This window comes from Glycine soja, chromosome 8 (assembly GCF_004193775.1).
Source record: "Glycine soja cultivar W05 chromosome 8, ASM419377v2, whole genome shotgun sequence".
NCBI classification, from domain to species: Eukaryota; Viridiplantae; Streptophyta; class Magnoliopsida; order Fabales; family Fabaceae; genus Glycine; species Glycine soja.
Window position 1 is genome coordinate 33,820,248 of NC_041009.1, and position 72,089 is coordinate 33,892,336.

Genomic DNA, 72,089 nt, shown 5'->3' on the forward strand with positions numbered 1-72,089 from the left:
CCATTGAAGCATCCTCTCCAAGCTTCTTATCCAAGGCTCATCTTGGTCGTGAAGCTCCTTCTTCCATGGCTTATTCCGTAGTGGATGGCGCCTCCTCTCACCTCTTCTCCTTTGTCTTCCGCTGCATCTCCATGGTGTAAAATCACCATTGAAGGACCTCATTGAAGCTCAAAGATCCAGCCTCCATAGAAGCCCCACAAGCAAGCTTCCATCAAGTGGTAATCAAAGCACAAGAGCTTCAAGTAGGTGCTCCTTTAACCTCCATTAATTTTTTGCTTTACCTTCTCTTCCATTGTTGTTTCTTTATTTTTCTCCATGTATCTCCTCACATGTCTTGTGCTAAATGTTGTTAACATGATTCTTTAGAGTTTCCACCAATTAAACTTGCTATAGAAGCTAGATTTGATTTTCTATGGTTCAAATATCTTGTTCTTTTTCTTGAACCATGAATTGTGTTGAGTTTAGGTTCCTTTGAGTTTTGTCTTGTTATTTTTTGTGGCTGAAACCTAAATCATAAAATTCGTACAAAAATATTAAAGTATAAGAAAACCTCAAAAATCTAGAGTGACTTGTTCACCTATTGTAGTTTTGTCATAGAAGTCATGTCTAGTCATGAAATTAAACTTGTCTCATAAGATTTCTTATGTTGTGCTGAATTTTTTTTTTTCTTGTTTCTTTGTCTAACTCATTTGTTCATGAGTGTATGAAATTAATTTAGACTATTATTTGATTTGAGTCAAATCTTTCATGTTAATTAGTCCTTAACATGTTCATGCAAAATTCTTAGAGAGTCTTTGATTGTGAACCTTTTCTTGAACTTTTAGATTTCCTTTTGATTGTGTCTATTGTGAATTTGAGTTTTGGTGATTGAATTGCTGGCTGAAATGTTGATCCTAAGTGAATATTGAACTCCTAAAACTGTGGTAAACAATCCTAGTGAGTTCAACATACATAGGAAGGTTGAAAGTAAGCCCAAGGCAATCAATATACCATGGTTAAAAAAAAAAATCGTTGGTGTTGGCAGCTTGGACATACAAACTTGTAAAAATTACTGAGAATTGGTTACTTTGAATTTTGAGCTGAAATTTTTACTTAATTTTCTATACATTTGAAAAAAAAGTTATAAAAAAAGAACCAGGTGGTTTGGATAAAAGGAAAAAATAATAAAAATCACACAAGTTGGCAGAAAAATCAGTATCCAGAAAAAAAAAGTGAAAGGGAAGTGTGGTTGTTGTTTTGGCTCAAAATTTATTCTATAATTGGTTCCTATCTTATACCAATCTTAGTTCCTAAATTTCAATTGAAAATTACTGTGAAAAAAAGTTCCAAAGCTAGAGGTTTGTTGAGTTTTTTTTTTGTTTTTTTACTCTACTCTAGAATCATTCTAAGTTTCTCTTTGAGTCCTAGCTTGCTTCTATGTCCTTTTCATTTCTTTAATTGTTGAATAATCCTTGAAAAATTTTCTTGTTAAAAATCCATTGGTTTAGCTTTCATTTCATATTTTTTGGTCTTTGTTTATTGCTTGTCTCTTTGTTTCCTTGTTTGTGGGTTGCCATATAGGGAATTGGAAGGAGGATTGGTGCCATCCCTTGAAGAATTTGAGTCAAGAAGAAAGGGGCCAACCACCTTAAGAGCTATTGGACTAAGAAGCATTCCAAATTGAGTGAATCACCAAAGAGAGAAAAACCACCAAAATTGAGGACGTTTTGTAATTTTTTAATTTGCAATTTACTTACCTTCATTGCTTTCAAGTTTTGTAACAAAAAGGCCTTTCATTGGAAGTGTGTTGGGAGCCGCCAATAGGTTACCAAACTTCCATTTGTGTGTAATAATTTTAGGCAATTTTTCCTTAGGATAGTGAGTGTTTTGTTGGGAACCTTGAATGTGGTCATCCAAACACTCTTAGGATTCGCCTAGTTTACATTTCTTGCTTACTTTCATAGCTTATTTCCTTTACCTTCCATTGTCAAACCGCCTAGATAGCTTTCCTTTTACCAGTTAGTTTTTTACCTTATCTTTCACACCTCTTTTAGTGTTTATTTTGGCTAGTTTCAACCATATTTTCTTTTACCTTTTGTTTTCAAACCTCCAACAAGAAAGAACCACAACTTAGGAACCAACATGAGTCATCATTCATCTAGTGTTAATGGCAAGGGTACTAGTCATAAAGATCCTTTATCTAGAATCTTAGATGAGTTGAGTTCCCTCAAGTTATGGAAAGAATAACACGAGAGAAAAGAAAAAGGAAAAAAAAGAGTGGAAGAAATAAGTCAAGATGAAAGAAAGAAAATAAGAGAGGAAGAAAGAAGAAAAATAATGAAAGAAATAAAAAGAGAAAAACATGTCTCCTATAGTAGTCATAACTCTTGCAAGAGCCTAAGTGAAGAACTTCGTGACTATTACGAAGGAAGGCATAGGTCACATCTTAGACCTCACTCCCATAGAAGAGAAAAGGAAAGAAAGCCTCAAGAGGCTAACATTAACCTCTCATACTTCCATGGGAAGGACAATGTAGAGGCTAACTTAGATTGGGAAATAAGGGTAGAGCAACAACTTAAAAAGAAGTCTACTTCAAAATATTATGGCTCTCACTCTTATCCAAAGAAAGACCAAGGTCAAGGCATCTTAGGGGTGACATCTTCTAAGCCCAAAGATGATAAGGGGAAGACAATAGAAAAGCAAGCCCCTAAGGCTAGTATGCAAGAGAAAACTAGCTCTATAAAGTGCTTTAAATGTCTTGGAAGAGGACACATTACTTCTCAATGCCCCACCACAAAAACCATGATTATGAGGGGCCAAGACATTTATAGTAGCCAAGATGAGGCTACTACTTCACCTTCCTCCAGTGAAAGTGAAGAAGCAAAAGGGGAAGAATCTAGTGAAGAAATCTACCCCCAAGAAGAAGGACAACCATTAGTGGTTAAAGAGAAGTGTGAGGAGGTAAGTGTCTCCTCCAAGAGGTTGGCTAAGAAGGAAACTCATTTTACAATAAAGACAAACATTAAAGAAACTTTCCCTCTTAGACAACCTCCACATTTTCTCTTTGGTAAAAAGACACTTGCTCGCATTGTCACACCTCTTGGGCTTGAGTTTATTCCTCAAGTAAAGAAGTTGTTGGATGAGGGTTTGGTTCGCAAGAGCTTAAATCCTTGTGCTTTGTTGGTGCACAAAATAGGTATTATTAGGCATCAAGTCCCTAAAATAAGTGGTATGATGAATGTTTTGAGTGGTGCAACTCTCTTTTGTGAAATCACTCGTGCACCTAACATCTTCATGGTGTGTGTACATAAGGACCGATTAGGTAGGTTTGTTCTTATTTTTAGTTTCAATACAAACTTAGGTACTCATATGGGACACCTTAGGTTTGTCATACTTTTTGGTAGGAATAATCAATATGAAAATACAGGAAAAGGTATGTTTTATTGTGTTACTTTTCTTAATTTGTCAAATAGTGATCAAGGGGTTCCCATGAACCCTAAGAGAATAAAGGTCATTCCTGAGTGGCCCACTCCACTAAGTATAAGAAAAATTTGGGGCTTCCATGAGTTAACAAACTTTTACAAACGGTTTATCCCATATTTTTCTATACTTGTAGCACCACTCATTGAGTTGGTGAGGAACCATGTTCCTTCGTGGGAAGATGCCCAGGAAATGGATTTTTAGACCTTACCTTACTTCAACATACCAAACACCACTAATACATATGTTTTTGTTCTTTTTGTAGGTGTTGAGGGAAGGAGCCCAGAGTATGAAGAACCTCAGGATTTGAGGTCAAATCCTTTCCAAGATGGAGGGAATGATGCAATCCTACCCCGCAAGTGCATTGGATAGAAAACTCCAAGTAGATTGGGCCAGAGATCCAAGGGAAGGCCCTAGGGTTCTCATGAGCCTTAGGGTAGATTTCGAGCCCATGGGCTAAGTATGAGCCCACTTATCTTTGTAAATATTAGAATAGGTTTTTCCTTCGTTTAGGCCTTGTATTTTGGCCATTCTAGTAGTATAGGTTTTTAGCCTTGTATTTCGGGGCATTTTGAGTAATCTTTGTAGTAAGGACTTTTTTTTTGTATTTTCATGTTTTTTTTGGCATAGGGGTGAGCTTAGTTATTATAGGGGCTGTGTAGCTAAGCTCTAGCTTCTCATCTCAAGGAGTTGAGCTTAGCTATTAGAGAGGTGTGTGTAGCTAAGCTCTAGCTTCTTTAGGAATCTTCTTAAGCAAGCTTCTCAAGGAGGTGAGCTTAGTTATGAGAGGGTGTGTATAGCTAAGATCTAGCTTCTCAAGGAAGTTTTCTCAAAGAAGCTTCTCAAGGAAGTTTTCTAAAGAAAGCTTCTTAAGGAAGCTACCTAGTCTATAAATAGAAGCATGTGTAACACTTGTTATAACTTTGATGAATGAGAGTCTTGTGAGACACAACTCAAAGTTAAACTTCTCTCCCTTTTTCTTCCTTCAATTTCGTGCTCCCCCCTCTCTCTTTCTCTCCCTCTTTCTTTTCCTCCATTGAAGCATCCTCTCCAAGCTTCTTATCCAAGGCTCATCTTGGTGGTGAAGCTCTTTCTTCCATGGCTTATTCCCTAGTTGATGGCGCCTCCTCTCACCTCTTCTCCTTTGTCTTCCGCTGCATCTCCATGGTGTAAAATCACCATTGAAGGACCTCATTGAAGCTCAAAGATCCAGCCTCCATAGAAGCCCCACAAGCAAGCTTCCATCAACAAAGGAAAAGCTGAGCAAGGAAGCAAAGGTCCTAACATTTTGGTAGATTCTAGGTTTTAGAGTTATTTTCTAGGTTCTTAGAGGTGGAGGAGACATCCCCACTGCTTTGTAATCTGGTATTTTCTCTAAAACCCTTCTCTTATTTGTGAAAGTTGCTCCCTTGTAATGGAGGGATAAAATCCTTTGTTGGGAATTTCTACTGAGTACTTGATGTAAATATTTTTATTATCTATTTGAGGTTATTTTCATGTGTTCAATGTTTCTATCTAAGCTTATTGTATGCATGCGTATGGTTTGATCACCCATTAGTGTGTGCTATTAGGAACTTTAACATTGACAAATGTACTGTTTCCTTGGAACTTGATAGAGCAGGGCTAGATAACTGTAGTGCTAGACATAGTGTGTAGGGTTCTAGTTTTTATTATGTAGAAGCAAGCTTCATGATGATGAATCAAGATTAATTCAAGGAGTTTTGATGATAACAAAGGTGATAACAAAAAGCCCAAGAGAATGAGTTCAAGATTGAGTCAAGAACACTTCTAGAATCAAGAGAAATTTGAATTCAAAATCAAGTTTCAAGATTCAAGAATCAAGAATAAACAAGTTGAAGATTCAAGAATCAAGAAAAGACTCAATCAAGATAAGTACTAAAAAGTTTTTCAAAACATTGAGTAGCACATGAATTTTTCACAAAACCTTTTACCAGAGTTTTTACTCTCTGGTAATCAATTACCAGTTTATTGTAATCGATTACCAGTAGCAAAGATTGTTTTCAAAAAGCTTTCAACTGAATTTACAACGTTCCAATTGATTTCAAAATGGTGTAATCAATTACAATGATTTGGTAATCGATTACCAGTGTGTTTGAACGTTGAAATTCAAATTCAATTGTGAAGAGTCACATCCTTTCACAAAAATGCTTTGTGTAATCGATTACAATGATTTGGAAATCGATTACAATGATTTGGAAATCGATTACCAATGATAAGTTCTGAACAAAAATCAAAAGATGTAACTCTTCCAATGGTTTTCAAGTTTTTCTAAAACTTATAACTTTTTCAATGGTTGTCAAGCTTTTCTAAAGGTTATAACTCTTCTAATGGTTCTCTTGACCAGACATCAAGAGTCTATAAAAGCAAGACCTTGACTTGCATTTCAATAACTTTTCTAATTGATTTTTGAATATCTTCTTCTTGTTCCTTTGCCAAAATCTTTCCAAAGTTTTCTGGTTTTCCAAACCTTGAAAACAAAATTGTGTTATTCATCTTTTTCATTCCCTTCTCCCTTTGCCAAAAAGAATTCTCCATGGACTAACCGCCTGAATTCTTTTTGTGTCTCTCTTCTCCCTTTTCCAAAAGAACGAAGGACTAACCGCCTGAATTCTTTTGTGCCTCCCTTCTCCCTTGTCAAAGAATTCAAAACGACACAATCTGAGAATTCTTTTGATTCTTCCCTTTCCCATAAACAAAAGATTTCAAAGGACTAACCGCCTGAGAATTCTTTTGTTTCCCCATTCACAAAGTTTCAAAGGACTAACCGCCTGAGAACTTTGTCTTAACACATTGGAGGGTACATCCTTTGTGGTACAAGTAGAGGGTACATCTACTTAGGTTGTTGACTGAGAACAAGAGAGGGTACATCTCTTGTGGATCAGTTCTAGTGGAGAGTACATCCACTAGGTTGTTCAAAGAGAAAAAGGGAGGGTACATCCCTTGTGAATCTTTGCTTGTAAAGGACTTTACAAGGTTGAAAAGAAATCTCAAGGACCATAGGTCGATTGGGGACTGGATGTAGGCATGGGTTGTTGCTGAACCAGTATAAAAACTCTTGTGTATTTGTCTTCTTCTTCCCTACTCTTTTAATTTCCGCTGTGCACTTTAATTACCGCTTTTACTTTTGGTTAAGTTTCTTTTCTATTTTTTATTCTCTTAACAACATAGTAAAAGCCTAAGAAGAGTAAATTTTTAATTAGTAAAGGTCTTGTAATAATTAATTCAACCCCCCATCTTCTTAATTATTCTGAGGCCACTCGATCCAACATATTATGTTGTGCTTATAATGCTGTTTAAATTAGGCTAAGTTCAACAAGAGACATCTGCAAATGAAGCTTAGTTTAAATTATTCCAAACTCACGAGATATCGGTGTTGTTATGTTTGTCCTCAGCATAGAACACAAGAATAATTTCAAATAGAGAAAAATCCTAATTGCATCAAGTATCCCGGTGGAAGGACCCAACACTTTTACTTATTTGTTTTCACACTCAATTGTTCATGTTTACTATTTCTTTGATTACAATAGAATATATCTTTGTTTTCAATTCATTATACTTAATTCTTTTTACAAACAACGGTATTTTGAATGACGCTTTTTACAAACAACTGTATTTACTTGACGATCCGGTGCACTTGCCGGTAGATTTCGCACCCACACAAACAAGTAGTGTTCCTAGGGGCAGAACATCAATAAGCCAAAGAGGAGACTTCAATTACAACTTCCAAATAACAACCAAAATAAAAAAAAAGCCTGAACTACTTCTAAGCAACCAAATCTATTCAACTTGCTCATGTTTTCCTAATTTGTTAGACGATAGTTGAGCAAGTAAAATCTGTGAGCTTCTTGCTTCATCATCACATTCAGGAGATGGTTGTCACTTTGTTGGTGTTAAGGGGAGTCCAATAAGTGGATCATGATCTGCTGTTATAGAAATGGATTGCTGCATACAACAGACAACAATAATAAGCTTATTTCAAACTTGAAGTTGGTGCAGTTTTAAAATGAGATACAGAAAACAAAGATGACATTGCAAACTGAGGCACATTTTTTAACTTACAGATTCATGTTGGGCAGGATTATTGGAGTCAAGCATTGTAACATTGATCTTTGAACATGCCTGCATGAGACATTCATTGACACCAACACAATCCATGCAAAACAAATGAGCATATGCGTAACATGTAGATATGACAATAATCACTGAAATAAACTTCATGAAACAACACCTCAGCATCAGGCAACATGTCGAGCACATTGTTGATCAAACTTAAGTAACTTGAGCATTTCAGAACAGCTGAATTTTTATACTTTGGTTGGACCTTGATTTTAAAGGCAAGCACATTACCCAACAACTTATCAAGTGCTTTGGGTGATGCATTTAAATCCATATCATCATCCTTGAACAAAGATAATAAATTTGTGCATCAAACAGTTGTGATGATACCAGATAGCATAGAAATAAAAGATAATTTGAACATTCAAAAGTCATGTTTGATAATGCAGGGACCTACTGTTATTTTGAGACAATTGACTTCATTAGCTGATTGTCCAATCAATTCAGTGCATTCACGGTCTTAGAGCAGGAATCTTGTGCTTTTGTCTTTGTGATTGACCATCACCTCAACTCTATACCTGGAAACATATACAATAGTGTTAAAATGATGCATAAATCAAGGGAACAAAAATTGGAAAAGGGTTACAATGACCTAATCACAACTCAATCATTATGTTTGCCACATGCACATGTGAACGATTCTGTGTGTATATCAGTTTTCTTGTGGCATTGAATGCAAGCTGCATAACACCATGAATGATTGTCCATAACAATCCTCGTGATTGTGTCAACAGTAACACAAACAAATTCCTGGGAAAATAACATAGACATCACATTTTGCAGTAGGTGGTCAAGGATTGAATAAATAGCCAAAACATAAATAAGTTAATTACTTCACAAATGTTGTTTATCTCAGAAATGGTCTTTGCCTCAGACTTTGAAATATATGTTTCCTTTGATGATAATTGGGTAGAACCTGAAAGTTGAGAGCTCCCTTGGCCACGATGTGTCAAAACCGATCGGACCTCAATGCCCAATTTTGAAAGCCTACACATATAGAATCAATACCGAAGCCAAGAAAAATACAGTCAACATATGTTAAGTACGACATGAGGAAAATACCTCTGATTGAATTCTTGGATTTGGACTACCAGTTCATTAATAGCTAACTTCGAAGCCTTCAAAGAATTGCCAACTGATGGTGGATAGGATCCTGCATCAGTCAGAAACAGAAGCATCAGATGGCATATGATAAATAGAAGAACCAACAAACTTTATACGACAGTATACCCTGGCCTTCCTTAATTCTCGCATTGGTCAACAACACAATAATAGGGCTTTCACTCTCATGCTCATCTAAGTATTCCAAGAATTGAAGGCAATAATTGTCCCATATAATGCAAGACAACAATTGGTCACTGTTGGAAGCAAATGATGATATCAACATCAGTTAACAATAATACAATCATGCACATAACTTCACAAAGCAGGCAAATAAAACTAGCATAAACATGAATAAGGTATAGAACATATTGGACATTCACCTCAAGTCCCTAAGTTTAAAAACAACCCTTCTACTCCTTGATGAAACATGGTGAAAGACAACCTCATCAACCACACCAATGATGTCTAAAAAAAGGAGGAAAATTAAAAAATGGTATTTCAAAAAGCCTAATGTTGGTTCCAAAATCAGTCGTGAAAATCTAGCTGGACTCACCAACCAATAGACCAGGTTCAAACTGGCCATCAATGACATTGCTAAATTCTACAAATTTGTATCTTTTTAAAGGGAAACCATCCAATTCACACTGCCTAACAATGGTAACTCTAGTAAACGCCAATTTATATGTGTGATCACAAACTTTGTATTGGCCATCATTCTTGATGACCCTAAAATTATGCATGGCATAAGTACAATTTTCCTTCAAGTCTATTTTCCAAGTATTTAACTGGTCTTGCTTACAAATAGCATGGATTTCATCACCCTAAGCATGGGCAAAATATACAACTAACAGGTACAAAGGTAGACAAATGAAAAATAAAAAAAACACAAAATGAAAGCATACATTGGAGTCAACCATAACCATCTCAGCTTGTTCCAACTTGTCTGCCACCCCAACAAACCAAAGATCAGTTATCCTCACGGCAAGTCTAAGAGTTTCTTTTGATCCATCAATGGTCTTGATCTTGTCAGGAATATGCGCCATTAGACTGCACAAAACTTGAACAACAACACAACACTGGAATCATAGAACAATTACATAATATGACAACAACAACAAACACAATGTTGATTTTGGAAAACAACAATGATAATCGAAACAATAAATGAGATCATTGAGCTACAAAGAACAGTTTTGCTGAGCTGATTCTGCCTTTTTTTGGTCCTAGCTAAATGACAACCAACACCAACACCGAAAAGAAAGAACAATATATGGTATCTATGAGGCACAAAACATTTCAGGTATGTTGAATAACATCATACAAAGCAGGAGTGCAAAAAACTAGTCAGTAACCAAACATGCACAAATCTGAGGCAAAATTTAAGCCTGGGAATAACACCTTACCTATTTTGCAATTTCTTTGGCCCTGTCTAAATGACAACCAACACATACACCAAATAACATTAGGCAAGCCAGGGAGGGAAAAATAATTAACAACCAAACATGCATAAATATCATAAAACATTTGAGGCATGGTCATTATAGCTTACCTCGTATATTCTTCTGTCAAACACTGAACAACATCACAAAAATCATGTATGGAAAAAATTAGTCACTAGAAAGAAGCATGAAAAAAATAGAACAGAAAGAAACAAACTTGCCTTATGGATGCTTCTTCGTGCATCAGCTTTTGGCTCGCCTAAATGACAACCGACACATACACCAAATAACATTAGGCAAGCGAGGGAGGTAAAAAAATAGTTAACAACCAAACATGCATAAATATTAGAAAACATTTCAGGCATGGTCATTATAGCTTACCTTGTATATTCTTCTGTCAAACACTGAACAACAGCAGGGCCAAAAACAAAACAAAAAACTAACAAAATTGCCACAAACAAAGCAAAAAACGTTGATGTTTATGAACAACAACAGGAAAAAAATTCATAAGCAACCAAACATGCACAAAATGAAACAATATTCCAGTTCACCAAAATGAAACAACATTCCTTGTGAGACACAGTAAGCATGCATGAAACAAAAACTCGTGTGAGGAAAAACCACAAACAAAGCAAAAAACGTTGATGTTTGTGAACAACAAAAGGAAAAAAATCCATAAGCAACCAAACATGCACAAAATGAAACAATATTCCAGGTCACCAAAATGAAACAACATTCCTTGTGAGACATAGTAAACATGCATGAAACAAAAACTCATGTGATGAAAACCACAAACAGAGCAAAAAAAACTTTGATGTTTGTGAACAACAAAAAGAAAAAATCCACAAGCAACCAAACATGCACAAAATGAAACAATATTCCAGGTCACCAAACTGAAACAACATTCCTTGTGAGACACAGTAAGCATGCATGAAACAAAAACTCGTGCGTGCCTGAAGAAATCAATATGAAGAAAAAAAAGTGGAAAACTCTGAATAAAATGCATGAGAAGAGTAATGAAACACAAAATGGGAAACTTAAGTAGCAAGAAAACTTTAAGCAAAATGGAGGAAACAAAAGGAAAACCTCGTGTGGCAAACATAAAATGGAAAACCTCATCAACTGGAAAATCAACAGGAAACAACAAAAACTGAAAGTAAAGCTGGAAGAGACGGAGCACATGCAAAAATGAAGAAGAAAGAAAGCAAACGAAGGAAGCAGGTAGAAGTCAGTGAGGACATGATGCAAACGGAGGAAGCAGGTTTCAATTTGGTGAAGACATAACGAGAAAAGGCTAGAGAAGAAGGCACGTGGAGCAACCAATAGAGGGGGAAGTCTCACGGAAAAATGCCCAAAAAACCAACAAATGTGCCACGTGTCAACATGTAAAGGATGGGCATAATAGGAATCTCACAGGCATTCCTATTTATAAGACTTTATATAGACTATTACAATCGAAAGATAAGTGCTAACATTTTAATCCAAAAATAACTGAAATATGATACTTATCAATCAACTTCCCTTCCAACTCTGATTCCTGATTCATCTTCAACAAGCTCTACCAACTCTCCCTCCTCCGCAACCCCCACATTCCCCTCTTTTCCTCCCACCACATCATCAACGTGTCCCCTACCGTGACGGCGTCAAATCTGTTGGTTGACAAGGAAGGTGTTAGAGCCCCCTCGAAGATGTTGTGCAAGTCAATGTACGTGGGAGGAGGCTATGTCGTCACACTTGACTGTAGAGAGAGAGGGTTTGGTTGTGAAGGACTCAGCAGTGCTGCAAACTCTCAGTGAGTGTCTCCAAGACTTGGCAGAATGTGGGGCTGATAAAAAGAGATCGGAGGTTCTATGTGTGGTAGAGATTAATGGTGGAGTTGTCAGTCTAGGACCTTTTGGCTCGCTTCAATGTGACTGTATAGGTCTATGTTGTTGCAATCTTGTTCTTAAAAAGAATTGTTGCCATATTTATTTATTTATTTATGGGTTAAATTTGTTTTTTTTTTTTTTTTGTATTTTCTATCAAATCATTTCATATTCCTCCCGTTCTTGTTGGGGATGAAAGGCTAGAGGCATTTCTAGAACAATATTTGCTTATGAGAGTTTCTAAAATTTCAAAACTAAAATTAAAGTTAAAACCGAAAGTATTATACACAGATTTATATTTTACACTCACAATCAATTACATCCCTCTATTTGACACCTCATATAATAATGTTTTAATTAAATAAAAAATAATGAAAAATATAAACACACGTTTTGTTACACCACGTTCTCTGGTTTGTACTTGCTCCGTTGCCTCTTCCATTCTGATTCACTTACGCATATGTTAAAACGTTGTTTATTGTTTGGCATTAATCCCTTATGAAAGGTTGGGTAGTGAAGAAAAGGAAACAAAAGAAAAGTTCAGCAAATAAAATAATTGGTTGCTGAAGATGTAGGTGGAAGCGTGGAATTATGATTTATGGAAATAAGTTCAGCACATGTGGAAAGGAGCAAAAGGAAAGGGAACAATTCACCTGCGGAAGAATGGGACTACAGTTTGGGTGAGAATTAGAGGGATCGGAGGTGAGAGGTTTCAAGACATAAAATAATTTACGCGACCTCGTTATTGGATAAGATAAATTAAAGTAATTGTTATAAAAATTAATAATTTTATCATTTATTTATTTATATATATATATATATATATATATATAAATAATGAGTTATAATTTTAATTTTTTTTTCTACATGAATTAAACATAATATTAGAGAATTTATGACTCATATATATTATTTAATCATTATTTAATCAATTGAGCTAATTTATATTGATTAGATAATGTATATGAGTCGTAAATTCTCTAATATTATGTTCAACTCCTCTGAATAGAAAAAAAAAATTTAAACTCATAACTCGTTATATATATTCTCATATTTTATACAGTAAAAGTATTAAATTAAATACTTTATTTTTCAATCAAATTGTCAATATTATTCTTTAAAATGAATTTTAAATATTTAAATGTGATAATTTTTTATTACTACTTTTCAATCAAAAGCAATATAATTGTATTACTATTTTATTTTCATTATTATGTCTTGATTGTTTTATTTTATTTGTTATAAATCAAATTCTTCATGTCTAACCCAAATTATAATTATTTTGGTCTACAATATTTTAAACTTGTTTAAACCAGAGTCTTGTGAACTAGTCCCCCTAAACGCATTCAACATATATATTTTTTAGGGTTAATTATAAATTTGATTTTCTATTTATTCCCATTCACGAATTTGATTCCCATGTTAATTCATAAGTTTTTCATATTTTTTTTGCAATCTTTATTTTAATCCCCAATCCTAAATTTAGTGATTAACTATTAATTATTTAAGTTGAACACTGTAGTCCTTTATTGGAAGTTTTGTTTTTACCCAACAACTTTATTTGGATTCGACGTTCTTGCTCCTCCTCCTATTTCTTCCTTCGCATGGCTTCTTGCTTCTGTCTTTGCATCTCTTCATATCTTTCTTCCTTCCTTCTTTTTTCTCTAAAGCTTCCGTTCTCTGAGCTTCTTCAACCTTCCTTCGGTTCTCCTCAAGCATCCTTTCAGGATCTTCTTTCTCTTTACGGGCTTGCTCCTGCAGACCAACATAAATGCAATCATAAGGTTTCCCAATGGTTTCAGCCGTAGTCCTATGAAAATAAGCAAATATGCAGAAGTTCACTACAGTTCCAGCAACTGGAAGCGGAAATACATCATAGTCTGACTAGAACTGCCTTTTTTTTTTCTTTTCGTCGTTAAATGAAAACTCATAAACAAGGTAAAGTGATTTACAGGGGAACTAATAAACTTTTAATAAAAACACCACATGTGATGTTCATTGTTCAACATAAATAATTAGCAGTTTTAAATTAAGGGTTAGGACTAAAATTATCGGAGTGCAAAAAAAAGTAAAATAAAAAATTGAATTAGTAAATTAAATTACAGAAAATCAAATTTCATGAGCTAAGAGAATCAAATTTTTAATTAAGCCTATTTTTAAAAATACCACCGCTCACACGAACAAACCACGCATCACATAACTCACTAATCTATAATATTAGTTTATTCTATCATTGCCTAATACTACACGACAAAATCTTGTGTCTTTTTGGTGTAACGTGCCAGAGTCCTAAATACTTCTTATAATATACTCCTACACTCAAATCACAGACTGAAACCAATAATGGTCGGAAAAGAGCTTCAAGATGCTGGACCAAAAAGCTAGACATAGATGGGGTTAACTTTTCAGATTTTCCGGAACATTTAAAAGGAGTAAATTACAATGACACCTACTGAAATTTTTGTACCTACTGAAATTTTTGTAGAAAATATATTACTTTTCTTTTTATCTTATAATAATGACCTCCCTTATAAGAATAAGAGGTGTAATGTTTTTTAAACTTGGAGGGTGTGTATAACATATAAAGGAATGTCATTGTAATGTTTTTTAAATAATTAAAAAAATTGTGTAGAGATTAAACAAGTAGGAATATTTTGTATAATCTGACAAAATCTCAGTATAATTTGCCATATAAAAGAATTGTGAAATAGAAGGTTCACAAATATAGAGAAAACCATATGCATTTAAATGCAAAATATTTAGTGACGTCCATCCATAAACTAATAAACTTTATATAGAACCATCTTGTTTTTCCAATATTTAAGTTCAAAAAGGCTATGCATAACGCAAGAGTACAGTATCATATTTGTTTAAACCAATTCAACACTATTTATTTGCTACTACGGTAGAGAATAATAAGCAAAAGTATATTGCAGGTCAACTATTGACTTTAGCCCATGGAATATTTTTGAGTCCATGATCGAGCAGTGGCCTCATACTTGGCTCTGTCAGTCTTATACATGTGAGCAATCTCGGGCACCAGAGGATCATCTGGGTTGGGATCTGTCAGCAGAGAGCATATAGACAGGAGGACCTACAAAGTTTTAACATTTTAAGTATCCATTACAAGAAAAATTTAAAAATAAAAATAATAATCATCATCAGATTACCTTAGATATTGTGAGGGCAGGGCTCCATTGCTCTTTGAGGATGTCAAGGCAGATACTTCCATTACTGTTGATGTTAGGGTGAAAAACCTTTGTGCAGAATGAAACCTTAACAAAATGATAATAAATGTCATACAAAGCATTCCCACAACGTGTAATTTATGAGCAAACTCCAATGCAATTGCTTATGTTGGTTCTTAAAATCAAGCAACTTGAAAATAACATTGGAGCAAACAAGTTCTTGTAGAAGTTATTTATCTCTATAGTCCTTGAATATTCTCCACTCACCAACAAGCCGTTTGTATGCACAGTAATCTTAGGTTCAAGTTGTGATAACTGAAAATGATTCTAAACATAGAAAAAAGATATAACATGACAAGTTCACAATAAATTGTTCAATCCACTAAAGTTGAGAATGCATTGACTTTAAGGAGTTCTTTATTAATTTCAATACACCATTAGTCATTTAACAAAACAAGCTTCGATTTACTAAATCCCCCATCTATCAATAGATTCCCATTGTCTTATGCAGCAGCTTAAAGTGAAATTTACAACACTTCAATGCAAAAAATATAATAAAAGAATTCTGTAAAGATACTGGTACAAAAAAATATCATAGTTAACACAAAAGAAAGCTGTCCCATAAAGAGTGTCCATAGATATAATTAGACAGTGCATAAGTTTGAATAAAGTAAGAGTTTTCATTTTACCTTGGGTGGTTTGAAAGGATAATCAGGAGGAAAGTGAATTGACACAAGAAATACACCTCCAGCAAATGGACTATCTGCAGGACCCATAATTGTAGCTTGCCAATGGAACATGTCATCAGCCACTGGGCCTGAATATAAAAAAATCAATTATTCATGCACTGATTGAACAGAGAACAGTTCGATGGTTCAAACAGGTTTTAAGCAAACGAATGACATCATTTTATTATTTTCACCGAAAAACTAAAATAAAAATCAACTACACGTTCACCCCACCTCTAAATTTCCAAATTTTTTATTTTCCTAAACAGCAAGAGTCTAGGTACCCACACACTATTGTTCGGCATATCCTATAGTCTTGAACGAGTTATTGTGATAACTAGCAACAAACAGTTGTTTCATAGTAGTTAAATATTAAAATAATTCATTCCACACAAACACACCAACATAAACATACAGCCACAACAAAGTAATTAAAAAAAAAGTTTGCCAAACATTCAAAAGATTTTAAAGTTAAAATAAAATTAAAGGATGTAACTAAGTCCATCACAACACAATACCAACCAACATTGTATTATTCGGGGTTTAAATTGCGGTCGCAGTTTCCTTATATTCCTTGATATTACTTGAAATTGCAAACAAATACAGCCGATACAATTGCAATTATGACGGTTAACACCCAAAAACCCTGATCTTGTTGTCGAAATTACAGCTGAGAAGACCTTTTTTTAAGACCTTGGTGCAGTGAGTGACCATGATTTCAACAACAATGTCAAGGTTTTTGGGCCCACCGCAATCACAATTGCTGATAATAACAAAATCACAACCAGAGGTCCAGATGTGATAGTTCAAATTGTAATTTAAAACCTTGGTCTATTCATTTGGTCAGAAATAACATTTTCAATAAAAAAAACTACATTTTGAATCATACAACGTAAAATTATTAATTGCGTAATTGAAGGACAGGAACAAAAAGCCAAAAATGAACAAAGAAACATACCAGCACTGCATGACGTAGGAGGATCTTTCTGCAGGTCCTTCAATTCCTTGTTGATTCGTTTGGATGCCATCTGATCAAGGCTGTTCACACATTCACAATTATTTATTCATACAAAAACACTTATATATACACCAACATTTAAGTATCTATGCACTCAGAGATATTATTATTTATCAGCATTATAACAATTACATGCAATATGTATTGGATATATATCATACGGCATACGAAGTATAATTTTCTTTTAATGAAAATTGATAATGGGATAGGCATGACTTTCAATAAGAAGCGAAGAGGAGTGAGAGAAAGAGAGGATTGAATTTGATTCACCGACCTTGTGTTAGGGTTTGGGGTTTGAGCGTGTGTTGGTTCGTTCGGTGGTGAAATTTGAAGGAGGAAAATAGTAGAGGCAGTGGACGCGTGCGTGCAAGGGGAAGCAATTTAGAGCTGAAAAGAGTCCCGATAATTTAGAGAACCGCACAGTAACCGACAACCACTTGAAAATCGCCTACGTGGCTTTTTATATTAATTTCTACTTGATATAATTTTTTAAGAAAAAGCTTTAAGGCAATGATAGGGTAAAAAAGCGTTCATAATTGTGCTACACTGCTACTAATCTGAAAAGAGGAACATAGTGGATTTTGTCCACCATCGAGGATTTTGTCCACTTTCTCTTCACCGTCGCTGGCGTCACAATTTCCGCACCCGCGCTTGATATGAATGGGTCTAGAGAAATCAAATATGATTGAAGATTTAGATATTATCTTTTTATATTGTTTAGTTATATTTTTTATTTTTTAAAAATATTAAATTGTGTCATATGATTGGTATTCTTTGTACATTCCTATTTAATATGGTATACACGGTCAAGTTTTAAATATTGGTTGCGGTGGTTTTGTTGTGGGTTTCGTTGAATTTGTTAATATCATGGTAAATTGTGGATAAATACGGCTGATATGGTTCCAATACTGTTAAAAAACTGAGATTGCATCCTAAATCACGGTCACCAACCAATATTGAAAACCTTGTACACTGTGTGTAAGAAATTAACAATGGAAAATATGAATTTTATGTTTATTTCTTAATTTTGGTAAAATGACAGTAGTGACAGAATTGCACCTATCATCATGGACGCCTTTGCCCTTCCAGTCTAAGGCACCAAAACTCGCGTCAGTCCCCATTTTTTTCAAATTTCTGAATTCCATTCATCTGCTATTGCAGTATTATGCCTTGGATATCACTTACTTCAAGTCCTCTCTTGATTCACACTTGTTGGATTTGCAGTGGAACAAGTATTGGGTGAATATGTTGTTGTTCCTCTGTTGGGCAATAGAGATTATGTTACTAGACAAATCTCTTATTTATGCACTCTTTTTGTTTCAGTATATTTTTTTGGTTTTGGTTAATTTATTAAGTTAACTCTTTTCTTTTAGTTGCTTGTGTCTTATAGTTTGTGTAATTAAATTTTTTATTTTAGTTATCATGTTACCAGGAAACTTGATGTAATCTTACCTCATAAGGGCATTGGATAGAAGACTCCGAGAAGATTGAGTTAGAGATGTAAGAGAAAGCCCTAAGATTCTCATGAGGTAGATTTTGGGTTCATGGGTTAAGTATGAACTCACTTATCTTTATACATATTAGATTAAGGTTTCATTATTTTGGGGTCTTATATTTAGGACTTCATAATATATATAAGGTATCTTAGAAATGTAGAATTTTTCAGTCCTTGTATTTTAAGGCACCTAGACTAGTTTTTGTATTAAGAGTAATTTTATAATTTCACATGCATTAAGTGAATATTTGATGTGTATGGTTGGAAATAAATTTAATTGAATTGGGAGAAGTTCAATCCAATTAAATTTTAGAGAGGGAGGTGAGCATTTGTTTGCTACACCTAGTGTTTGGCCTTGTTTCGTTCTGATCGATCCTTGCAGCTCTAAGGTTTCATAGCGTTCCATTAGTGTTTTTGATTGGATTAAAAATATGTCATGTGTTGGCCTTGTTCGATTCTGATCAATCCTTGTAGGTAGTTGCCGAGAATTTTGTCGTTTGTGCCATGCCAGAGTTTGTTTGCTTCATGGCTAAGTTATTGCATAGATTGATGTTGTGTAGTAGTAGTGTTACAAGTTTTGTTCGCCATATAAAAGTGTTACAAGTTTCATAGCATTACAAGTTTTTAACACTGCTAGGCTCATGGACCCACACACCATCTATGATCAGACCTTGAATAACATTGTGCCTCCTTCTATGATTAATAAGTCTATGAAAATAGTTAGAATTTTTGTCCCCTTCTTTTAACCACTTCAGTCTGGCCTTTTGTCTCAGCATGGATTCAAAAGCATAAGCTGCATTCCAGAGCTGATCCTGAAGGTATTTCTTGAGCTCCACTTCAGCTTGAGACAAGGTTCTATCATTAATACCTGCCTCCAAAATGTTCAACTCCCTCTTTAAATTCTTGATTTTTCTAGCATTAATAACACCATTGGATAAGCTCCATTGCCTTATGCAAACTTTAATGAACTTTAGCTTTTGCTTCAGGACATAACCTCCCCATCCACAAGGGTGATAATTGCCCCATTTGTGAGCCACCAGATTCTGGAAACCCTTATCCTTCAGCCACCAGTCCATGATCTTGAAGGTTTTAGGCCCCCAATAAATTATTCTAGACCTCTAAAGGATAGGGCAATGATCATAGAAATCCCTTTCCAACACAAATTGGGCAGTATCTGGCCATTGAGATAGCCAGTCATCAGATAAAAGAAACTTGTCCAATTTGCTCATGACATTACCATTAGGTCTACAACAACTGAATTTTCTCCCAATAGACCTAACCTCCTCTAACGCCATATCTGGAATCCAGGAATTAAAATCAGATATGATAGTGGAATTACCCACTGTCTGAGATGAGCTCATTCTCTCATGTTGGTGTCTTATAGAGTTGAAATCACCCAAGATACACCATAGGCCATCATGATTAGAAGTTTTCAGCTGCAGGAGCTCTTCCCACTAATCTCTCTTCCCTTGTAAATCACAGGGAGCATAAACAATGTTTTCCTTTCCTATTATGCAAATCAAGTTCACTGTCTCCCTTGGTTCCATCAAGCTTCTTCCTTTGCTAATCCGAAGTAGACTTGCTTCCCACAGTTTCATGACCTCGTCTACAAGAAGTTGTCGTTGGTGTCAAAAAGCTCTCCATGGATGCCTACTAGGGCTTTTTTGGGTTCACCACGGAAATCAAAATATCCTGAGTAAACTCCACCACACCAAGATCGCATAAGTGTTTTTTTTTCAGTTTAGTTTTTATATATTTTAATTTATTTTATTATGTTCTTAAAAAAAATTATAATGATGCTTGTAATTTTCTTTTTTTTGAAGGCAGAAAATATATATATTATTAATAAATAGAACAGAACCAGAGGTACTGAAAAGATCAAATACAAGACACCTAAAGTGCCACCTTCCAAAAATAGAAACCCAACAAAACCCCACCACAAAAGGAGACAATACAAATTAACCAAAGGACTCTGAAAGATTGGTAGATCAATGGTTAAATAAAGTATTGAAACCTTTCTCTCTAGCTTTTAACCAAGAGCAAGCAAGAAATAAAGCATCATCCATCACTTTGGAAGGGTCAAAAGGGGTGCCCTGAAAAAGAAAAAAGTTTCTATGCTGCCAAATGGTAATAGTTAAGGCGATCCACCACCCACACCATCTACTATGATTTCTCCCTGCACCAAAACCATCATAGAATTGGATAAAATGGCTAGTGGGGTCAGCTGAAAGAGCACCTATGACCTGAGACCATCTCATGGATTCCCACCACAAACCCATAGTCATTTAGCAGTTGAAGAAAAGATGACCAGCTTCCTCCTGTTGACTCCCACAAAGAGGACACATAGTATCCTGAATAGGCACATTTCTCCTAAGCAGATTGGCCCTAGTGGGGAGCCTATCCTTAATCAGCCTCCATGAGAAAACCCCAGCCCTTGGGGGTATTTTTAACTTCCAAAGAGTCTAGAAAATCCTTCTCTCAGGAACAGGTCTATTGAAAGTCATCAATAGCCTATATGCTGACTTAGTGAAATAAAAACCACTAGGATCAGCTTTCCAAACTATGGTGTCCTGCATTTGGTGCTGAATAGTAATAGCAGTAATGTCATCCATGAAAGCTACTGCTAGATCATCCATGAAAGCTACTGTCTTTGGCGTGTGTGGGGTGTGAGTGTATCATATGTCGCTTCAAATTGATCATTATTAGTTTGTGTAAGAGATAGTGAAGGGACTTCACCTTTTTTTGGGGTTCATGTAATTGTAAACTAAAAACTGGATGGTGCCACCTAAGTGTAAAATATGCATATGAATTGTGTCTATGATACTCCACAATACTTGTATAATACAATTAGTAATCTAAGATCCTTCTAATCTTTTGTTTCCCATGAACTCTATAGCTAGAAGATACATTTGATTGGGTTTTAGTGGTCAGTTGATCGAGGTACGAGGTTTGTTTGCTACGTCATCAGTCGCTTTGCTGGACTTGCTAGATGTAATCTTGCATATACTGAGGTACGACTTGATCGAGGTATGAGGTGATGAAGATACATTTCCTTCATATTTTTGTATGCTTTGTTGTGCTGATGATTTTGTTGGTGAGAATTGCAATTGTGATGTCATGCTATCTTGAAACACAAGCTGACAATTAAAAAGAAATTGATTAGTATGAATAATAGGGAAGTTAGGCCTTAATTATCATGCTATTTTGATAAAGAGCTGATAAAATCTCCGAACCTTGTTCATATATTCGTCCGAACTGTGACTGTTCTAGTGAAAATGAAGAAATCCCCTACTAAAGGATATCGATAAGCAATTCACAAAGTAAACAAGGCTGATAGTGTATGTTGTTTCTTAAATATGTAGTGTATATTTTATATTTTGTAGTTTCTTTTTGAAGGATAATTCATTGTTCACCTATGTAGTGTGTATCTGGATTCAATTCATGGTTGTGTGTCTTCCAATTTACTTGCATCCAAATATATTAATATTATAGGAGCCGTACACCCGAGTGGGTGTTGACCTTGGTCAATACTTTGCTACATGAGTTGGTTATGCCTTTTTTGGACTCAAGTGTTGTATACTACAAATTGAACCTTAACTCTAGTTTAGAACAATTTCAATTTCAATAATGATGGAAAGGGGGGAAAAGATATTTGAGTTTGGGGTTTTATGCACCACACCTTTCATCCTCTTTCTTTTACACAACTTTGTTTTTAGTTTTTACTAATAGGAAGAAAAGGAAAAAAATAATAAAAGGTAAATCAACCAAATATGTAGTGGGATTATTCAAAAAAAATATGAGATCGACTCTATCAAATAAATGATGAAATTTAATAGTATTTCAATGGCAAGACAATTGAGATATATAAGTCTAAGTTAGAAAATTAAATTAAAATAAATAAATTATCAAATTAAAACTTAAAATCATTAACTTTTCTCTTGGCAATTAAACTATGAAGTTCTTGGATGAACTTTTCTCGTGTTTTCTTGGCCAATTGTCAAGCTCCTCACTACTACTAACTCTTCTTGAAAGCATCTTCTTTTTGGTGTAAACCTCCAGCTCTTGCTCCAATTTTGATTCTTTGAGTTGTCTTTGAGCTATTTTTGTTTCCATCAGTATTTCCTTCTCGCTGGCCTTGAGTGCTTCAATCCATGCCTCAGCTGCTGCTACTTTTTATCAGCAATTTCTTCTACTGAGGCTGCATGATTTGTTAGATACTCATACTCAAATTTTGAGATAGTGATCATGGAACTATGTTGTGCTGTTAAAGCTCTTTCTCTAATGGTACTCTCAGTAAGAGTTTTCAGCTTCCCTAAGGCTACAACTTCAGATGCTTTGGCTACCACAAACAATCAAAAGATCTGCTGCTTGGCAGCAAACACTGGCAGCAAGTGCTGGTAACATATCTTTGTCACCAAGGTTTGCTAAAGTATTACAACATGAACTTTTAGAATCCAACCACCTTGTGACGTGTTTGAAGAGTCCAGTTGTTCGAATCTGTTCCACTATGTCAACCTGAAATTTGAAAGCTCTTAAACATTATGATTAATCATTTATTGGATTTTCTTCAATGAGATGAGGTCCCTAATTTTGCAAATAACACACATCAAAAGAAAAAATGTAGTGTCAAAACCTTGATTGGTGAAACATCAACTATTTCCATTTAATTAGGGGAGCATTGTTGAGGACCTTAATGTGTTTGATCCCCAAACCTCCCAAATCTCTAGAGGCAGACACCTGTCTCCAAGCTACCGAAGCTATCTTCTTCCCTTCAAAGCTACCACCCCAAAGAAATTGCCTTTGAATGGCAGTTAGCCTATTAATCAGTGCTGTAGAGGCCCTGAAAAAAGACAAATTGAACATAGGCAATGCTGTTAGGACAGCATTGATTAGAGTAATTCTGCCAGCCATCGAACACAGGCAGTGCTGTAGGGGCCCTTCAACCACCTCATGGCTCTACCCATTGGGTGTGTGAGGGAAATGAAAATGCTACTACTACTTGGGTCTTTGAATAATATTAGTGCAAGTGGGAACATTGAAGAAGTGAAGCCTACCGAACAAAAACCCAATCACAGACACAGTTTTTCAAGACACAAGAAAAACGCCCAGTGGAAATCTGCATTACATGACAAAAAACATGCATCTGGAGGAGGCATGGTGAGCAAAATCTAAACAACATTATAATAATGGAATATAAAAATTAAAAGGGTGGATCCACCCTTACTCACTTTACACATTTGCTCAATTTAGAGGAGCTAGATCCATTAAATGGGAAATATTCCATCACCCCATGTATCCACTCCTTGATTACTAGTCCCCCTGATGTGCCATCATTTTCTCCTATTTCTTAACCCTTTTTGCCCCATTTTAAATACTGATTAGTCTTAATTGTCAAATTTATTAGGCAGTTTTATTATTTGGGCCCATTCAGCTAATTTGATGTTTTTAATCTAATTTCAGGAATTAATGAAGCATTGGGTTTGAATCCAGAATTGGGCTTGGGTTTGAATCCAGAATTGGGCTTGGGCTTGAATCCAGAATTGGGCTTGGGCTTGAATCCAGAATTGAGCTTGGACTTGAAGAGGGCAGACTATTTTATTCTACAAAATTAGATCTTATCTTTATCTTATCTAGATATTATTTAGATTTGATCTCATCTAGATATTATTTAATCTAGATCTTATCTTATCTAGATTTGAATTTCTCATCTAGATATTATTTAATCTAGATCTTATCTTATCTTATCTAGATTTGAATTTCTCATCTAGATATTATTTAATCTAGATCTTATCTTATCTTATCTAGATTTGAATTTAATTTATTTATGGGCTTGGATTTAAAACATATTTGTAAGCTTTGGGGCTGAAAAAAACTATATAATAGCACCAAGGTTCTAGTTTAGGGCCCCCCCTCTCTCCCTCGCGGGAGACTCTCTCTCTCTCTCCTCTCTCTCTTCTATTTTTCGTTTTGAGTTTTAGTCTCTCTTCTCTTTCTCTTTTATTTTCGTTTTTTTTTCAATTCCAGTTCAGACTTTTAGTTTTATCAATAAAATTTCATTCTCTATTTGATTAATGGAAGGCTAAGTCCGCAGCGTTGTTTTCCCTTGAGGATCAAGCACAGTTCTCTTTAAGGTTCTATTATTACTGTTAAATTCTGTTTAGTTTTTCCTCTTCACTAATTACTTTGAATTTGTTGCTTTTAATTCATGCATGCTTAGTGCTTGATTAATTGTCTCTGCGCTTAATTTACGTTCATGCTTAATGATCGTTTATGAGTAATTGGTGTATGTGATGCTTAATCACATAATGAATGCCTTATGTTGAATTTCGCTTAGTAATTTAATTTAGGGTTGGATTAAGTGGTTAAACTGATAAAGGATAAACTCTCGTAACCTAGGATAAGAGACTTGCTTGTGAATCAAGGGGAAGCAACGTGTTTTAATTCTGATATTTTCTAATTCACATATATTCGCTGTTTAATTTACAAAAGCAAACAACCCCCCCATCGTTACTGTTACTGTTACTGCAAGTATATTATGAACATTTGGCTTGTCACTGCTCGTTGGGAAACGACCTAGGATCACTTCCTAGTTACTGCATTTTCATGTTTATTTGATTCGGGTACGGCCTTGATCAAATTTGGCGCCGTTGCCGGGGAGCAGTGTCCAAAGGTTCATAATAGCTAGCTATTGTTGTGTGTTTAATCCTTTCGTGTTTTATGTTTAATTGTTAGTATTGTGTTAGTATGTGTGCTAGTGTTGATTAGTTCACTGGTATTGATAACAGACAAATCCAGAATCCATATATCTAGGCTAATTAGACTTGTCAGGTTTTAGCGATTTTAATATATAGATTTTAGTCCTTATTTTCATTGTCGGTCTTCCTTAGAAGTAGTTATTCCTTATTTTTTACTGTTGGGTTTTAGGAGTAAGTATTTAGATTTAGTAGATTTAGATCTTATTTATTTGAATTTCTTAGAAGTAGTTATCTTTATCGCAATTTAAATATTTTATCATATCTTATCTTTAAATTTTTTATCTTATCTTATCTATTATCTTTATCTTCTATTTTGATCTTTCAATCTTTTATCTTCGAATTTTATCTTTAAATATCTTATCTTTTCTTTTATCTTCTAATTTTATCTTTAAATATCTTATCTTTTCTTTACCTTATCTTCTATCTTCTATTTTAAATTCTTATCTCTTGCTTTTAAATTGGGTTTGCATTAATCTAAATACAAACAAAGTCCCTGTTTCAGTCTTGGGTGTTTTGCTGTGAAGATTGTGCAGCCAAGCAGGAAAGATTGGAGTACCAGGCTTGATGATGCTCTCTGGGCACATCGGACTGCCTACAAAGCACCCATAGGAATGTCTCCTTATCGGGTTGTCTTTGGAAAGGCATGTCATCTTCCAGTGGAAATTGAGCACAAAGCATACTGGGCAGTGAAGACTTGCAACTTCTCTATGGATCAAGCTGGCGAGGAAAGGAAGTTGCAACTGAGTGAGTTAGATGAAATCCGCCTAGACGCCTACGAGAATGCCAAGTTCTACAAAGAAAAGACCAAGAAGTTCCATGATAGCATGATAGTTAAAAAAGACTTTGTGGTTGGGCAAAAAGTGTTATTGTATAATTCTAGGCTTGGACTCATGAGTGGTAAGTTGAGGTCTAAGTGGATTGGTCCTTTTGTTGTTACTAATGTTTTTCCTTATGGTACAGTTGAGATCAAAAGCGACTCCACAAACAAGAGCTTCAAGGTCAACGGACATCGACTTAAGCCATTCCTCACGAACCCTTCTTTAGTGGACGTAGTGGTGGAAGAGACTTCCTTACTCCACCCTACTCTTCCTCCACCATGACTTAGGGAGTTTTTTCTTTTCCTATCTCCTTCTTTGCTTTTATTACACTTGTCCGATTCTCTTTGATGATTTAATTGTTTTTAATCTTTTAATTGTGCTACATTGAGGACAATGTGTTGTTTAAGTATGGGGGGGGGGGAGTGTTCTTTGGTTTTGCTAGTTTTGTTGGTTTTGTTAATTTGTTAGTTGTGTTAATTTGTTAATGTTGTTAGTTTCGTCGGATTTTCAGTTTAATATTTTGGGTCAATTTTGTGTGCACGTACGACTTTGCATGTTTTTCTTTGAATTATAGGATATGTTCAAGAAATGGGTAATTGTTTTGAAAATAAAAGTTCTTGACATTTTGTGACTTGAAATCCTTGATTCTTCTCTACATGTCATGATAGTTTTGAAAGCTCAATTTGAAAGTGATGATTTTACCTTTGTGAGAATTTGAGCCATCCATCATTATAATCATTTGGTGTGTTTTGCCCCATTGATTGCTTGCACAATAGCCTTGGCTTGATTCTTGTTGATGCGTCCTAATTCACATGCATATTTGGAAATGATTAAGGCAATTTTGTTCTTATAAGCTTCTAGCCAAATGGACTTACCTTGAATTAATTCCTTTGATAGCCCTTTTGAGCCTGGTTTCCCTTTCCTTGTTTTGAAGCTCACTACAAGCCTTAAGTGAAAAACCATGATATTACCATATCCTTAAGGAATTTTGGAGCTTTGGAATTGTTTTGGGAATAAGTGTGGGGGGTTTTTGTTTCATTGGACAACTTGTTTTGTTGACTATGCTTCATGATGTATTTTGGGCCATACTTGATGTACATTGTATATTGGTTAAATGTTGGACATGCTGAATGAAATGTTGTTTCTCAAAGGCAAAAAAAAAAAAAAAAAAAAATTCAATCAAAAAAAAAAAAAAAAGAAAAAACAAAAAAAAAAGCAATAAAGTTGAGTGAATAAGATCTTAAATGGCACAAGAATGATGAAACTCTTGGTTCTACTCTTCATGTTTAATTTTTATCTTTACTTCTTTTTATTTTCTTATTTTTTTTCTTAATATGCACTTATTCCCCTTTGCTCCTCTATTCCTTTGGGATTTAGCCACTTATTCCATATTTCTCCATACCTTGTCCTTGGCCCCATTACAACCTTAAAAGACCTTTTGATCCTCATGTGCTTGTGTTTATGGGTTGATTGTCAATTTTAGAATCTTACCAAGTTTATGTGGTGTTTGCTTTCATGGGTGCTTTGAGGGTAAATAGTAGCCTAGACACTTGAGAGATAGAGTGTATATCTTGTGAGGCTTTATCACTTTTCATTCTTGAGCTGATTAACTATTTTGCCATGATTGGGTTGCTTGGATGATTTTCATGAATGTCTTGACTTTTTGGATCTCCTTATGTTAGATGTTACCCATTCCTTTTATTCCTTGATGTTCATTGAGAAATATGTGAATGTTTTTGTTTGTCTCCCTCTGATATCCTTGGATTTTGTTCTTTGTTTCATTTTGCCCAGGAGTGCAAAAGGCTAAGTATGGGGGGTTTTGATGTGCCATCATTTTCTCCTATTTCTTAACCCTTTTTGCCCCATTTTAAATACTGATTAGTCTTAATTGTCAAATTTATTAGGCAGTTTTATTATTTGGGCTCATTCAGCTAATTTGATGTTTTTAATCTAATTTCAGGAATTAATGAAGCATTGGGTTTGAATCCAGAATTGGGCTTGGGTTTGAATCCAGAATTGGGCTTGGGCTTGAATCCAGAATTGAGCTTGGACTTGAAGAGGGCAGACTATTTTATTCTACAAAATTAGATCTTATCTTTATCTTATGTAGATATTATTTAGATTTGATCTCATCTAGATATTATTTAATCTAGATCTTATCTTATCTAGATTTGAATTTCTCATCTAGATATTATTTAATCTAGATCTTATCTTATCTTATCTAGATTTGAATTTCTCATCTAGATATTATTTAATCTAGATCTTATCTTATCTTATCTAGATTTGAATTTAATTTATTTATGGGCTTGGATTTAAAACATGACAAAAAACATGCATCTGGAGGAGGCATGGTGAGCAAAATCTAAACAACATTATAATAATGGAATATAAAAATTAAAAGGGTGGATCCACCCTTACTCACTTTACACATTTGCTCAATTTAGAGGAGCTAGATCCATTAAATGGAAAATATTCCATCACCCCATGTATCCACTCCTTGATTACTAGTCCCCCACTCATAGTTGGCTTCCTTAAATAAATCAGGCAAAAACGAGTATGGTTCTGCATTAAGTGAAATCAAAATCCGTAGTACTGAAAATAGAAACTTGGACAAGAGTTTAACCATACTTTATATATGATGTTCCAGTCCTGAATGATGATCAAGGAAAAATTTAAGAGTTAGGATTATGCGAACTAAATGATGTGTGATTCCAAATAACTTTTTAGAATGGCATTATGACTTTCTTATATTTAAAATGGCATTAAATATCATGTCAAAGATTCAGTTTTACAATCATGCCTCCCTGCAACAAGTCAAAACTCATTGAAAATCAGCTAGTTTAATCCTTCATCCATCATCTGTCCTTCAATTTCCCCACAATTTTCTCTTGCCAATCCTCCTAAGAAGACAAGTTGACTCCAACTTTCTAATTTCTCAGACCTCATCAGCTTCCAACAATTGGATAAAATTAACAAATGACCATCCATTAATCCACTTCATCTTATAGCAATTAAAGGGTCTAACACTTTGCTAATACAACAAATTCAACAACCCATCTAATAGATTCCTTAAACAGAAAATAATTAAAAGAAGAAAAAAAGTTAAGCATGCATAATCCAGCAGTGCAACAAAGTTTTGAAAAAGAACTAGAAATTAGGTACCTGATTGGGAGAGAGAGAATTCACGAGGAAGAGTTGAACCCCGAGATGGAAAGGTGGTTGGCTTCTTAAAATTAACACTGAAAGGTGATAACTTTGAGGTGTTTATAGGAGTTAGAGATACTGAGATTCCCAAAGGAATTGACCTCATTTCTTAGAGGGGTGGGTGTCTTCCTCTCTCTGCTCACTCAAAGAATCCTAAGATTCTCTCTGAGATTGAATCATAACATGAGAACTGTCAAGGGTGAGTGAGTGAGAACAACTACTTGGTTGGGTTAGCTAAGCTATGCTTACAAGAGTTTCCAAACTTGTGGGACCACCTGATAGTGACAGCCTCATTAGACTTGAGTTACATGTTTGTCTTCAATTTCCATCCTTGTCTTCAGATTTTTTTTCCTACACCTCATAGATAATTAGATACTATGATTCAGTATAGTGATTAGATAAACTTAATATATATATATATATATTAAGTTTATAATCCTATTTCGGTCAAAAGTATGTTTATTTGAGTGATTATGATAAAAAAACCATTTCTATGAAATAATATCATACTCCTAAACTATGTTGGTTTATAATCCCAACAGCAACTTTTATGCCCAAAGTATTCTTTTTCTTCTCCGAATCAATATTTACTATAGCAATAAAATGAAAGTTAAATTAGAGAGTCTCAGTAAAAATCAATTTTATTAACCAAATTAGAGAGACTCAATTAAATTAGAGAGACTCAGTAAAGATACTAAAACACTTTCAAGTAATAGAACTAGTATTATGACAACTTTTGAGTGCTAAAAGGCCTTAATAATAAGCAAAAGTAGAAGCTAGCAAGGTTGAAAGCAAAACTTACTTATGTGAAGAGAACGCTAAAACTAGATAGAGGGAAGGAAATGGATGCAGGAGAGAATCAAATATATTATTTATAATGTCATTTAGCCTTTTTTTATTTAATTTGCTAAACACTAAATTATGCTGCCATACTATTTTCAGATTCCATTAGGAGCGATTTTAGCCATTGTTGATCCTGTGGTCATTGTTGTTTCAAAATTCAAAGTGGTCCTGCGGTCATTGCTGGAAAGTCAATTGTGCTGAAGCCTCGAACTCAGGTATTTATATCTTTGATTCGAAAACTAATTTGAAATTGTTGTTGTATGCATTACTGGTATATTTGTAACTTATGTTATGCCTCTCTACATGACCTTTCTTTCATTGGATTGATATCTTTGAAGTATTTACTGTGATTTTATCTCTCACAAGTTGTTAATTGTTAGTGTTGAATGTTTTTGTATTTTTATCTACTTTTGGTAGCTTAGTTGGTAAGCTTGTTCAGTAGGGCAACAGTGAGTTGTGACTGCCATTGCCCTTCTCTCTCTTGTATTCTCTATATATATGTTTTTTTTATTGAACTGCAAAATTAATATATATATTAAGCAATAAATAGTACCAGAGGTACTACAGGATAGCACAGGAGAGAAGATCTCCTAAAACAGAGAACAAAAAATAGAAATACATTTGCCCTTCAACAAACCACCAGAAGCCTAACCCTACAGAGCACACTCTAATTAAAATCCATAGACATAGCTGAGGACCATTGACGGAAAGGAACATTAAAGTCCTTTTCCCGCCCCCTCAGCCAGGACCAAGTGAGAAAATTTGTGTTATCCACCAACTTAGAGATGTGAAAAGGCTGATTACGAAAGATGATATCATTGTGGAGCTTCCATATTGACCTTGTAGCTGCTATCCACCATATTTTCCTTCTTCTATTGGAAACCTTCGAGGCTGCTATGGAGGAGTGCTGGAGGAAATTATACATGGGCCTACAATGAAGAACTCTGTCCTCCCTAACCCAGGAGTTGAATTCCCACCACAGAGGCATAACTTTTGGTAGAGAAGATCCCATTACATGCAGCTCCCCACACCCAAGTATCCTTAAACCTATCATTTAGGTTGATAGTAGCAGTCTAATCAATAAAAGCTGAAGCTATCCCCATCTCATTATCAAACAAATTCCGCCTCCAAGAGAACTTCCATTCCCACCCAGATTCACAGAAAGAACCCAAATCTGCTACTGTCTAAAGTCTTCGTAAGGAAATTCGATATAATTCTAGATATTTTTCTTTTAGAGTTATCCCACCATCAACCCAAGAGTCCTCCCACAACAAAATTTGATCTCTCCTTCCCAACTTCCAAATAAACTGCTTAGAAACCTCAGCCATACTCCGATGTTGATTAATGGATCTCAAGTCATACCACCAGTGAGAGAAATGTGGCTTTGGTGGCCCCTCTTCCAAGCCTCTCCAACCTCTGTACTTCGAAATCAGAATTCAGCTCCAAAGTTGATCAGTTTGCTGAAACATGAACCATTTCCATTTAATTAGAAGAGCATTGTTGAGGGCCTTGATGTCTTTAATTCCCAATCCTCCCCTTTCTCTAGATACACAAACTTGACTCCAAGCTACCTAAGCGATCTTCTTCCCTTCTAAGTTGCCACCCCAAAGAAAGTTTCTTTGAATGGCAGTTAGTCTATTAATCACTGTTGAGGGGGCCCTGAAGTAAGACAGATAGAACAAGGGCAATGCTGTTAAGAAATCATTAATTAGGGTGATTCTGCCAACCATAGAGATGCTTCTGTGGTTTGATTTGTTCAACCTAGGCTCCAATTTCCTAATTATAGGCTCCCACACCACCTTCCTTCTCGGATTGATACCTATTGGCAACCCTAGGTAACAGAAGGGAAAATGAAGCATGGCACAATTTAAGAAATTAGCAGCAATACAACATCACTCCTCAGATTTCCCAATTGCTCCAAATTGGCTCTTAGCAAAATTGATTCTCAGGCCAGAAACCATCTCATGGCTTCTAAGAATGGCCTTCACAGCTTTAACATTATCCATTGAACCTTCCCCAAAAAAAATAGTGTCGTCAGCAAATTGGAGGATATTCACTGGAACCTTGTTCTTCCCCACGAAGAAGCTTTGGAAGCAATCTTTTATTGTTGCTTCCCTCATCATTCTTGTCAAGCCTTCAACAACCAAGTCAAACAATAGGGGGGCCAAAGGATCCCCTTGTCTCAAACCTCTTTGAGGCTTAAATTCAGAGGTTGGGCTTCCATTCACTAGAATAGATATAGAGGCTGATGTGAGGAACCCCTTATTCCATCCAATCCATCTATCATGGAACCCCATTCTTCTCATCATATAAAAAAGGAATTGCCAAGACACTAAATCATAGGCTTTTTCGAAATCCACTTTAAACACCAAGCAAAACCTCTTAAACACCTAGCCTCCTCAACTACCTCATTAGCAACCAGAACACCATGGAGCAACTATTTACCCTTCACAAGGACACACCCACACACACACACACATACACACAGACACACACCCACACACACATACACACAGACACACACCCGCACACACACACACACACACACACACACACCCACACACACACACACCCACACACACACACACCCACACACACACATACACACACACCCTTCATAAATAAAGAAATAAGGCCCTTACAGTAAAGTCACAAAGACACAAACACACAGACACACCCTGATGATTGGTTTACACACACCCCCTCACACACACACCTTCATCACACACAAAGACACAAACACACAGACACACCCTGATGATTGGTTTACACAAACCCCCCCTCATACACACACCCTCATACACACACCCTCATCGCACACAAAGACACAGACACACCCTCATCACACACAAAGACACAAACACACAGACACACCCTCATCACACACAAAGACACACACACACAGACACCCTTATAGACACACACACACATACCCAACTACAATAATAAAGCATAAGCACCCTCCAAACCCATAATTTGAAATTTACCTTTTGTATGTTCTTTTATGTCATGAATGTAATTTGCTATATACACAACTGTTGTTCATGCTGAGTGAACCTTAGATTCCCGTTTGAGACTAAATGCAATGATTCTTGTAGATAGTTTGCATTAGTCATTGTATTTAGTCTTGAATTGTCCGTTTGGACAGTTTGGGGAGACTGGTATTTTTATGTTAGATTCATTCGTCAAGGTTATTATTATTTTCATTAATTTGATTAAATTTCGGTTCAATGCATTTCAAGTTGTTCTCTAAGTGCATACTTGATTATCGGGAAATTCATTTCACCAATGTCATGTCATGTACTTGGAGACCAATGCGAAATGCTGCCGAAATTTAGTCAATTTTTTGTAAATAATGGTAACCCTGACGTTTGAAGCTAACATAAAAGACAAATTTCCTAAATGGGATAGGGCCACACCTATAAATAAAAAAGTGAGATTTTTATGCATGGAATTGCTTAGATGGATTGAAGTTGGATGAATGAAAGTCGCATGAGCCCAGAATATGAGGATGGCGTCGAACAATTCTTGCAATTTGCTTCAAAAAGAGGTCGATCGAATGAAGAAGGAAAATATTATTGTCCTTGCATCAACTGTTTGAATGGAAGACGACAACTACTCGATGAGATACGGGACCATCTATTGTGTGATGGGATTAAGAAGAATTACACGACGTGGATATGGCATGGTGAAGTCACAGACATGCAAAGTGGGTCCCAATTTGAACCGTTTGATGTAGAAATGAGAGATCGGTTAGAGGACATGATTCGTGACCTTGGACAAGAGTCTTTCCAGCAAGCACACACCTCTGTGTATGAAGGATTGCAGAGTGATTCAAAGAAGCCTTTACATGCAGGGTGCAAGAATTCCTTAACCCTGTTGTCTATTGTGTTAAGTCTGGTTAATGTGAAGGCCAAGTATGGGTGGAGTGACAAAAGTTTCACCTCACTGCTTGAGGTAGTGCACAATCTACTTCCAGAGGACAACACGTTGCCTAAAAGTTACTATAAGGTGAAAAAGATATTGTGTCCGATGGGTATGGAGTATAAGAAGATTCATGCTTGCCCCAATGATTTCATACTGTACAGGCATGAATTCCAAGAAATGTCGAAATGCCCTATCTGTGGGACTTCACGGTACAAAGTGAAGGATGAAGACGAAAGCAGTTCTAATGAAAACTCCAACAAGGCCCCCCCAGCGAAGGTTTTGTGGTATCTTCCAATCATTCCAAGGTTTAAGCATCTTTTTCTAATGAGGATGACGCAAAAGACCTTACATGGCATGCAAATGGAAGGATTTCTGATGGAATGGTCCGTCATCCGGCTGATTACTCACAGTGGAAGAAGATTGATGGTTTGTATCCGGATTTCAGGAAAGAACCAAGAAATCTTAGACTTGGACTAGCCAGTGATGGAATGAATCCATATGGCACCTTAAGCACTCAACACAGTTCATGGCCAGTTCTGCTAGTAATTTACAATTTGCCTCCTTGGTTATGCATGAAGCGAAAATACATGATGTTGTCTATGATGATATCGGGCCTAAGACAGCCAGGAAATGACATTGATGTTTATCTAAGTCCGTTGGTTGAAGATCTGAGAAAGTTGTGGGACGAGGGGGTTGTAGTGTTTGATGCGTTTCACAAGGAGACGTTCGAAATGCATGCAATGTTTTTTTGTACCATTAATGACTTTCCATCATATGGGAATCTCAACGATTACAGTGTTAAGGGTCATCATGCATGCCCCATCTGTGAAGAAAACACAAGCTACATACAACTTAAACATGGGAGAAAAATAGTCTACAGTAGGCATCGCCGCTTTCTAACACCTAATCATCCTTATAGACGACTGAAAAAAGCTTTTAATGGAAGTCAAGAGCATGATATTGCGCCGATACCGTTGATTGGTGAGCAGGTATATGAGCGGGTTCAACACCTGAATACTGTATTTGGGAAGACCCAAAAGAAGGATAAAAGTAAGAGTTGCATATGGAAGAAGAGGTCCATTTTCTTTGATCTTCCGTACTAGTCCGATCTTGACGTTAGACATTGTATTGATGTTATGCATGTGGAGAAAAATGTTTGTGACAGTGTGATTGGGACGCTCCTTAACATTCAAGGCAAGATTAAGGATGGCTTGAATACTGGTCGAGATCTAGCTGATATGGGCATACGATCACAGTTGCATCCAAGGTCTGATGGGAAGAAAATTTACTTGCCCCCAGCCTGCCATACTTTGTCCAAAAAGGAGAAGATAAGTTTTTGTTAGTGTCTTCGCCGGGTGAAGGTTCCACAAGGATACTTTTCAAATATTAAGAACCTTGTGCAATTGAAGGAGCTTAAGCTTGTAGGGTTAAAGTCTCACGATTGTCATGTGCTCATGAAACAGTCGTTAGTCGTGGCTATACGAGACATCTTGCCAAACAAAGTCAGGTTAGTGATAACTCGCCTGTGCTTTTTCTTCCATGCTATATGTAGCAAAGTCATTGATCCTGTCAAGTTTGATGAGTTGGAAAATGAGGCTGCAATTATACTGTGCCAGTTGGAGATGTATTTTCCCCCTGCTTTCTTTGACATCATGATTCACTTGATTGTGCATCTGGTCAGATAAATCAAATGTTGTGGTCCTATTTATCTACGGTGGATGTACCCGGTTGAGCGATACATGAAGATCTTAAAAGGGTATACAAAGAATCTATATCATCCAGAAGCATCTATTGTTGAGAGGTACATTACAGAAGAAGCCATTGAATTTTGTTCAGAATACTTAGAGAAGGCTAAACCTATTGGCTTCCTGAGTCTCGGCATGATGACCGAGTGGGTGGTAAGGGTTCAAGAGGACTGCATGTGATCACTCCAAGTGTAGAACATTTGTTACAAGCTCACTTGTATGTCTTGAACAACAGTAATGAAGTTTTGCCATACATACTTAAGCATGAAGCTTTAGTTGAATAGAATAATCCAAAAATGTCAAAGAATTGGGTGTTGAAAAAGCATAACAAGACTTTCTGTGATTGGTTTAAAGATACAATCTTTGCAGATGAGAATGCTCCAAAAACATTAAGAAAGCTAGCAGATGGGCCTAAAAGAAATGTTATAACTTGGCAAGGATACGACATAAACAAGTATTCATTTTACACAAAAGCACAAGATGACAAAAGTACAATGCAGAACAGCGGGGTCACCCTAAGGGCTGAATCTCAACACTTTGCAAGTGTGAATGACGCCAATCCCCATGTAGCTTCCATCCCTTACTTTGGGTTCATTGATGAAATTTGGGAGCTTAACTATGTGAAATTTACGGTATGTGTTATTGGAGAATAAAACAGGAGATTCAACTGTGCTGGATAAAGTCCTAAGGATGGTGGATGATGAAACTGGCGACAAACATCAACTGGATAAAGTCCTAAGGATGCCATCTACATGTGTATTTCTCAAGATATAGTATTTATATTCCATCACGCATCCATTGACTGCTGATTACATGCAATAGACTTTTTTTAACATGCTTTCCCCAAATCAAATCATAATTCAATGTTTGCTGCACAACACGTCAGTAAAATTTGCTATGTACAAAATGACACCAACCCCAATCAACTCCTCCCTTGGTAACCCCCAATTTCATTCCTTCATCATTCAAGGTCTTCATGTCATTCCTTCCTCGAGACTTTGAAGTACTGTTGTCAATGATTTCTCTACAATTCCAAAAATCTAAGAAAAGTTTGCTTGCATTCACCCCATTTTGAAATCTTTTAAATCCCATGGAAATCTAGCTTTGAGTGCACGCTATGTAATCTTCACATGTCTACGATTATTGTTACTTGTGCTACACAGTAATTTTCTTTCATTTCTTGAAACAAATTTAAAGCACAAGTATCACAACACATCATCAACCTTAATTTGTTATTAGACTATTGATTTATCAGACTTTTTAATTACTATTACATCTTATCCTGTTTTGAATCACAATTAAAAAGCACAACTAAATCACTTATGACTTATCCTCTTTTGATTAATCCTATTTTGTATGTTGCTGTATGTTATTGTATAAAAGATCATGGGTTCTCCACCTACTTCCCCTCCTCCTCCTCCTCCTCCTGCTCCTTCGGACGCATCGGCTTCACCGTCTGCCGTGAAGCGGACACACAAAGCCTCACGTCTACGATCATTGTCTACTAGACCACCTGATGCTGAGAGACCAGTGGTCCATGTTGATCCTGCTACCGGTAAGGCCGAAGGTCCCCACAGGAAGAAATTAAGAACATATTTGGGGATTGTGGCGCGTGATAAGGTGGACGTCACCTACGAGAACTGGAAGGAGGTCCCTACTGCTCAGAAGGACCTGATTTGGGAGGATATTCAGGTATTTTTCTTTTCTTATTTGATTTTGTTTAATTAATAGCCAAAAAATACATTATTGTAACAAATAAACTTTATTTGATGTTGTCAAGCAGAATTTGATATCCCAGAGGCTTCTGACAGTAGGACGAAAAGGAAGTTACTTTAGACAGTGGGCGACAGATGAAGGCATTTTAAATCAGACTTCATGAGGAAATGGGCCCTTGCAGCCGATCAGGACGGTGTGGAGGACACTGTCTGTGAGAAATGCGGCATTAGCAAGGAAAAATGGGCCCAGTTTTGCCAGACTCGCAGAGACCCTTCTTGGGAGGTATGTTCCTTGTCATTTAAGTTGTTTTTCAAAAAACATTATCTTGTTATACTTCATTCTAGCAATTTGAAAGATTATTGTTTTATTTTGGCAGGATATGCGCAAAAAGGCACAGGCCATCCAGAAGCAGAACACTGCCCCCCATGTTTTGTCTCGTGGGGGTTATGACTATTTGGAGCAGAAGCTCCTGGCTGAGAAGACGAAGAAGAAGCTGGAGGAAGCTGCACAGTCAAGAAGCGTTGATGGCGTCATCGACCCTTCATCCCCAGTCAAACGCCACGTGAAGTGGATGATGACGACTAAGGCCGCAAAGGAAATCGTTGAGAAGATCGTAAGTCATTTTCAACTAACAATTACAATTATATTTCAATATTTTGTGAATGCCATGTACCACTGTGTGTTTTCTGTGCAGGATTCCTTTGAGGAGCAGCCACACAGGGATCCTTCGTCCCCCATGGATGTCAGGATGTTCTCACCGCTGCTATTGGACGTCCAGAGCACCCTAGACGTGTCCGTGCTGCTGGAGCCGGTGTCACCATCAAGCAATACTTTGGATCAGCTTCACGGACGTCCTGCAGCTCTTCCTCCCTGCCTCCCAAAGAATTGCAATAGTTGACCCAGCAAATCAGGGACCAACTAGAGGAGTCCATCACAGAAAAAGTGACGCGACAACTCATGGCATCCTTCAGCCAGATGCAGTCCCAGATGCAATCTCAAGGACTTGCACCGCCTCCCCACCCTCTAGTTGGTCCCTCCGGTCCTCGAGTAAGCATAAAGGGGAGTTGTGTTTGATCCCTCAGGAAACGATCCTGAGACGGGTGACTCTGATAGGTGTGGCTTGTACATAGAAGCAGATCCTGCCCGCCTGGTTGCCATGGGGAGAGTTTATGAGGGAGCCATTGTTGTTTATAACACTTCTTTGTTGCCTGGCCAAGTAAAGGTGAGTGTGGAGGAGGTTACAGATGCAGATGCTCCAGTTCTTGTACCCACTGATGAGGTTTCCTTAGTGGGGCAGGCACTTCACACCTTCCTTGCTTGGCTGACACATCTGGTCAAGTCCTTATCACAGCAGGTACTTTACTCTTACTATATGTTTCTTTTTTTAAAATTAATTCATTCAGCGTGCCTCAAATTAGGCCATTTAACTTTGTTTCATGAACAAGTAGCTGTGTCTCCGGCAAAACCACCTTCAAAGCCCGATCCGGAGGTCGATGATCCGCTTTATCTGATGACATTGACCATCCCAAAGCTTTTCTTGAGGCCTTACCAGGTTACATGGGATGCCACCCTGTTCGGAGTCTTTAATTCAGATTTCCCACTCTACATAAAGCACGAAGACCTCTCTAAAATCGCACATGGTGGTCAATGTCTCAGCATATCAGTGTTACAGTTGTGGATTTTGTAAGTCATTTTATATTACTTTTAATTACCAAGTTATTGCTTTCAATTCATAAATATTTAACTTTGACTTAACATAAACAGGCATCTCACTGATACAAGTATGCGAGTGGGAATTCTGATATCTATGGATTCCTCGAGCCACAGTCCATTCAGAGGTCTGGGCAATCACAATTTGAGTTTGAAAGTTACATTAAGACTTGGATGCAGAGTTCAAAATGCGAGGTCTATCTTGGAGCCTACCTAAATGGGTAAGTCACACAAAATAACTGAATTTAATTAATGTTTACTAATATACTAACCCATATTCGTCTCCATTGTAGCGGACACTGGCAGATGGTGATCATCCTACCTAAGGAACACCTAGTTGTCTGGTTTTGTTCATTGCATAACAAGCCAGACAACTACCTTAAGGGGATTATTAACATGTTAGTGTTCTTTTCAATATATTTGCATTGAAATACCTCAACAAAACCAGTTTTTAATTGTAACTCATCTGGAACAGTGCTTTAAAAGGTCTTGATGATGCTCCACAGCCTAAATCAAAGACTCCTGCTAGGTGGATTGTCGTCAAGGTATGTCATTTACATAAAACTTCCACTTATATATATTTCTTATGTGTCTGTACACTAATTGTTTAATTAATATCCAAATTTCACTATGTATTTAGTGTAATAGACAAAAAGGAAGTACTGAGTGCGGCTAATATGTCATGCATTGGATGTCCACCATCATTTTAGGAAATTTTAGGAATAACTGGGAAGCGGTACGTTTATTTCAAACAAATCTGATTTTTTAATAATTTGTATTACATTATTAACTTATTATCATTTATTTCATCATGCAGTATTTTAACGATCCTAGACCATTAAAGCCAGAGAGATTAAAGGCGTTGCGGATCCAGTGGGCACAGTATTATCTCCGAGTTAGAGATCAGACTTAGGGTATAGGGACATTAAGTTTACCTTAGTTTATTTTGGTTTAACATTTTTGACATTTCCTATGTAATTTGAACATTGAATTCATTTGTTGATGGTTGTTTATGATAAATCAATTATTAAATGTTTATTGTGTGATTAAAACTTCTTGAAAGCAGAATAAAATGTTTATTTGCTATGAATTGAGTCTGAAATTGATTTTACAGGTACAATTTTGGGTTTATTGTAAAAACAGAAAGTTTATATAAAAAAAACTTGAAAACAACATCGATTATTAGCAAAAACCGATGTTACTGAAGAAAACAACATCGATTATCAACAAAAACCGATGTCAACATTAACCTTAACATCAGTTATTTATAAATAACTGATGTTAATGGACATAGTTTAACATCGGTTATTTATAAATAACCGATGTTAACCTATGTCCATTAACATCGATTATTTATAAATAACCGATGTTAAAATATATTCAGTAACATCGGTTATTTATAAATAATCGATGTTATACATAAATTACTACAACAAAATAATGCATGAATGATGAAAGTTGACATCGGTTTCCTCTAAAAACCGATGTTAATGTAACAAGTTAACATCGGTTTTTACAGAAAACCGATGTCAACCTCCCTCACGCATACACTTATTTTGTTGTACTTCTTTGTTTATAACATCGGTTATTTATAAAACCGATGTTATCATTTTTATTTTAACATTGGTTTTTGAAAACCGATGTTAACAACAATACATTCAACATCGGTGGTTTCAACATCGGTTTTACAACCGATGTAGAATACCCTAAATAACTGATGTTGAAAATGTATTTTTTAATAGTGACCCTATTGCCATATCATATAGTCACCCATGTTCTTCATGTTTTACATGCCTCATGACACCTAAGCACATTTAGTGGAGAATCTTGGACTTGATTTTGGATTAGTGGGCTGAACCATAGCTAAAATTCACTAATCAAAATTAGTGAAATTTTGGCTCCAAAATTTGACTCCACAAATTCTATTTCAAATTTAAGTGAAATTTGAATAGAAATTCAAATTTTCATCCAATTTTGTGTGACACTTAGGCTATAAATAGAGGTCATGTGTGTGCATTTTTTCAACTTTGATCATTTGAGAATTACACTTCAAAGTTCAGACCTCAATTGAGGCACAAAATTTCCTGCTCCTTCTCTTCCTCTCCCTCCACTCATCTTCTTCTTCCTTCAAGATCTTATTCATGGCTTCCTATGGTGGTGAGCTTCTTCTTGACTCATTTTCTCCTTGAAGTGGCATCTCCAATAATTTTTCTTTCTTCTCCATTCCGTTGCCATGATCTTTAAGAAGCAAAGGACTCCATTGATGAAGAAGATCCAAGGCCTACAAGCTCCACATGGAGCTACATCATGTGGTATCAGAGCATCTTCATCTAGGTGATGTTCTTTTGCTTCCTCTATCTTTTTGTTGGGTCAATTCACTTTAATTTCTTGTTATTCATCTTATTATCCATGTATATCCTTCATTGTCTTGTGGTTTGGTGCTGTTTAGAGTAGATTTAAAAAATAAACTGATTAAATCTTAGATCTATACTTGTTATTGCATTTCTATGGTTCAAATTTTATAGATGTACTATTGAATCATGTTTTTGTGTTGATTTTAGGTTCTATCATTTTTCAGTCATATTCTTCTTGTGTTGAACCTTTAGATCTAAATTTTCTTCCAAAATATTGATTAGAAAAAAAAACAAAAATCTAAAATTTTCTTCCAAAATATTGATTAGAAAAAAACACAAAAATCTAAGTGTAAATCACTTAATCCACGTTGTCTTAGAGTCATGTTTAGTCATAATAATTGTCACATTATGTTCTAAGTTTGTGTTGAATTTTTATTTTGTTGATTGAATTCTAGATACATTTGTTCATGTATTCTTGTCATTCTTAGCCTATCTTTTGAATTTTGAGTCTAATTCATGCATGTTATTTAGTTCATAACATGTTCTAAATCAATTCCTAGAAGTAATATTGTTGTTGAACTTTTTTTTGTTTTCTAAGTTTCCTACATGATGTCTATGATGAAGTTGAGTTATGGTGCTGAGTTGTGGCTGGATTTGTGAATCAAAATAAGTCTTAAGCTCTCTTGAATTGTGTTATTCAAGATAATTGAGTATAAGCAAACACAAATTGTAACTAATTAAGCCTTAAGCAACATAAACACTACTCTTGATTTCTTGGTTGAAATCACTGGTGCTGGCAGCTCGAACATACGAACTTGTATAAATTACTAGGAATTGGACATCTGTACCAAAATTATAAAAAAAAGAACCAAATGATTTGAATAAAAGTAAAAAATAATAAAAATCACACAAGTTGGCAGAAAAATCAGTGTCCAGGAAAAAAAAAGTGAATGGGAAGTGTGCTTGTTGTTTTAGCTCAAAATTTGTTCTATAATTGGTGCCTATTTTATACCAATCTTAGTTCTGAAATTTCAATTGAAAATTATTATGAAAATAAGTGCCAAAACTAGAGGATTCTTGAGTCTTTTATTTTAGTTTTTCTACTTTCTCTTTGAGTCCTAGCTTGCTTTTGTGTGCTTTTCATTGCTTTAATTGTTGAATAATCCTTGAAAATTTGTCTTGTTAAAAACTATATTGGTTTAGCTTTCATTTCATTTTTTTGGTCTTTGGTTGTTGCTTGTTTCTTTGTTTCCTTGTTTGTGAGTTGCCATATAGGGAATTGGGAAGAAGGATTGGTGCCATCCCTTGAAGAATTTGAGTCAAGAAGCAAGGGGTCAACCACTTTAAGAACTATTAGACTAAGAAGCACTGCAAATTGAGTGAATCACCAAAGAGAGAACAACCACCAAAATTGATGACCTTTTTGTAATTTTTTTAATTGAGAATTTACTTACCTTCATTGCTTTCAAATTTTGTAACAAAAAGACCTTTCATTGGAAGTAAGTTGGGAGCCATCAATAGGTCACCCTACTTCCATTTGTGTGTAATAGTTTTAGGCAATTTTTACTTAGGATAGTGATTGTTTTGTTGGGAACTTTAATGAGGTCATCCAAACACTCTTAGGATCCGCCTAGTTTACATTTCTTTCACTTTAAATTCTTGCTTACTTTCATATTTTATTTTCTTTACTAGCCAATCCTAGTTTATCGTGTTATTGCACAGTACTTTCTTCTTTCTTATCACGCTTATCTTGAGTTCTTTTGGAACCTTAGCTTTTACCTTTTTTACAAATCCCCTATCAAGAAAGAACCACAACTTAGGAACCAACAATGAGTCATCATTCATCTAGTGTTAATGGCGAGAGTACTAGTCATAAGGACCCTCTATCTAGAATCTTAGATGAGTTGAGTTCCCTAAAGTTATGGAAAGAAAAACTAGAAAGAGAAGAAAAAGGAAAAGAGAGGGTAAAAATAAATCAAGATAAGATGGAACAAATAAGGGAAGAAGAAAGAAGGAAAATACTAAAATAGTTAAGAAATGAAAAACATGCCTCCTATAGTAGTCATAACTCTTGCAAGAGCCTAAGTGAAGAACTTCGTGACTATTATGAAGGAAGGCATAGGTCACATCTTAGACCTCACTCCCATAGGAGAGAAAAGGAAAGAAAGCCTCAAGAGGCTAACATTAACCTCCCATACTTCCATGGGAAGGACAATGTAGAGGCTAACTTAGATTGGGAAATAAGGGTAGAGCAACAACTTAAAAGGAAGTCTACTTCAAAATCTTATGGCTCTCACTCTTATCCAAAGAAAGACCAAGGTCAAGGCATCTTAGGGGTGACACCTTCTAAGCCCAAGGATGATAAGGGGAAAACAATAGAAAAGCAATTCTTAAGGCTAGTATGCAAGAGAAGACTAGCTCCATGAAGTGCTTTAATTTCTTGGAAGAGGACACATTACTTCTCAATGCCCCACCAAGAAAACCATGATTATGAGGGGCCAAGACATTTATAGTAGCCAAGATGAGGCTACTACTTCACCTTCCTCTAGTAAAAGTGAAGAAGCAAAATGGGAAGAATCTAGTGAAGAGATCTACCCCCAAGAAGAAGGACAACCTTTAATGGTTAAGGAGGAGTGTAAGGAGGTAAGTGTCTCCTCCAAGAGGTTAGCTAAGAAGGAAAGGCATTTTGAAATAAAGACAAATATTAAAGAAATTTCCCCTCTTAGACAAACTCCACATTTTCTCCTTTGTAAAAAGATACTTGTTAGCATTGCCACACCTCTTAGGCTTGAGTTTATTCCTCAAGCAAAGAAGTTGTTGGATGAGGGTTTAGTTCGTAAGAGCTTAAATCCTTGTGCTTTGTTGGTGCCCAAAATAGGTAATATTAGGCACCAAATCCCTAATATAGGTAGTATGATGAATGCTTTGAGTGGTGCAACCCTCTTTTGTAAAATCACTCGTGCACCCAACATCTTCATGATTTGTGTACATAGGGACTCATTAGGTAGGTTTGTTCATATTTTTAGTTTCAAGACAAACTTAGGTACTCATATGGGACACCTTAGGTTTATCATACTTTTTTGTAGGAATAATCAACATGAAAATACAGAAAAAGGTATGTTTTATTGCATTAATTTTCTTAATTTTTTAAATAGTGATCAAGGGATTCCCATGAACCCTAAGAAAATAAAGGTCATTCCTGTGTGGCCAACTCCACCAAGTATAAGAAAAATTGGGGCTTCCATGACTTAACAAACTTTTACAAAAGGTTTGTCCCATATTTTTCTATACTTGTAGCACCACTCATTGAGTTGGTGAGGAACCATGTTCCTTCATGGGGAGATGCCCTGGAAATGGGTTTTTAGACCTTACCTTACTTCGACATACCAAACACCACTAATACATATGTTTTTGTTCTTTTTACAGGTATTGAGGAAAAAATCTCAGTGTTTCATGAACCTCGGGATTTGAGGTCAAATCCATTCCAAGGGGGAGGGAATGATGCAATCCTACCCCGCAAAGGCATTGGATAGAAGACTCCAAGAAGATTGGGCCAGAGATGCAAGAGAAGGCCCTAGGATTCTCATGAGCCTTAGGGTAGATTTCAAGCCCATGGGCTAAGTATGAGCTCGCTTATCTTTGTACATATTAGATTAAGGTTTCATTATTTTTTAGCCTTGTATTTAGGGCTCCATAATATAGGTAAGGTACCCTAAAAATGTAGGATTTTTTAGCACTTGTATTTTAGGGCACCAAGACTAGTTTTTGTATTAGGGGTAGTTTTGTAATTCCACATGCATTAAGTGAATATTTGATGTGTGTGATTGGAAATAAATTTAATTGAATTGGGAGAAGTCTAATCCAATTAAATTTTAGAGGGGGAGGTGAGCATTTGCTTGCTACACCGCATTACCACATCATATAGTCACACTTTGTGCATGTTCTTCATGCTTTACATGCCTCATGACACCTAAGCACACTTAGTGGAGAATCTTGGACTTGATTTTGGATTAGTGGGCTGAACCATAGCTAAAATTCACTAATCATAATTAGTAAAATTTTTTGCTCCACAAATTCAATTTTAAATTCAAGGGAAATGTGAATAGAAATTCAAATTTCCATCCAATTTTGTGTGACACTTAGGCTATAAATAGAGGCCATGCATGTGCATTTTTTCAAATTTGATCATTTGAGAATTACACTTCAAAGTTCAGACCTCTATTGAGGCACAAAATTTCCTGCTCCTTCTCTTCCTCTCCTTCCACTCATCTTCTTCTTCCTTCAAGCTCTTATCCATGACTTCCTATGGTGGTGAGCTTCTTTTTTACTCATCTTCTCCTTGAAGTGGCGTCTACAATCATCTTTCTTTCTTCTCCATTACGTTGCCATGATCTTTAAGAAGCAAAGGACACCATTGATGAAGAAGATCCAAGGCCTAAGTGCTCCACATGGATCTACATAAAAACAGCTCCAAGTTGTTGTGCATGTTTAATGCCGCTGTCACATGATTGACAGCTGCTGCAGAGTATGCAGTTGGTTTTGGAACCTCAATAATATTTTTTGTGATATCTATAATTTGAGTGATACAGGACAAGGAAGGATATATGACTAGTTTTTTGTTGCCTGTATTATAGAGCATGAAAGTTTTAATTTCAATGTTTTGTTGTATGATTGGAATAGCGGATGTAAAATTTGATTTGGGTGGACTATTAAGTGAACTCGAACTTGGAATAGTGAATTGTTTGGTTTTATGCCCATCTATCCTTTTGTGTTGTGAATGTATATTTAACACTTAATCTGTTACTAAATATACTCTTTCACATTGCATCCTGTTCACAGTAACTTGAACAGATGACCTGCCACCAATATTTATTGCCTAACCAGGTATAAGGAATGGTATCACAAAGGTAATCAAGCATCATTTTGTGTTGTGAATGGATATTGAACTTATTTGGTCAACCATTTTTTTAGGATATTGTTAGCCTCTCCAAGCATATTTAGTGGAAAAATTCATTTTAAGTTCTTAAATTACTTTTTGAAAGTTTCACAGTGTCAATTAAGACTCAAAAACTTTTATTATTTTTATTCTAGTGGTAGAACTCAGATTTTACTTGCATACAAAAACAAAAGAAATCTCTTTTCCCTCACATTAAAAAACAATATTTTTTGAAAAAAAAAGAAATACTTGAGAGTTTTTTTTCCCTAGAATTCAACCTCCAGGCTGAAGAACTCTTGAGCAATAATAATGATAAATCTAGTGAACAAAATTCTTGAGCTAAGAATCCTATTAAAGATGTTCTTAAGTGAGAAAAATAGAAGATGGAGGATGAAATTATGGCTCGGCAACAATTAGTGTCACCTTTTGAAGAAGAGATCTTTAAAAATCTATTGTATATTGGAACTTGAAATTGATAATATAGCTTGAATAAATGGATTTTCATCATACGGCTATTGAGATAGATTACATACATTTCAAGTGGATTATTCTTTTATTTGACCCTTTCTTTTTCTCTTATAAATATGACATTTATTCTGTACTTTGCTGCTAAAAAGACATTGTCGTGTAATGACTCTGACAAAGCATGAGATGCAAGCACGAGATAAGGAATTTAAAATGAGTTTCCATCTTATCCTTCTGGTATGGACAAGGCACAAGACTCAAATAAGACTTCAGGTGTGCATGTTTAAGTTCAAGAGAACTATCCTATATCTTTTAAAGGAGACATAAGCATTGTTTGGATTTGGATGCCTAAACTATATTAAGTGTCTAGTTTGAAGTTGTATTTTGTTTATTGAAAGATTGAGTGGTTGGCTATATTTTCCTATCCTTCTTATTTTCTTTTGGTATTTTATTATTATTTTTTATTTTTTTCTATTTTAAGTACACATATTAAGAGACAAAAACTTAACTTTCTCTTGATCTTTTGTAGGTTTGCAATGCAAATGTACATGAGTGTTTTCCTTCTTTCAAGTTTCAACCAACTCATCTCTCACAATTGCCATCTTGCATTTGTAGAGTCTATTTGGATGGAGTATTTAAAACAAGAAAAGTAATTTTTTAGAGGATTTAAAATTTCTCAGTCTAAAATTTCCTATTTGGATGTGCCGTTGAAAGGAATTTAAAATTTTAGTATTTTAATAGATAATTCATAATTAACTAAAATTTAGGAATTGTAAATCTTGTCTAAAGAGAAGGAATTTTCTAAAATTCCGGTTTGCTTTCACAGAGGTGAACCTCTCTCTCTGGGACACGTGACCCTCACTACTCTGGCATAGACCACTCGTTCTTGCACACAAATCGTCCTTCTCTCACTCGTTCTTGCTCTATGGTTCATCTCACTCAAACTCTCTCTCTCTCTCTCTGATTCATCTGCTCTGGCACAGAATAATTTGATACCCCTCTCGTCTCATAACTAACGATGGCAGTGTTTCGATGGAAGAGCTTCGAGGAGAACAAGGATCACCCCTCTCGTCCTATTAACATCAGTTTTCAAATAACTGATGTTAATATAAACTCTTTTTCTTTAATTATTTATATATTTTTTAAAAAATCATATATTGAGTTATTAATTAGTATTTTAAGAATTAGTTTTTTTAAAAAACTAATTATTTGCACAAAAGTATTTATATATTATTTAATTCATTTTTAAGAATATAACCAATATAAAATGTTTACTTTATTTATAATTAAACTATACATTTATATTAGTCATCTCATATTATCAAACGAGATTATTATTGAGAATTAGCAAAAATATTTATTATTTTTACTTGATATTGAATTAATAAAAAAAGTTATGATAATGAAATTAATATCTTTCAAATTTTTCAGAGATCCAAAACATATTTTTTTCTAATATTTCTTTAATTTCAAAAAATGAAATTGAAAATAGATAATTACAAAAAGTATAAAATAATAATTAAAAATATATATTACATGAACATGCTAAATCATTGAATTTCCAAATTTAAAAATAAAAATTCAATACCCAAAACAAAAATACAAATTCAAACGAATCAGTCAAATTCAACCAGTATCTTGACTAACTAATGCATTTATATAACTTAATTACACTATCATGGCCCTTGCACAATGATATTAATATAGTCTCTCGCGTAGCTTCCTTGGCAAGCTTGTTTTTAAGCAAAATGCTGCCCCTTCTTTTTCTTATTATTCTAATCCACACCGTTTGGTTTATTGCATTGCCTCTTCTTATCCAATTCCAGTTCAATTTTTAACCGCTTCCAAAAAAATGCTGCGCTACTCATTCGCTCCATCGTCACTGCGCTGTTCCCAATAAATCCCCAAATCTAAACCCTAAATCTCTAATCGACACTGCGCTGCTCATTCGCTACATCGTCTATCGATTCCTTCAAATCAGGTGAGTGTTCAACACTGATGTCTTTTTTAATTCTTCAGATTGTTGTTTGCGCACGATTAGTTTCCAATTTTCTTGATACTCTATTTTTTTAGCTTATTGCTTCAAAGCGGATGTTTTTAAATGTATACATTTGTTTCCTGATTCTTCAGAGCAGATGTTTTTAGCTTATTGCTTCATTAAATTACTGATACTCTATTTTTTTCCTAGTGGAAATCTTCACTTTAAAAATTGAGTAATGAGCATGTTTGGATGATTTGAGAATTACTAGTGTGATTTTTGAAAAAGGTTATGCACGGATTTCAATATTGCAACGCTGCAAATGAAAAAAAAAACATTAATCATCGACATTAATCTACAATTCAACGGAACAATAGCTAGCTAGCATTCTTCGTGACTAAAAAATAAGATGTATACAATTAATCTTATTTATGTACTTTAATTCATTAATAATTTCTTATTTGTTTTTTGGTAGACTATTCTGCACTTTATTTGTTATTTCGGCTCTAAATAAAACAACGTGTATACGATTTTATAAAAAAAATAAATTATTTAACTTTAAGTCATTTGGGGATTAAAAATAAGTTGAAATCCAATTTCATGTATCACCTATTGAATTTTATACTAGAAATTGCATAACACAAAGAAAATGTTGTCTAAATTATTTAGAGCAAAAAAAGTGGTATATTTGAAAATGCTTAGTGTTTAGTGTTTTGCCACACCAATCCTATTTCATGCCACCACACCTAAGTGCTTAGTGTTATGCTTAGTATGTATGACATATTATGCATTGTGTTGCAATGATAGGAGAGCAAGAATTGTGATATGATTGTAATTAGTTGTTTCGCTTTGCCATTTCCATGGTTTCTACTCAAAAACAAATCTAGCTAGCTTATGAATTTTTGGAGTAATTTTATTTTTTCTTAATATAAAATATATGCATAGTTATAAGCAATTTTGTAGTGAGGTTTTTGCATCGTGATCACAATATTCGCTACTGCACATTGTTCAGGTCATCACCACAGGTACCAAACTTTTTCATAAATTTTTTATGCTTAATTTTGTTACGATTGTTTTTGTATGTTGATTTATGGCATTAATGTATTTTTCTTTAATTAGATACAATTTTTATTCATAAAGAGTGAATCTTAGATTCTCGTTTGAGATTGAATATAATGATTCTTGCGGACAGTTTGCATTAATCATTGTATTGAATCTTGAATTGTCTGTTTGGGGAGACTCATATTTTTATGGTAGATTCATGCTTTAAGGTTAACATTATTTTGTTTAACTTGATGAAATTTTGGTACAATGCATTTCTAGTTGTTTTCGAAGTGCATACTTGATTATCGGCGAATTAATGTCACCGATTTCATGTCGTGTACTTGGAGACCAATGCGAAATGCTGCCGAAATTTCATCAAATTTAACAAAATAAGACAAACCTTGACGCATGAATCTACCATAAAAAAGTGTCTTCCTGAATGGGATAAGGCCATACCTTAAATGAAAAGTGAGATTTCATGCATTGAATGAGTTTTGGAGTATGACAGAGTTATTATTTAGATGGATCGAAGTTGGATGAATGAAAATCGCTTGAGCCCTGCATATGAGGAAGGCGTGGAACAGTTCTTACAATTTTCTTTAGAAACAAGTCAGCCAGATGAAAACGGGAAGTTTTTTTGTCCATGCATAAATTGTTTGAACGAGAGACGACAAAAAGTCGACGACATACGAGAGCATCTATTATGTGATGGAATTAAGAGAAATTATACAACGTGGATATGGCATGGTGAATTAACAGACATGTAGAGTGGGTCCCAATCTGAATCATTTGATGTAGAAATGGGAGATCGCTTGGAGGATATGATTCGTGACCTTGGACAAGAGTCTTTTTAGCAAGCACATGTCCTTATGTATGATACATTGCAAACAGATTCAAAGAAACCTTTGTATCCGGGGGGGGGGGGGGCAAGAATTTGTTGACACTGTTGTCGGCGGTTTTAAGTCTGGTAAATATCAAAGCCAGATATGGGTGGAGTGACAAAAGCTTTAGTTCACTGCTTCAAGTAGTGCACGACATGCTTCCAGAGGAAAACACATTGCCTAAAAGTTACTATCAAGCAAAGAAAATATTGTGTCCCGTGGGTATGGAGTATCAGAAGATTCATGCTTGCCCGAATGACTGCATATTGTACAAACATCAATTTAAAGAAATGTCGAAATGCCCTAGGTGTGGGGTATCACGGTACAAACTCAAGGATGATGAGGAGTGTAGTAGTGATGAAAACTCAAACAAGGGCACCCCAGCGAAGGTGTTGTGGTATCTTCCAATCATTCCAAGGTTTAAGCGTCTATTTGCTAATGGAGACAACGCAAAATACCTTACATGGCATGCAAATGGGAGAAACAGTGATGGAATGCTTCGTCATCCGGTTGATTCCTTGCAGTGGAAGAAGATAGATCGTTTGTATCCGGATTTTGGCAAAGAGGCAAGAAATCTTAGGCTTGGACTAGCCACTGATGGAATGAATCCATATGACAATTTAAGCACGCAACACAGTTTGTGGCCAGTTTTGCTAGTAATTTACAATTTGCCTCCTTTGTTGTGCATGAAACGAAAATACATGATGTTGTCTATGATGATAACGACCCCAAGACAGCTAGGAAATGACATCGATGTTTATCTCAATCCCTTGATTGAAGACCTTACAAAGTTGTGGGATGAAGGAGTTTTAGTGTTTGAAGGGTTTCGAAATGAGACATTTAATTTGCGTGCAATGTTTTTTTGTACCATTAATGATTTTCCAGCATATGGGAATTTGAGCAGTTACAGTGTTAAGGGCCATCGTGCATGCCCCATCTCTGAAGAAGACACAAGCTACATACAACTGAAACATGGAAGAAAAACAGTGTACACTAGGCATCGACGTTTTCTTAAACCTCATCATCCTTACCGACGATTGAAAAAAGCATTTAATGGAAGTCAAGAGCATGAAAATGCATTGGTATCATTGATTGGTGACCAAGTTTTCTAGCGGGTTCAACACCTGAATACAATATTTGGAAAGATCCAAAAGAAGGACAAAAGTAAGACTTGCATATGGAAGAAAAGGTAGATTTTGTTTGATCTTCCGTACTGGGTTGATCTAGATGTTAGACATTGTATTGATGTTATGCACGTGGAGAAAAATGTATGTGATAGTGTCATTGGGACGCTCCTTAACATTCACGGCAAGATGAAAGATGGTTTGAATATTCGTCAAGATCTAGCTGAGATGGGTATCAGAGCGTCGTTACATCCAAGGTCTGATGGTAGAAAAATATACTTGCCTCCAGCTTGTCATACTTTATCCAGAAAGGAGAAGATCAGTTTTTGTCAGTGCCTACGGCGGGTCAAAGTTCCACAAGGATACTCTTCAAATATTAAGAGCCTTGTGCATTTGAAGGATCTTAAGTTGGTATGCTTAAAGTCTCATGATTTTCACATCTTGATGCAACAATTGTTATCGGTGGTCATACGAGACATTTTGCCTAACAAAGTCAGGCTTGCCATAACTCGGCTTTGCTTTTTCTTCAATTCCATATGTAACAAAGTTCTTGATCCTGTGAAGTTAGACGAACTGGAAAATGAGGCTACTATTATATTGTGTGAGTTGGAGATGTATTTTTCGTCTGCATTCTTTGACATCATGGTTCACTTAATTATTCATCTAGTCAGAGAAATCAAATGTTGTGGTCCTGTTTATTTGCGGTGGATGTACCCGGTTGAGAGATACATGAAGATCTTAAAAGGGTATACCAAGAATCTGCACCGTCCTGAAGCATCTATTGTTGAAAGGTACATTGCAGACGAAGCCATTGAATTTTGTTCAGAGTACATTGAAAAAGCTAAACCTGTTGGGCTTCCCGAGTCTCGACATGACGAAAGAGTGAGAGGTAAGGGTTCAAGTGATGAATGCATGTCATCACTCCAAGTGTAGAAGATTTGCAACAAGCTCACTTGTATGTGTTGAATAATAGTAATGAAGTTTTGCCATACATAGTTCGTCATGAAAGTTTAGTCAAACAAAATAATCCAAAAATGTCGAAAAACTCAGTGCTGAAAAAACATAACAAGACTTTCCTAGATTGGTTTAAACACACAATCTTGGCTGATGATAATGCTTCTGAAATATTGAGAAAGCTAGCAGATGGGCCTAAAAGAAATGTTATAACTTGGCAAGGATATGATATAAACAAGTATTCCTTCTATACAAAAGCACAAGACCAAAAAAGTACAATGCAAAACAGTGGGGTTACCCAAAGGGCTGAATCTCAACGCTTCGCTAGTGTACATGATGACAATCCTTGTGTAGCTTTCATCCCTTACTTTGGTTTCATTGAAGAAATTTGGGAGCTTAACTATGTCAAATTCACTGTCTGTGTTATCAAATGTAAGTGGGTGGACAGTAATACCGGTGTGTGGACCGATGATGTTGGATTTACACTGGTGGATCTTAACAAACTCGCTTACCAGAATGATCCTTTCATTATGATAGAACAAGCAAAACAAGTATTTTATGTCGATGAACCTTGTGATCAAAGGTGGTTAGTGGTTTTACATGGGAAAACAATAGGTGTCAATGTTGAAGATGATGATTCATACATTGATACTTATGTTAGTCCTTTGTCCACACAACTGTCACCTAATGTCGTCGGAGAAGAAACTGACGGCGTTCATGCTAATCGTAATGATCACGATGAAGGAGAATTAATTAACATCGTCTAATGTAATTTTTTTATTTTGTACTTAATTTCAGTTCATTTAATTACATTGATACGCATTTATTTTTGATAACATATTCAATTAATGCTTTTTTTTGTTTACAGCCAAATGGCTACACAGCCAAACTCTCCTCCGCCTCCTCCTCCTTCTATTGGTGTAGCATCGCATTCGCCATCACCACCATTGAAGCGGACTAGAAAGGCCTCATGCCTAAGATCATTGGCGACTAGACCAGTTGGGGCAGAGAGACCCCTGGTCCATGAGGATCCTGCTACCGAAAAAGCAGATGGTCCCCACAACAAGAAATTAAGAACATATTTGGGGATCGTTGCTCGTGATAAGGTGGATGTCACATACGAAAATTGGAAGCATGTTCCTATTACTCAGAAGGATTTGATATGGGAGGATATTCAGGTATCATGTATTATTTCATGTTGCATATTGTTTGTTAGCCAAATATTTGAATTTAGTAATAATAAAACCTAATTTACTCTTTGTTAGGCTGAATTTGATATCCCTGAAGCATCTAATGTAAGGAAAAAAAAGAAAATACTTCAGACTGTGGGGGAGCGGTGGAGACAATTTAAGTCTGATTTGACGTCGAAATGGGTACTTGCAGCTGATAAGGATAGTGTCGATGACATTGTATGCAAAATGTACGACATTAGCAAGGAGAAATGGACCCAATTTTGTCAGAGCCGCAGAGACCCTTCATGGGAGGTAACTAATTTGTGATTTTCATTTTTTTAACTTTAAATGAACTTATTATAATACATTGTAATCATAAGTTTCATTAATGTTTCATTTTTGCAGGATGTTCGAAAAAAAGCACAAGCCATCCAAAAACAAAACACTGCCCCTCACATGATGTCTCGTTGGGGTTATGAATATTTAGAAAAGAAATTGATCGATGAGAAGAGAAAGAAAAAACTAGAGAAAGCTACTCAATCCGAAAGCACTGACACCGTCATTGATCCTCCATCTCCCATCAAACGACACGTGAAGTGGAAGCTAGCCCGTACCAAGGAAACTGGTGACATGACATCTGAGGCAGCAAAAGAAATTGTTGACAAGATTGTAAGTCACTTTCAATTCATAATTGTAATTATTTTTTTTATTGGGTGATTGAGTATAGAATAAATGTGTTCTTCACAGGATGCGCTTGAGGAGCAGGCCTCACAGGGTTACTTTGTTACCCATGGACGTCATGATATACTGACTGATGCCATTGGGTGACCAGAACACCTTGGTTGTGTGCGTGCTGTAGGAGCCGGTATAACCATCAAGCAATACTTTGGATCGGCTACAAGGACCTCCTCCATTGCTCTCAAATACCTGCAACAGTTGACGCAACAAATCAAGGACCAGCTAGAGGATTCGATCACTGAAAAAGTCACTCGACAGCTAATGTTATCCCTTAGCCAGATGCAGTCCCAGTTTCAGTCGCAGATGCAATCATAGGGACTCACACTGCCTCCTAAACCTGATGTTGGTCCTTTAGCTACTCGTGCCATCACAAAGGAGAGTTGTGTTGATCCCTCAGGGAACGATCCAGACACGGGTGACTCAAACAAATGCGAGTTGCATATTGAAGAATATCTTCCTCGCCTGGTTGCCCTAGGAAGAGTTTATAAGGGATCCACAACCATTCACAACATTCCTTTGCTGCATGATCAAGTCAAGGTTGGTGTTGAGGAGATTAGAGATGCAAATGCTCCCATTCCTGTACCCACTAAAGAGGTTAAGGTCATGGGACAAGCTCTTAACACATTCCTTGCTTGGGCGACACATCTTGTCAAGCGTTTATTAGAACAGGTATTTTAGTGTCATTAAATGCTTATTTTTCCAATTAAAATGTTTACTGTGATTAAATTATGTCAATTAATTATGTTGGATAAACAGGGAGCTGTGGGACTCGCGAAACCTGCATATAGGCCGGATCATGAGGTCGATGATCCTCTATGTCTAATGACATTGACCATCCCACAGCTTTTTCTGAAGCCATTGCAGGTTATGTGGGATGCTACCTTGTTTGGCCTATTTAATGAAAATTTCCCCTTGTACATAAAGCATGAAGATCTGTCTGAAATTGCACATGGTGGTCAATGTCTCAACATATCTGTTATACAGTTGTGGATTCTGTAAGTCAATTTAGATTATTGTTAATTACCTAACTTATTGTTTTACCTTCATGCATAATTTATTTTGTGTTAACAACAATAGGCATATGACTGAGACTAGTATGCGAGCCGGGAATATTGATGTGTGTGGATTCCTCGAGCCACAGTCTATCCAGAGATCTGGCCAATCGCAATTTGAATCAGAAAGTTACATTAAAAACTAGATGCAAAATTCAAAATGGGATATGTGCCTAGGAGCCTACCTGAATGGGTAACTTAAACTCAACAAATGAATTTAAATAATGTATAATAATATAATAACCTTTATTGGTCTCCACTGCAGTGCACATTGGCAAATGGTCGTCATTTTGCCTAAGGAAAATGTTGTCATTTGGTTTTGTTCGTTGATAATAAGTCAGACAACTACCTCAAAGGCATAATTAATAGGTCAGTATTGTTTTTCAATACATTTGCATTAACATTAGTTAGGTACATCAAAATTTTAAATGTACAATAAGAATCCATGTTTGTATTCAATAGTGTTTTGAAAAGACTTGATGATACTCAACAAAGTAAATCCAAGCCTCCTGCTAGGTGGATTGTTATTAAAGTAAGTCATTTAAACAATATGTTTTTACTTATATTTTAGTACTGTGTAGACTTATTTGTACTGAACGTTGCATATCTAAATTTCATAATGTATTTAGTGTAATAGAAAAAAAGGAAGCATTGAGTGTAGGTATTACGTCATGCACTGAATGTCAACTATAATCTTAGGAAATTTCTAGAATAATTGGGAAATGAAAATCGATGTTGATTTATAACTTTTTTTTTCTTCATAATTCTTATCATATAACATCGGCTATTTAAATAACCGATGTTGTATTTATTAGTTAACATCGGTTTTGAAAAGCCGATGTGAACGATACTACTTTCCACATCGGTACTTTCAACATCGATTAATAACCGATGTTGAAAGTCTTAAATAACCGATGTTGAAACCTTATTTTCTAGTAGTGAAGAGTCAAGCCAAAGCTATTGTGCAAGCAATAAATGGGGCAAAATACACTGAATAAAATAGATGATGATGACTCAAAATCTCACCAAGGGTAAATCTATCACTTTCAATTCAACATTTCAAAACTAACTTGACATGTAGAGAAAAATAATGATTTCAATTCATAAAATACCAAGAAACTCCTATTTCAAAAACAATTACCCATTACCTATACATAACCTAGAATTCAAAGAGAACATGCAATGTTGTACACAAAACATATAACCAAAATAACAAAATTAACCTAAAAAACCCCAAAAAAAGAACAATCTCCCCCCCACACTTAAACAACACATTGTCCTCAATGTAGCACAATCATAAGATCAAGAGCAATCAGAACAATCAATAAATTTGGACAAGTGCAATAAAAGTAAAAAAGGACACAAAAAAAAGAAAACTCCCTAAGTCATGGTGGAAGAGAAGTAGGGTGAAGAGGTCTCCTCCACCACTACATCCACCAAGGAGGAATTTGTGAGGAATGGTTTCAGCCGGTGTCCATTGACCTTGAAGCTCTTATCTGTGGATTCACTTTTGATCTCAACTATACCATAAGGAAAAACATTAGTCATCACAAAAGGACCAATCCACTTTGACCTCAACTTACCACTCATGAGTCTGAGCCTAGAGTTATACAATAAAACTTTCTTTCCAACCACGAAGTCCTTCTTAGCTATCAAGCTGTCATGGAACTTCTTGGTCTTCTCCTTGTAGAATTTGGAATTCTCATAGGCTTCTAAACGGATCTCATCTAGCTCACTTATTTGCAACTTCCTTTCCCCTCCAGCCTGATCAATAGTGAAGTTGCATGTCTTTACAGCCCAGTAGGCTCTATGCTCTATCTCTACAGGAAGATGACATGCCTTGCCAAATACATTCCGATAAGGAGACATTCCTATGGGTGCTTTGTAGGCAGTCCTATGCGCCCAAAGAACAGCATCCAGCTTGGTGCTCCAATCCTTTCTATTCGGCTACACAATCTTCTTCAAGATCCTTTTTATCTCCATGTTTGAAATCTCAGCCTGCCCATTAGTTTGAGGGTGGTAAGGTGTAGAAATTCTATGCACGACCCCATAATTTTTGAGCAAGGAATACATGGATCTGTTACAAAACTGGGTGCCTTGATCACTAACGATGGCTCTAGGGACTCCAAACCTACAAAACATATTAGATCTAACAAAATCCACAACAACCTTAGCATCGCTAGTTCTGGTGGCTTTGGCTTCCACCTATTTTGAAACATAATCAACAACAAGATGAATATAAACAAAACCAAAAGAGACAGGGAAAGGCCCCATAAAGTCTATACCCCAGACATCAAACACCTCACAGAACAACATGGGTTGTTAAGGCATTTGCCGTCTCCATGAAAGTGAGTCGCCTGCTCTCTGACAAGGCTCACAAGTGCTACAGATTCTCCACGCATCCTTGAAGATGATGGGCCAATAGAAACCGTAGTCAAGCACCTTGCGTGCTATCCTCTGTATGCCAAGACGGCCACCTGGTGCGGAAGAATGACAGAATTGCAGGACCGAGTTAATCTCATGGTCTGGAATGCATCTCCTAATAACCTGATCACTGCATAATTTCCACAAATAGGGGTCATCCCAAATATAATGCTTAACATCGCTCTTAATTTTATCAGTTTGAGCTTTAGATGCTAAGGGAGGAAAAACAAAAGCAACCAAATAATTCACAATATTAGCAAACCAAGGAGTGACGAAGGAATCAGAAATATTATAAAGAATGCACAAATGGCCATCCAGAAAATATCCTGAATGGGTGAGTCCTCATATGCACGCTCAATCCTACTCAAGTGGTCAGCCACGAGGTTCTGTGCACCGCTCCGATCACGGATCTCTAAATCAAACTCTTGGAGCCAAAGAATCCACCTGATCAATCTAGGCTTTGATTTAGCCTTCTGCAATAGATACTTCAGAGCTGCATGGTCAGTATAAACAATAACACGAGTACCAAGAAAATATGAACGGAAATTCTCAAGAGCAAAAACTATCGCTAATAGCTCCTTCTCTATGGTAGTGTATTTTTCTTGGGCAGCATCTAAAGTTCTGGAAGCGTAGTAGATCACCCGAGGTAGCTTGTCAATCTTTTGAGCAAGGACAGCCCGCAACGTATAATAGGATGCATCGCACATCAGCTCAAATGGGGCTGTCCAATAAGGTGCCTGAATGATAGGGGTGGTAGTCAACGCACGCTTGAGGCAATCAAAAGCCTCTTTGCACTGGTCATCAAAATCAAACTCCACCTCCTTTTGCCGCAGATTAGATAGTGGAAGGGCCACTTTGTTAAAGTCCTTGATAAAGCGCCTATAAAATCCTGCATGGCCAAGAAAAGAACAAACCTCTCGCACGCAAGAGGAGTAAAGCAATTGTGAAATAACAGCTATCTTTGCAGGGTCTACCTCTATGCCCCTACTGGAAATGATATGCCCTAAAACTATACCTTGTTCTACCATGAAGTGACATTTTTCAAAATTCAGCACAAGGTTAGTTTCAATGCATCTATTAAGAACTCTATCTAGACTATCCAAACATGCATCAAATAAGGATCCATAATCAGTAAAATCATCCATAAGCACCTCTATGCAAACTCTCTAAAAAGTCACTAAAAATGCTAAGCATACACCGCTAGAAGGTACCAGGGGCTTTGTATAGGCCAAAGGGCATCCTCTTATAGGAAAATGTACCAAAAAGACAGGTGAATGTGGTCTTTTCTTGATCCTCAGGAGCAATATGAATTTGTAAATAACCAAAAAAACCATCAAGAAAACAGTAATGAGACTTACCTGCCAAGCGTTCAAGCATTTGATCAATGAATGGCAGGGGAAAATGATCTTTTCTGGTTTCTTGGTTCAACCTCCTATTATCAATGTAGACTCACCAGCTGTTCTGCACTCTTGTGGGGATAAGCTCATCCCTCTCATTCTTGATCACTGTGAGGCCTGTCTTCTTAGGAACCACTTGGACTGGACTCACCCACTGACTGTCAAAAATGGGGTAGATGATTCTAGCTTGTAAGAGCTTGGTCACCTCCTTTTTCACCACATCAAGAATGATGGGGTTGAGTCGCCGTTGTGGCTGCCTCACTGGCTTAGCTCCATCCTCTAAAAGTATCCTATGCATGCTGGTAGATGGGCTAATACCAGGAATGTCTGCTAAAGTCTATCCAATGGCTTTCTTGTGCTTCTTGAGCACTAGCAAAAACTTCTCCTCTTGCTTAGTAGCAAGGGAGGCAAAGATGATCACTGGAAATTTCTCCTTGTCTTCCAAGTAAGCATACTTGAGGTTTGCTGGTAAGGGCTTCAACTCTGGTGTGGGTGGTGGCTGAACAGTGGGAGGAACTAGGGTAGGACAAGAAGAGAAAGGTTCCTCAGCCTGTACCTCATAAAGCAAGTCAGAAGTATATGTACTTCCTGCAACATGGTTAGTGCATTCTGACTCTAAAAAATTAACATCAAGAGGTACAACACCTAGAAAATCAGAACCATACTCAAATTCAAATTTACTCTCAGCATAAAAATCAGATATAGGATCAAATTCTAACTCAGATTCAGATTCAATGCATGAGGAATGACAAGTATGCAGATTAGATAAAAAAGGGATGTTTCCTACCATGAAGATAATCAAAATCAAACATATAATCATCAACAATCTGATCAAGTATCTCAACACGAAAAATAGAATGATCCTCAGATGGATGTTTCATGGCATCAAGAATGTTAAAATGAACAACAATATCACAAATTCCATAGACAATGTGCCAGCATAAACATCTATCTTGGTTCGGGCTGTTTTCAAAAATGACCTGACTAAAATAATTGGAACTAAACCATGGGAAAATCTCTCTTCCATATCAAGAACATAAAAATCAGCAAGAAAAATAATTTCACCAACCCGAACCAACACATCCTCTATGAAACCTGTGGGGTGAGCAACACTTCTATTTGTCAATTGAATCACCACACTCATAGGTTGCAAAGGTCCAAGAGATAAAGAATTGAAAATGGACAGAGGCATGACATGATGACATTAACTGATGCTCCTAGATCTAGCATGGCATTCTCAAATTTGTTGTTCCTAATAATACATGGTATACAAAAAGTACCTGGGTCCTTACATTTCTCAGGAATGTGAGGAACATATTTACCTATCAATGCTGACACATTTCTGCCCATGCTAAACCTTTCATTGCCTTTGAGCCTCCATTTGTGGGTGCACAACTCCTTTATAAACTTGGCATATCTTGGAATGTGCTTGATGGCATCTAGTAGAGGTATGTTCACCTCTACTTTCCTGAAGGTCTCCAATATCACCCTGAAAACATATAACTCATGAAATTAAATACACACAAACATAGAAGACACAACATAGAGTTTCCTCCGTCAGCCTGAGTTGTAATTTTTCAGGGTATTACAACACTAACTTATTTTAATTATTCTACATCATATAATCGGACACTTTAATTAGTCATCAACTAATTAAACTAAAATTCTATTTTAATCTAGTTGTATAGTCATTTATGAAAATGCCCTCCACTTTAAACTCTTTTGACTTAATTACCTCTTTCTAATTCTATGAAATCTAGATCACCATTAATCAACCTTCACCACTTAATTTCTAACTTTACTTACATTAATTACTAATTTTCTTCTTTGAAGCTTCTAATTTCTATTGCTAGACCAAAATCCAATTATTATCTGTTGGACCTTGATACCTCAATAATCTTAAGAGGGATAGGCTTAGAATGCAGAAGAAGCAACAAAAATCAATTTAATAATGTTCTATAAACATGCAAGACACAATTGATTGCAACAAAATAAATAAGATAAGGGAAGAGAGAATGCAAACACGGTTTTATACTGGTTCGGCCACTTCCCGTGCCTACATCCAGTACTCAAGCAACCCACTTGAGATTTCCACTATCTTTGTAAAATCCATTACAAAGTCTGAACCACACAGGGACAACCCATCCCTTGTGTTCAGGAATCCTTTACAACAAGAGACTCACAGTCTCTTAACCAATCTCATTGAATAAGAAGAATGGAAGAAGAATTCTCTCTTCAAGAGAAGAATATTATAATGAAGATCATGTAAGAATCCTTATAGATTTTGCAAATGTTTGGACAAGGATTTCTTTTGAGAGAGCATTTGACAATGAAGTTCTTTTGGAATCTCTCTCATTGTCTTTTGAGAGGATAAGACATTTTTGCCAAGCAAAACTCTCTGCATAAAATTCGTGCCCAAGTCACCTATTTATAGGCCTTTGATGGCCATTCACAAATCTAATGAAAAGATGTGACTGTTGGTGATATTCCTTGAAAATCCTCTCTGGTAATCGATTACAGAATTAGTGTAATCAATTACACATTTGTTTTTCTTGAACAGTTGTGACCCTTCATTTAAAATTTGAATTCCCAACGCTCAGAGTTTCTGGTAATCGATTACACACTTTCAAACCATTGGTAATCGATTACATGTGCCTTGAATGACTTGAAACCTTTCATTGTGAGGCAAGGCTTGATCTTGAAGAAATCTTGAATCAAGGCTTTGTTTGCTGAAACAATCTTGTATTAATCTTGAAGCAAAATGAGCCTTGTTTGATTCTTCTTTTGACATCATCAAAATCATGTATACATACATTCACATTCTCCCCCTTTTTGATGATGACAAACATGTGATTTCTTCTCAACACCATCAAAGCTTGCATGATTTACATTCTCCCCCTTTCTCAAGCAAATTCTTAATTCTTCTTGACATCATCAAAATCTTCATGATTTACATTAACATCTAGGCCATTAATGAGTTGACCATTATTTGATTAGAGGATTTTCTTTGAGTTACCCTTATTCTTTCTAGACTTTAGCCTAAAAACTTGAGACCTTAACCATGCTTAGGTATCCTATGGTAACATGTAATTTTTAACCATTTCAATAGTCTTAAAACACTACCAAATTAGACAACAAAGCAATAACATTGTCTACCTCACACAAGAAAATTGGGATGTTATAAAATCCATCTCCTATTAAAGGATGAACAACTTCTTTGAAAGTCGTATGTATGTATATGATGATGCTACGAATTTTGTGAACAAGTTAATATATGTTAGATTTATGACAAAATATCATATAGTATATATATGCTTATAGCCTATACTTTTATTATAAGATACTACCTTCATCCCATAATAATAAGTGTCATTTTAGCTTCTAAATGTATGTAATATTAGTTACTTTTTTATGTAAAACCCTAATAATATTTTCAAAATATTGTTGTTGTGTTACATTTTTTCGAATAAAGAATATTAATAATAAGGTTAATTTTGTAAATTATGACACTCTTTCATCTATTTACAGGATCTTCTTGGTATGAGTAAAAAACACTACGACAACACTTATTATGAGACAAAGAGAATATTGTTTTTTGTTGAATTAATATAAATTGAACAACTTCATCAAGTCCGATTGGTTTCCTTTCATGAAAAATTGATTTGAAAACAAAGATCATGTTTACAATTCATTTCTAAAGATATTTATTAAGTACGGAAAAAATGGCACCACTATTTATGATACATATCATGAGGTAAGTCTTGTTGATGTATATTCATGTCAACAAATTAATTTTTTCTTCTTAATTTCCTTTTCTTTCCCATTTACTTTAGTCATATATATTCAACTTCTCTAGGTTGCAACACTTTTTGAGCACCACCAAGATTTATGATATTTTCCTTTATGTAGAATATGTTGGCACTAAAGAATTATATGATTTAGAAACAGGAATGAGATTCAACATAATGATTTATTTAGTTAATATTTTTCAATGCTTTTCTCTCATTTTTTAATGTCTTGCTTATTTTCTCCTTTTCGTTTATTGACCTTTACTTTGTATGCCTTTGAAAAAGATTCTCCATCTTTTCTTCCTTAAATTTTATTTTTCTATTATTTCTATCACTCTTTTCCTTTGTTATTACTTTATTTTATAGGAAGATGTATTTTTTTTGCTAAAATCCATGAGTATCATTTACAGAAGACAATTAGGCTCGAGCTAAGAAGGATCTTTATAGTTTACTAAACTCTTTCTTCGAGTATTTATCATTACACGAATTTAATGTCAAAAATTATTATTATTATTAATTTGGTACACATTGAATAATTCATTTCTTTATAAGTTGAAATTAGTAATTGAAAAAGGATTTTAAAAAAGCTAACAAGATTAAGTTATTGCCAAATAAATTATTTGTTTTCCTCACATTACTTTTTTATTTTTTATGTTTTTGGGCCCCTCCTTAGTCATGAGCCTAGTGTCGTCACCCATCAAAACACTCTAGACTTGTAGTGGATATAGTGAGAAATAAATTGAAATAGTGGAAAACAATCACATTTCCATAAGTTCAGAGTGGTTGTTGTCCGTCCTGGCTCCTGCTTTACTTTCATTCTTGGTTTAAGGCTCCAAAAGGTATTGTCTCTTTACTTGAACCTTTATTTTTTTTTTATGGTGAAGGTGTTAGGGAAGTACATTGGGTACTATGAGAGCAAGTGTGTAAGGAAAAAGAGGAAGGTGGACTTGGAGTGAAAAAAATTAGGGTATTTAATATAGCATTATTGGAAAAATGGTGGTCAAGAATGAAGAGAGATCAACAACAATTTTGATACATGATATTAAAGAGTAAGTATGAGAGGGTAAAAAGAGTATGGCGTTTGAAGGGGAGGTGTTCACTCACAACTTGTAAGAAGGTGGGTGGATGGGTGTTGGGGGGGTGCATTTATTTTGTCAAGACCTTTGGGTGGAAGGGGCATATCTTCATATATATATATATATATGAAGATATGCCCCTTCCACCCAAAGATCTTGACAAAATAAATGCCCCCCCCCAACCACCCATCCACCTTTTTACAAATTGTGAGTGAACACCTCCCCTTCAAATGCCATACTCTTTTTACCCTCTCATACTTACTCTTTAATATCTTGTATCAAAATTGTTGTTGATCTCTCTTCATTCTTGACCACCATTTTTCCTATAATGCTATATTAAATGCCCTAATTTTTTTCACTCCAAGTCCATCTTCCTCTTTTTCCTTACACACTTGCTCTCACGATACCCAATTTACTTCCCTAACACCTTCACCTTAAAAAAATAAATAAAGGTTCAAGTAAATAGACAGTACCTTTTGGAGCCTTAAACCAAGAATGAAAGTAGAGCAGGAGCCTTTCCACTATTTCAATTTATTTCTCACTATATCCATTACAAGTCTAGGGTGTTTTGATGGATGACGACACTAGGCTCATGACTGAGGAGGGGCCCAAAAACATAAAAAATAAAAAAGTAATGTGAGGAAAACAAATAATTTATTTGGCAATAACTTAATCTTGTTAGCTTTTTAAAATCCCTTTTCAATTACTAATTTCAACTTATAAAGAAATGAATTATTCAATATGTACCAAATTAATAATAATAATAATAATTTTTGACATTAAATTCGTGTAATGATAAATACTCGAAGAAAGAGTTTAGTAAACTATAAAGATCCTTCTTAGCTTGAGCCTAATTGTCTTCTGTAAATGATACTTATGGATTTTAGCAAAAAAAAATACATTTTCCTATAAAATAAAGTAATAACAAAGGAAAAGGGTGATAGAAATAATAGAAAAATAAAATTTAAGGAAGAAAAGATGGAGAATCTTTTTCTAAAGGGATACAGAGTAAAGGTCAATAAACGAAATGGAAAAAATAAGCAAGACATTAAAAAATGAGAGAAAAGCATTGAAAAATATTAACTAATAAATCATTATGTTGAATCTCATTCGTGTTTCTAAATTATATAATTCTTTAGTGCCAACATATTCTATATAAAGGAAAATATCATAAATCTTGGTGGTGCTCAAAAAGTGTTGCATCCTAGAGAAGTTGAATATATATGACTAAAGTAAATGGGAAATAAAAGGAAATTAAGAAGAAAAAATTAATTTGTTGACATGAATATACATCAATGACACTTACCTCATGATATGTATCATAAATAGTGGTGCCATTTTTTCCGTACTTAATAAATATCTTTAGAAATGAATTGTAAACATGATCTTTGTTTTCAAATCAATTTTTCATGAAAGGAAACCAATCGGACTTGATGAAGTTGTTCAAATTATATTAATTCAACAAAAAACAATATTCTCTTTGTCTCATAATAAGTGTTGTTGTAGTGTTTTTTACTCATACCAAGAAGAGCCCGTAAATAGATGAAAGAGTGTCGTAATTTACAAAATTAACCTTATTATTAATATTCTTTTTTGGAAAAAATGTAACACAACAACAACATTTTGAAAATATTATTAGGGTTTTACATAAAAAAGTAAGTAATATTACATACATTTAGAAGCTAAAATGACACTTATTATTATGGGACGAAGGTAGTATCTTATAATAAAAGTATTGGCTATAAGCATATATATACTATATGATATTTTGTCATAAATCTAACATATATTAACTTGTTCACAAAATTCGTAGCATCATCCTATACATACATAAGAGTTTCAAAGAAGTTGTTCATCCTTTAATAGGAGATGGATTTTATAACATCCCAATTTTCTTGTGTGAGGTAGACAATGTTGTTGCTTTGTTGTCTAATTAGGTAGTGTTTTTAGACTATTGAAATGGTTAAAAATTACATGTTACCATAGGATACCTAAGCATGGTTAAGGTCTTAAGTTTTTAGGCTAAAGTCTGGAAACAATAAGGGTAACTCAAAGAATATCCTCTAATCAAATAATGGTTAACTCATTAATGGCCTAGATGTTAATAATTGGATTTTGGTCTAGCAATAGAAATTAGAAGCTTCAAAGAAGAAAATTAGTAATTAATGTAAGTAAAGTTAGAAATTAAGTGGTGAAGGTTGATTAATGGTGATCTAGATTTCATAGAATTAGAAAGAGGTAATTAAGTCATAAGAGTTTAAAGTGGAGGGCATTTTCATAAATGAATATACAACTAGATTAAAATAGAATTTTAGTTTAATTAGTTGATGACTAATTAAAGTGTCCGATTATATGATGTAGAATAATTAAAATAAGTTAGTGTTGTAACACCCTGAAAAATTACAACTCAGGCAGACGGAGGAAACTCTATGTTGTGTCTTCTGTGTTTGTGTGTATTTAATTTCATTAATTATATGTTTTTAATCATAGAATTTTCGTGCTATATATGTCTATATTCAGTGTAAAAAATTTGTTTAGTCTAGCTTGGCACAGATATGGAAATTGCTTGAACAAAAATTCTATATGTAACAAAATTGTGATGTCTACTTTACCCTTTTTAAGTAAAAATTACAAAAGTCAAGCATACCACATTTGGTAGTGATGTACACGTTTTCCATGGCTGAGCAAGGGTCATTCATGGGTCAAAATTGAGTGATTGAGATAAGCTTACACAATAATCCAATGGACCATGCTCTAAGCTTCTTCTATAAGTTTATTTAAACTACAAAAAACTCATAAACTTGGGCATTCTTCCTCCATTTTCACAAACTGGTCAAGAGGAAGGAGACACCATTTCCACTCTTCTTCCAAGCTTTTACAAGTTTTCTTGAACCCTTCGTCCATCAAGCCTAGGTAAATAACCTCCATTTTCAACTCTAAGCTTTATTTTCACTTCATTTTCTTGCTCTTTTCTCGTAGTTTCAAATCTTAATTTTGCACTCTTGAAGGTTGGAAACTAAAATCTAAATTCCCTCATTCTTGCTTCTAAATTCCTTGGAGACTACAAGAGGTAAGGGGGGGGGGGGGGTCTCTCCTACTCTTGAATCCTAAGCTTTTTGTTAAACTTCCTTGCACATGTTTTTGTTTTGAAATTTGCATGCTTGCTCCCTTGTTCAGGATCTATGTGCTGAGCTATTATCCTTAAGTTTTTTATGCCAAAAAATGAGTTCTTTGAGTTTAAAACATAGGTTTATCCTTAAATTCCTATTAAATCAGATTTTTCTAGCAAAAGTTATGAATAAAACAAGTTTTAGAACATTTTACCGGATAAAATCTGCCACCAAAATAATCTTCTAATGAGAGTTGGATGTACTGGTTTTATTAAAATTTTAACCTAAAAATGAGTTTATTAGATATTAAAATTTAGGGCAGCATATAAGATTTGTAAAAGATCAATTCCCAGAGCACCAAGAGCACAGAGAATAAGTTAGGAGCAAAACTTTATAAAATTAAGAGGAAGAGTGATTTAGACAGGAGACAACTTAACATGGGAAATCGTGCATTTAAATAAAGTTACCTTAGAATTAATTTTTGAAACTTCTGCTTTAATTGTTATATAATTGCTAAGATAACCTACAATCTCTAATGACCGATGCGTGCTTTAAAATTGTGATGATTTTTCTATTGATACATTTTTTGAAAGACCTGTATATTATAATTATTATTGTTGAATGATAAGACTAGTAGAGTGTGGACTCCAGAAATTATATATGTGGCATGCAAATTTATACTCTATGCTATACACACACACACACACACACACGCCTTTTGGTTTGGGTCCAAGAGTGTCCGACCCTTACCAAATTGTTTGCCATAATTTTTGGATGATTGTATATAGCCAGTACGTTGCAAATTTTTTGGTAGACTTGTATGAAAAGTGATTTCTATCACTTAAGGGGCCTAGAATAGTTCTCTGAAAGTAGTACATAGGCTTGAGCCTCGCCTCTCTTTGTGTGTGTAGGAATGTTTAGTATTCATCTGTGAGACGGTGTGGTTGTGGTTAGGTTCCATCTATAAGATCATGAGGTATATGATTATTGTAACATCCTGGAAATTTCTACCCGGAATTTTTGGAAACGATGTATTTTGAATGATTATATATATAAGTATTATTCAGTGTATATGCATATATGTTCTTGGTAAGGGTAGGAATAGTGGGGGCAAGATACGCGGGTTAGACTAATTAAGGAAGAGAAATCCATAACTGGGAGGTTATGGGTTAATTCTTAATTAATTAGTTTAAAAATCATCGTTTTGCGTGCGACTTAAAATTTAACGAAACCAACCTCTGAACCACGCTCGGGGTTTTATTCTGAGCGTTTTGATATATCTATTGCTTGCTTTCGAAAACTGGCCCCGACGGACGCAGAGAAACGCGAGGAACTGGAACCAGAGAAACGGCACGCAAACCGAGGCAGGATTTTAGCATTTCAAAGGTCAGATTTTTCTCACTTTTGTGGCTGAGTATAGGTCGCTATCAAAAGAGAAAGTGGGCCCTTTTGCTCCACTCAAATAGGGACATGTGGCAGAGCTTGAATAAAATAATAGAAAAAGAGAAAACCCTTTTTATTTAAAACCAAAAAGCTTTTCTCTCTCCTCACTCAGCCAAAGCAGAAAAATTCAGAAGCTCTCCCTCTTCCTCACGTTGCTTTTTCCTTCTCCTCCATTCTCCATTGAAACCCCAACAAAGCTCCAACCTTTGGTGCTCATTTCTGCTCCAAATCGCGAAAGGAGGGCATTTTTGGAGTCGTGAAGTGCGTGGCTACGAGAGGGACTTTGAAAATTCAGGTTTGGGTGGACTTCTTTCTCTCTTAAATTTTGTGGGTATGGGGTTTTGGGAGATATGATGGGTAGTCTTGCTAGGTTTCTGCTGTGTGATGATTATTTGTGAAGACATTTGTTGAAAGCTTGTTGAAATTGCCATGTTTGGACGAGTTAGACATACCCATTCTGTTTTAGGGTTTTTGTGATGATGTTTGTGATGTTTATATGCTGAAATTGCTGATGGAAAACTGTTAGAGATGAAGGGTAGAACTAACCTAGGGTTAGAAAGTGAGAATGTGATGTTATGAGTGGAAAAAGAGTGAGGCTTTGAGGGTTGGAAGGTTAAGTCAGAATTCTGTGGTAAATGGAGGTTAAAGTGAGTTAATACTAGCTTGAAATGTCATTTAGGACTTATGAGAAAGCTTGGACTGTGCTAGAGAGAAAAACAAATGATCAAAGTGAATAAAGAGCCATTTCTAGGGCAAAAATTGGGTGTTAAGGAGTCAAATTTTGATTCGGTGAGATTTTAGGTGTAAATCCAGTTTGAACAAGTCTAAATAGATGTTATGGACTGGTGTGAGGTGAGAGTTTGCTTCAAATTTACCTCATTCTACATTTCACTTTTCAAACCTAGAAAGCCCATTAAATTGAGGGGTTTTGGACACCTAGATTCTGTGTTGCTGTGTTTTGAAGCTTGACTTTGGGTTAGACTGATCGAGGCCGTACCCGAATCAAATAAACATGAAAATGCAGTAACTAGGAAGTGATCCTAGGTCGTTTCCCAACGAGCAGTGACAAGCCAAATGTTCATAATATACTTGCAGTAACAGTAACAATAACGATGGGGGGGAGTTGTTTGCTTTTGTAAATTAAACAGCGAATATATGTGAATTAGAAAATATCAGAATTAAAACACGTTGCTTCCCCTTGATTCACAAGCAAGTCTCTTATCCTAGGTTACGAGAGTTTATCCTTTATCAGTTTAACCACTTAATCCAACCCTAAATTAAATTACTAAGCGAAATTCAACATAAGGCATTCATTATGTGATTAAGCATCACATACACCAATTACTCATAAACGATCATTAAGCATGAACGTAAATTAAGCGCAGAGACAATTAATCAAGCACTAAGCATGCATGAATTAAAAGCAACAAATTCAAAGTAATTAGTGAAGAGGAAAAACTAAACAGAATTTAACAGTAATAATAGAACCTCAAAGAGAACTGTGCTTGATCCTCAAGGGAAAACAACGCTGCAGACTTAGCCTTCCATTAATCAAATAGAGAATGAAATTTTATTGATAAAACTAAAAGTCTGAACTGGAATTGAAAAGAACGAAAATAAAAGAGAAAGAGAAGAGAGACTAAAACTAAAAACGAAAAATAGAAGAGAGAGAGGAGAGAGAGAGAGAGTCTCCCGCGAGGGAGAGAGGGGGCTCCTAAACTAGAACCTTGGTGCTGTTATATAGTTTTTTTCAGCCCCAAAGCTTACAAATATGTTTTAAATCCAAGCCCATAAGTAAAATCAAATCAAATCTAGATAAGATAAGATAAGATAAGATCTAGATGAAATAATATCTAGATGAGATCAAATCTAAATAATATCTAGATAAGATAAGATCTAATTTTATAGAATAAATTAGTCTGCCCTCTTCAAGTCCAAGCCCAATTCTAGATTCAAGCCCAATGCTAGATTCAATCCCAATGCTTCATTAATTCCTGAAATTAGATTAAAAACATCAAATTAGCTGAATGGGCCCAAATAATAAAACTGCCTAATTAATTGACAATTAAGACCAATCAATAATTAAAATGGTGCAAAAAGGGTTTAGAAAATAGAAGAAAATGATGGCACATCATAGACATGATTGATACATGATTTGGGACTTGTAGGAATTGATTTGGGCAAGATTGGGTGAGAGAAAGTGTGATTTTCGAAATCTGCACTTATGCAGAATTTTGCTGTCAAAATAGGTGCAGCAGAATTTTGGCTTGTGCAGAAAAATGCTTGTGTGTGGTTGGCTGTGGGAAGAGTAGTACAGAATGAGTTCTGGATGTTTGCTAGTAGATCCCAACGGTCATTATGTAGGCTTATGTACTATAGACTTCCAGTGAAATTTTGGAGTCGATCCAACGGTTAACGAATTGGATCGAAGGAATTGTTACTGGGGTCTTTAAGTGAGAAAAGCTGTGATTTTGGTTGGTGTGTTGAGCAGAGTTTTCTGCCTTTGCCCTGTTTTGCTTGGCTGTGATAGCTTGTGCTGTTTGAATGTTGTTTTGCTTGGATGTTGTGGAAGCTTGGGAGGATTGATGGGGACCCGGTGTTGAGAGAAACGAGGATATGGGCTACGTGGGAGTACGTGAGCTCAGATGGAGGTGGGCAACAGGGGATGGTGGGTCTATACGCGCATTGTGGATGTGGAAAACTTGTTGTGCACCATCGCCCGACCGCCACCTAGTACCATATGTGATGGGTACCCCATAATCCTACAAGCTTGAGATGAGGAAGTGTTGAAGGGTGAAACTTCCTGCTTTTATTGTTGACCACAGAGTGGTACCTGGAGATATGTCGCGGGGGTCAGGAGACCTTGGGGACGTCAGGTGGGGTGCTATTGCCCAAAACCAAGCTTGACCAATCCCGACCCAACCCGGGCATAGTCGGTCAGTGAGAACCTGTGATGTACCTAAACAGGCGAGCTCCTGGCAGTCAACAGATAAAAGGAACAA

The 72,089-nt window shown here is 35.6% G+C and overlaps 3 protein-coding genes across 3 annotated transcripts; 1 reads left to right on the forward strand and 2 right to left on the reverse strand.

Annotated features, from left to right (window-relative positions):
- Positions 1-7,356: 7,356 nt before the first annotated feature.
- Positions 7,357-9,743, reverse strand: LOC114424100. Its single transcript, XM_028390965.1, has 9 exons — positions 9,603-9,743; positions 9,254-9,521; positions 9,081-9,165; positions 8,827-8,954; positions 8,659-8,749; positions 8,430-8,583; positions 7,709-7,879; positions 7,540-7,599; positions 7,357-7,422 (listed from the first exon to the last, which is right to left on the reverse strand). The coding sequence occupies exons 1-9, from the start codon at positions 9,741-9,743 to the stop codon at positions 7,357-7,359; spliced, it is 1,164 nt and encodes a 387-aa protein (XP_028246766.1).
- Positions 9,744-14,767: 5,024 nt separating this feature from the next.
- LOC114424326 (ubiquitin-conjugating enzyme E2-17 kDa-like) lies at positions 14,768-17,365 on the reverse strand. The gene is made up of 5 exons (XM_028391169.1): positions 17,213-17,365; positions 16,879-16,958; positions 15,882-16,009; positions 15,175-15,279; positions 14,768-15,098 (listed from the first exon to the last, which is right to left on the reverse strand). The coding sequence occupies exons 2-5, from the start codon at positions 16,946-16,948 to the stop codon at positions 14,955-14,957; spliced, it is 447 nt and encodes a 148-aa protein (XP_028246970.1). The 5' UTR covers positions 16,949-16,958; positions 17,213-17,365; the 3' UTR covers positions 14,768-14,954.
- A 31,252-nt stretch (positions 17,366-48,617) lies between these two features.
- On the forward strand, positions 48,618-56,387 carry LOC114424424. Its single transcript, XM_028391270.1, has 9 exons — positions 48,618-48,887; positions 53,756-54,065; positions 54,153-54,371; positions 54,465-54,728; positions 54,807-55,466; positions 55,554-55,792; positions 55,875-56,042; positions 56,115-56,218; positions 56,312-56,387. The coding sequence occupies exons 2-5, from the start codon at positions 53,760-53,762 to the stop codon at positions 54,885-54,887; spliced, it is 870 nt and encodes a 289-aa protein (XP_028247071.1). The 5' UTR covers positions 48,618-48,887; positions 53,756-53,759; the 3' UTR covers positions 54,888-55,466; positions 55,554-55,792; positions 55,875-56,042; positions 56,115-56,218; positions 56,312-56,387.
- Positions 56,388-72,089: the final 15,702 nt, after the last annotated feature.

Bases quoted from the DNA above. Each gene is read 5' to 3' on its own strand.
- LOC114424326 (XM_028391169.1), bottom strand. From the start codon at position 16,948: ATGGCATCCAAACGAATCAACAAGGAATTGAAGGACCTGCAGAAAGAT. The intron at 16,010-16,878 runs GTATGTTTCTTT...TTTTATATTCAG, and splicing joins TCCTACGTCATGCAGTGCTG to GCCCAGTGGCTGATGACATG. The intron at 15,099-15,174 runs GTAATCTGATGA...AAAACTTTGTAG, and splicing joins CTGCCCTCACAATATCTAAG to GTCCTCCTGTCTATATGCTC.
- LOC114424424 (XM_028391270.1), top strand. From the start codon at position 53,760: ATGGCTACACAGCCAAACTCTCCTCCGCCTCCTCCTCCTTCTATTGGT. The intron at 54,372-54,464 runs GTAACTAATTTG...TCATTTTTGCAG, and splicing joins GCAGAGACCCTTCATGGGAG to GATGTTCGAAAAAAAGCACA. The intron at 54,729-54,806 runs GTAAGTCACTTT...TGTTCTTCACAG, and splicing joins AAGAAATTGTTGACAAGATT to GATGCGCTTGAGGAGCAGGC.
- LOC114424100 (XM_028390965.1), bottom strand. From the start codon at position 9,743: ATGGCGCATATTCCTGACAAGATCAAGACCATTGATGGATCAAAAGAA. The intron at 9,166-9,253 runs GTGAGTCCAGCT...TCCTTTTTTTAG, and splicing joins TGAACCTGGTCTATTGGTTG to ACATCATTGGTGTGGTTGAT. The intron at 8,955-9,080 runs GTGAATGTCCAA...TGCTTCCAACAG, and splicing joins TTTAAACTTAGGGACTTGAG to TGACCAATTGTTGTCTTGCA.